Below are 70,846 nucleotides of genomic sequence, written 5' to 3' on the forward strand. Positions count from 1 at the left end.
TCATTACATCTATATGGTGACCATTAGTAGGTGTTATGACACACAGAGCTTACGGCTAGAAGTGGTGGGTAACACACATATGCTTACAGCTAATGTGGGTTAACAACAGAGCATTACAGCGATTGGGTGACCATTTGAAAGGTGGGTAACACACAGATCATTACAGCTAATATGGTGGTACACACAGAGCATTACGCTAAGATTGTGCGCATTAAGAGGTTGTAAACACCAGAGCATTACAGCTGTTGGGTGACCATTAAAGTGGGTAACCACAGGGCATTACAGCTAAGATTGTGACCATTAGACCGTGGGTAACACACAGAGCATTACAGAAATATGGGTGGAACATTAAGAGGTTGGGTAATACACAGAGCATTACAGCTAGATGGTGTTTAGGCACACGAGAAGCATTACAGCTATATGGTAAACATTAAAAGGTTTGTAAAAACTATGGCATTACAGCAATGGTGGGTAGCAACAGAGCATTACGGCTAATATGTGACGCTTAAAAGGTGGGTAAACACCCAGATCAGTACAGCTAATATGGTGGTAACACACAGAGCTTACAGCTAATATTGTGACCAGTAAGATGTGGGCCACCCAGAACATTACAGATAATATGGTGCCATTAAAGGTTGGGTAACAAACAGAGCATTACCGCTCTAGAGGACTATTATTAAAAGGTGGGGTAACACACCGCATTCAAGCTTAGATGGTGTTAAACCCAGAAGCATTCAGCTACGTTGTGAGCATTAAGGTGGCAACACACAGACATTACAGCTTAAGTGATGGTGAGCATTAAGAGGTTGGAACAGGCACGAGCTTACAGCTAAGATGGTGAGCATTACAAGGTGTGTAACACGAACAGAGCCATTACAAGCTAATGTGATGGAGCAATTTGAGGTGGGTACCCACAAGCCTACATCTAATATGGTGACATTAGAGGTGGTTACCACAGATCATTAGAGCTAATTGGGACGAAACCTTAAAAGGTGGGTAAACACAGCCGCATTACAGCTAAGATGTGGGTAAAACAAAGCATTACAGCTAATATTGTGAGCTTAAGAGGTGGGGTTTTTTCACCCGAGCATTCAGCTAATTTGGTGAGCATTAAGAGGTTGTTAACAAACAGAGCATTACAGCTAAGATGGTGACCATTACGGAGTTTGGTACACACAGAGCATTACAGCTAATATGTTTGAGCGTTAGAGGTTGGTACACACAGTGGCGAATTACAGCTCGATTTGACCATTAAGTGGGTGGGTAACACACCGAGCATACAATATAGGGTGAAATTAAAGTGGGTACACCAGAGCATTACAGCTTATATGGGAGCATTAAAGGTGGGTAACAACACGATCATTACAACCCAGATGGTGAGCATTAAAATAAGGTGGGTAACACACAGAGCTTACAGCTAAGATGGTGCCATTAAGAGTTGGGTAACACACAGAGCATTACAGCTAGTATATTGGTGACCATTAAGAGTAGGTAACACAGGGCATTTCATCTAATATTGTGATCATTAAATAGTTGGGTTCACACAACAGAGCATTACCGCTAAGATAGTGACCATTAAAGGTGGGTAGCGGCACAGAGCTTACAGCTAATATGGTGCATTAAGAGGGGGTAACACACAGAGCCAGTACAGCTAGATGTTGGGGAACAGCACAGAGCATTACACTACTATGGTGACCCATTAAAAGTGGGGTACGACACAGAGCATTACAGCTCAGATGGTGAACATTAAAAGTGGGTAACACTAGAGAGCATTACAGCTAAGATTGTTTTTACACACAGAGCATTACGGCTAATATGGTGGACCATTAAAAGGTGGGGTAACACACAGAGCATTACAGCTATATGTTGGTAACACACCGAGCTATACAGCTAATTGGTGACCATTAAGTTGGGTAGCACACAGAGCCTTCCAGCTAAGATTGTGACCATTAAGAGTGTAGGACATAGAGCATTACAGCTAATGGTGGGTTACACACAGAGCATTACAGCTAATAGTGGTGACCTTAAGAGTGGGTAACACAAGAGCTTACAAGCTAATATGGTGACGATTAAGAGGTGGGTACACACATGCATTAGCATCTTAAGATTGTGTTACACACAGAGCTTACAGCTAAGATGGTGGGTCACAAACAAGCATTACAGCTATATTGACCATTAAAGGTGGGTAACACCGATCATTACAGCTAATTGGTGGGTAAACACAGAGCATTATCCGCGTAGATTGTGTCCATTAAGAGGTGGGAAACACACAGAGCTTCAGCTCGAATGGTGACCTTAAAAGGTGGTTAACACACAGATCATTACAGCTAATATAGTGAAATATTAAAAGGTGGTACACACAGCTTACAGCTTGGGGGGGAGATGGTGGGTAAAACAGGCATTACAGCTACGGATGGTGAGTCATTAAGAGGTGGGAAACACACAGAAGCATTACAGCTAAGATGGTGAGATTAAGAAGTTGGAAACACACAGATCATTACAGCTAAGATGGGTGGCATTAAGAGGTGGGTAACCACAGAGAATTACAGCTAATATGGTGGCATTAGAGGTGGGACACACATGAGCATTACATCTAATTTGTACCATTAAGATTGGGTAACACACAAAGCATTAACAGCTAATACTGAGTGGGTAAACACACAGAGTCATTTACAGCTAAGATGGTGACATAGAGGTGGTGTAACACACAGAGCATTACGCCTAATATGGTGAGCATTAAGAGGTTTGTAACACACCAGAGCATACAGCTAAGATGGGTGACCATTAGAGGTGGTTAACACACATAGCATTACAGCTATATTGTGAGCATTAAGCAGTTGGTAACACACAGGGCATGAAGCTAATATGGTGACCATTGGAGGTGGGTACACACAGAGCATTACAGCTAATATGGTGAACATTAAGAGGTGGGTACACACAGAGCATTACAGCTAAGCTGTGTGTAACACACAGAGCATTACAGCTAATAGGTAAACATTAAAAGGTGTGTACACACAGAGCATTAAAGCTAAGAATGGTGGAGTCAACATATAGCATTACAGCTAAGATGGTGGTACCAAACAGAGCATTACAGCTAATATGGTGACCATTAAAAGGTGGGTAACACCAGAGCTTACAGCTAATATATTGACGATTAAAAGGTGGGTACACACAGACATTAACAGCTTAGATGTGGGTAAAACACAGATCATTAACATCTAAATGGTGAGCTATTAAGAGTGGCAAACCACAGAGCATACAGCTAAGATGGTGACATTAAGAGGTGGGTAACACACAGATCATTACGCTATTTGGTGAGCATTAAGATGTTGGTAACACACTAGCATTACAGCTAGGATGGTGACCATTAAGAGGTGGTACACACCTACATTACAGCTAATATGGTGAGGCATTAAGCAGGGTGGGTAACACACAGAGCTTACAGCTAAGATGGTTGGGTACCACCTAGCATTACAGCTATATGGTGGGTTAACAACAGATCATTAAGTCTAATCTGGTGACATTAAAAGGTGGGTAACACACAGATCATACGCTAATAGGTGGGTAAACCCCGAGCATTACAGCTAAGATTTTGACCATTAAGAGGTGGGAAACACACAGACATTACAGCTAAGTATGGGACCATTAAAGGTGGGTAACACACAGCATTACAAGTTAGATGGGGTTAAAACACCGAGCTTACAGCTAGTATGGTGGGTAACACCCATAGCATTACAGCTAGATGTTGGGTAACAAACAGATATTACAGGCTAATTGGTGCCATTAAAAGGTGGGTACTCACAGATCATTACCGCTAAATATGTTGGGTACACACATAGCATTACAGCTAAGATTGTTGACCATTAAGATGTGGCAACACCGAGCATGAACAGATCACACTATGGTGACCATTAAAAGGTTGTAACACACAGAGCATTACGCTAGTTATTGACTATTAAAAGGTTGGGTAACACCAGCATTACCAGCTTATATGTGGGTAAAAAACAAGAGCATTACAGCTAAGATGGTGGTCATTAGACGTTGGAAACACACAGAGCATTACAGCTATATGGGGAGCATTTTGATATGGGTAACACACAGTAAGCATTACATCTAATATGGTGACCATTAAGAGGTGGGTAACACACAGAGCATTACTCTAATATGTGGGTACACCAGAGCGTTACAGCTAATATGGTGACCATTAAAAGGTGGGTAACCACAAGCATTATCCAGCTAGATGGTGGGTAAAAACACAGAGCGGTTACATTAGAGATGGTGAGCATTCAGAGGTGGGTACACACAGACTTACAGCTAAGACTGGTGACCATTAAGAGGTGGGTAACACACAAGAGCTTACAGCTAATATGTTGACCATTAAGAGGGGGGTAACGCACAATAGCATTACAAGCTAATATGGTGAGCATTAAGAGTGGTTAACACACCGAGCAATACGGCTAAGATGGTGGGTAACCCACCGAGCATTTACCGCTAATATGTGCCATTAAATGTTGGGTTCACACAGAGCCTTCAGCTAGATGGTGAACATTACAAGGTGGGTAACACTAGAGCTTTACAGCTAAGTTGGTGGGTTACACACAGAGCATTACAGCTAATATGGTACATTAAATAGTATGGGTAACACCAGAATCATTCAGCTAAGATGGTGAACATTAAAAGGTGTGTACACAAGAGCATTACGCTATTTGGTGATCATTAATATGTGGGTAACACACATGCATTAACGCTAATATAGGTGAGCCTTAGAGTGGGTAACACACATAGCATTACAGCTTAGATGGTGGGTAACACAAATAGCATTACAGCTAAGATGGTGGGTAACACACAGAGCATTACAGCTAATATGGTGGGTAACACACAGAGCATTACAGCTAAGATTGTGTCCATTAAGAGGTGGGAAACACACAGAGCATTACAGCTAATCTGGTGACATTAAAAAGGTGGGTGAAACACACAAAGCATTACAGCTAATATAGTGACTATTAAAGGTGGGTGAACACACAGCATTACCGCTTAATGGGTGGGGTAAAACCGAGAGCTTACAGCTAAGATGTGAAGCATTACGAGGTGGGAAACCACAGAGCATTACAGCTAAGTTGGGTGAGCATTAGAGTGGGAATTTACACAGAGATTTACAGCTAGATGGTGAGCATTAGAAGTGGAAACAACAGAAGCAGTACGAACTGGGATGGGGGTAGCATTAAGAGGTGGGTAACACCAGACATTACAGCTAATCATGATGAGCTTTAGAGGTGGGTAGACAACACAGAGCATACATCTAATATTGTGACCATTAGAGGTGGGGTAACCACAAGCATTACAGCCTAATATGGTGGGGTACCCCACAGAGCAATTACAGCTAGATGGTGAGGCATTAGAGGTGGGTAGGCACCAGAAGCTTCAGCTATTTGGTGAGCATTAAGAGGTGGGTAACACACAGAGCATTACAGCTAAGATGTGCCCACAAGAGTGGTTAACACACAGAGCATTACAAGCTAATAGGTGAGCATTAAGAGGTGGGTAAAACACAGAGCTTACAGCTAGATGTTGGGTAAACACACATAGCCTTACAGCTACGATGGTGGGTAACAAAACAGAGCATTACCTAAGATTGTGACCATTAAGAGGTGGGAACCACACAGAGCTTACAGCTAACATGGTTACCATTAAAGGTGGGTAACCAAAGAGCATTACGCTATATATACTATTAAAAGGTGGGTAACACACAGCATTACAGCTTAGATGCGTGGGAAAACACAGAGCATTACTGCTAAGATGGTGTGTAACACCAGATCATTACAGCTAAATATTGTAAACATTAAAAAAAAAAAATGTGGGTAACACACGGAGCATACAGCTAAGATGGTGGGTACAACACATAGCATTACAGCTAAGATGGTGGGTAACAAACAGAGCATTACAGCTACTATGGTGACCATTAAATGTGGGTAACGCCCAAGCATTACGATAATATAGTGACTATTAAACGTGGTACCACACAGATTACAGCTGATGTGGGTCAAACACAGAGCTTACGCTAAGATGGTGAGCATTAGAGGTGGCAAAACCACAGAGCATGACAGCTAGATGGTTGCATTAAGAAGGTGGTAACACACAGAGACATTACCGCTATTTGGTGTGCATTAAGAGTGGGTAACAACCGACAATACAATCTAAGATGGTGACCATTAGAGGTGGGTAACACACAGAGCCTTACAGCTAATATGGTGAGCATTAAGAAGGTGGGTACCACACAGAGCATTACAGCTAAGATGGTGGGTAACACACAATAAGCCTTAACGCTAAGATGGTGGGTAACATACCAGCCTGACAGTAATGATGGTGTACCATTAAAGGTGGGTAACACACAGATCATTACAGCTAAATTGGTGTGTAACACACAGAGCATACAGCTAAGATTGTGACAATTAAGAGGTGGGAACCACAGAGCATTACAGCTAACATGTGTGACCAGTTAAAGGTTGGTAACACACAGAGCATTACAGCTATAGTGACTATTAAAAGTGGGTACACACACATTACAGCCGTGATGTGGTAAACACGAGCATTAACAGCTCGTGGTGGCATTACGACGTTGGAACACACAAGCATTAACAGCTCATATTGTGAGCATTTAGAGATGGGTAACCCAGAGCATTACTCTAAATGGTTGGTACCACAGAGCCATTACAGCTATATGGTGACCGATTAAAAGGTGGGAACACAGCAGGCATTACGCTAAGATGGTGGTTAAAAACACAGAGCATTACATTCGATGTGAGCATTAAGAGGTGGTTAACACACAGAAACGTTCTAGGGGAGCTGAGCATTACAGCTAAGATAGTGACCATTAAGAAGGTGGGTAACACACAGAGCATTTACAGCTAATATTTTAGACCATTAAGAGGTGGGTCCGCACAGACATTACAGCTAATATGGTGAGCATTAAGGGTGGGTAACACACAGAGCTTAGCGCTAAGATGGTGGTAACACCAGAGCATTACACTAAATATGTTGACCATTAAATTTGGGTAACCCACAGAGCATTAACAGCTAAGATGTGAACATTAAAAGGTGGGTAACACATAGAGCTTACGCTAAGTTTGGTGGTTACACACAGAGCATTACAGCTATATGGTGACCATTAAAGATGGTTAACCCACAGAGCATTAGCAGCTAAGATGGTGAACATTAAAAGGTGGGTCACACACAGAGCATTACAGCTAATATGGTGATCATTAAGAGGTTGGTTAACACACAACATTACTGCTAATATATGTGAGCATTACGAGGTTGGTAACACACATAGCATTTACGCTTAGATGGTTTGTACCAAATAGCATACATTTTAAGATGGTGGTAAACACAGGCATTACAGCTAATCTGGTGACCATTAAAAGGATGGGTAACACACAGAGCATTACAGATATATGGGTGATCATTAAGAGGTGGGTAACACACATAGCATTACAGCTAATGGGGGAGCATTAAGCGGTGGTAACACACATACGCTTACAGCTAGATGGTGGCATTAAGGAGGTGGGTAACACACAGAGCATTACGCTAGAGATGGGAGCATTTAAGAGGTGGGTAACACACAACGAGCCTGACAGCTAAGATGGTGACCATTCAAAAGTGGGTGAACGCGCGGAGCATTACAGCTAATTGAGTGAGCATTAAGGGTGGTACCACCGAGCATTACGCTAATATAGTTTTTACTATTAAAAGGTGGTTAACACACAGCTTACACTTAGATGGTGGGTAAAAACAGAGCTTACGCTAAGATGGTGACATTAAGAGTGGCAAACACAACAGAGCATTACAGCGAAGATGGTGACATTAAGAGGTGGGTACACACAGAGCATTACAGCTATTTGGTGACTTCAGAGTTGGGTAACACACAGAGCATTACAGCTAAGATGGTGACTCATTAGAGGTTGGTAACACACAGAGCATTACAGCTATATGGTGAGTCATTAGGTGGTAAACACACAGAGGCATTACAAGCTAATATGGTGGGTACACACATAGCCATTACAGCTAGATGGTGGGTCACAACAGAGCATTACATAGCTAATAATGTTGTACCATTAAAGGTGGGTACCACACAGATCAAGTCAGCTATATGGTGGTTAACACACAGAGCCTTACAGCTAAGATTGTGACCATTAAGAGTTGGAAACCCACAGAGCTTCAGCTACCTGGTGACCATAAAGGTTGTAACCACACAGAGCATTACAGCTAATTAGTGGACTATTAACAGGTGGGTAACACACGCATTACAGCTTTAGGGGGATGGTGGGGTCCAACACACAGAGCATTACAGCTAGATGGTGGGCATTAAGACGTGGGAAACACAACAAAGCCTTACAGCTAATATGGTAGATTTAGAGATGGGTAACACACGAGCATTACTCTAGTATGGTGGGTACACACAGAGCATTACCGCTAATAGTGGTGACCATTAAAGGTGGGTAACACACTCCATTACAGCTACTGGTCTAAAACACAGAGCATTACAATTAGATGTGAGCATAAGAGGTGTGTAACACACAGATGCATTACAGCTAAGATGTTGACCATTAAGAGGTTGGTAACACCAGGAGGCATTACAAGCTAAATGTTGACCATTAAGAGGTGGGTAACGCACAGAGCATTACAGCTAATATGGTGAGCATTAAGAGGTGGGTAACACACAGAGCATTACAGCTAAGATGGTGGGTAACACACAGAGCATTACAGCTAATATGGTGACCATTAAATGTTGGGTAACACACAGAGCATTACAGCTAAGATGGTGAACATTAAAAGGTGGGTAACACATAGAGCATTACAGCTAAGTTGGTGGGTTACACACAGAGCATTACAGCTAATATGGTGACCATTAAAAGATGGGTAACACACAGAGCATTACAGCTAAGATGGTGAACATTAAAAGGTGGGTAACACACAGAGCATTACAGCTAATATGGTGATCATTAAGAGGTGGGTAACACACAGAGCATTACAGCTAAGATGGTGAGCATTAAGAGGTGGGTAACACACAGAGCATTACAGCTAATATGGTGAGCATTTAGAGGTGGGTAACACACAGAGCATTACATCTAATATGGTGACCATTAAGAGGTGGGTAACACACAGAGCATTACAGCTAATATGGTGGGTAACACACAGAGCATTACAGCTAATATGGTGACCATTAAAAGGTGGGTAACACACAGCATTACAGCTAAGATGGTGGGTAAAACACAGAGCATTACAGCTAAGATGGTGAGCATTAAGAGGTGGGTAACACACAGAGCATTACAGCTAAGATGGTGACCATTAAGAGGTGGGTAACGCACAGAGCATTACAGCTAATATGGTGACCATTAAGAGGTGGGTAACACACAGAGCATTACAGCTAAGATGGTGAACATTAAAAGGTGGGTAACACATAGAGCATTACAGCTAAGATGGTGGGTAACACACAGAGCATTACAGCTAATATGGTGAACATTAAAAGGTGGGTAACACACAGAGCATTACAGCTAAGATGGTGGGTAACACACATAGCATTACAGCTAAGATGGTGGGTAACAAACAGAGCATTACAGCTAATATGGCATTACAGCTAAGTTGGTGGGTTACACACAGAGCATTACAGCTAATATGGTGACCATTAAAAGATGGGTAACACACAGAGCATTACAGCTTAGATGGTGAACATTAAAAGGTGGGTAACACACAGAGCATTACAGCTAATATGGTGATCATTAAGAGGTGGGTAACACACATAGCATTACAGCTAATATGGTGAGCATTAAGAGGTGGGTAACACACATAGCATTACAGCTAAGATGGTGGGTAACACAAATAGCATTACAGCTAAGAAGGTGGGTAACACACAGAGCATTACAGCTAAGATGGTGACCATTAAAAGGTGGGTAACACACAGAGCATTACAGCTAATATGGTGACCATTAAGAGGTGGGTAACACACAGAGCATTACAGCTAAGATGGTGGGTAACACACAGAGCATTACAGCTAATATGGTGACCATTAAAAGTTGGGTAACACACAGAGCATTACAGCTAAGATGGTGAACATTAAAAGGTGGGTAACACATAGAGCATTACAGCTAAGATGGTGGGTTACACACAGAGCATTACAGCTAATATGGTGACCATTAAAAGGTGGGTAACACACAGAGCATTACAGCTAAGATGGTGAACATTAAAAGGTGGGTAACACACAGAGCATTACAGCTAATATGGTGATCATTAAGAGGTGGGTAACACACATAGCATTACAGCTAATATGGTGAGCATTAAGAGGTGGGTAACACACATAGCATTACAGCTAAGATGGTGGGTAACACAAATAGCATTACAGCTAAGAAGGTGGGTAACACACAGAGCATTACAGCTAACATGGTGACCATTAAAAGGTGGGTAACACACAGAGCATTACAGCTAATATGGTGAACATTAAAAGGTGGGTAACACACAGAGCATTACAGCTAATATGGTGAACATTAAGAGGTGGGTAACACACAGAGCATTACAGCTAATATGGGGAGCATTAAGAGGTGGGTAACACACAGAGCATTACAGCTAAGATGGTGAGCATTAAGAGGTGGGTAACACACAGAGCATTACAGCTAAGATGGTGAGCATTAAGAGGTGGGTAACACACAGAGCATTACAGCTAAGATGGTGACCATTAAAAGGTGGGTAACACACAGAGCATTACAGCTAAGATGGTAAACATTAAAAGGTGGGTAACACACAGAGCATTACAGCTAAGATGGTGGGTAACAAACAGAGCATTACAGCTAATATGGTGACCATTAAAAGGTGGGTAACACACAGATCATTACAGCTAATATGGTGGGTAACACACAGAGCATTACAGCTAAGATTGTGACCATTAAGAGGTGGGAAACACACAGAGCATTACAGCTAATATGGTGACCATTAAAAGGTGGGTAACACACAGAGCATTACAGCTAATATAGTGACTATTAAAAGGTGGGTAACACACAGCATTACAGCTTAGATGGTGGGTAAAACACAGAGCATTACAGCTAAGATGGTGAGCATTAAGACGTGGGAAACACACAGAGCATTACAGCTAAGATGGTGAGCATTAAGAGGTGGGTAACACACAGAGCATTACAGCTAATATGGTGAGCATTTAGAGGTGGGTAACACACAGAGCATTACATCTAATATGGTGACCATTAAGAGGTGGGTAACACACAAAGCATTACAGCTAATATGGTGGGTAACACACAGAGCATTACAGCTAAGATGGTGAGCATTAAGAGGTGGGTAACACACAGAGCATTACAGCTAAGATGGTGACCATTAAGAGGTGGGTAACACACAGAGCATTACAGCTAATATGGTGACCATTAAGAGGTGGGTAACGCACAGAGCATTACAGCTAATATGGTGAGCATTAAGAGGTGGGTAACACACAGAGCATTACAGCTAAGATGGTGGGTAACACACAGAGCATTACAGCTAATATGGTGACCATTAAAAGGTGGGTAACACACAGAGCATTACAGCTAATATGGTGATCATTAAGAGGTGGGTAACACACATAGCATTACAGCTAATATGGGGAGCATTAAGAGGTGGGTAACACACATAGCATTACAGCTAAGATGGTGAGCATTAAGAGGTGGGTAACACCCAGAGCATTACAGCTAATATGGTGAGCATTAAGAGGTGGGTAACATACAGAGCATTACAGCTAATATGGGCATTGCCTCCTACCTCAGTATAATATTGGAAATCAACTATAACATCAATGCATGATGTACGTGTATATCATGTATATCTCAAGGATGTGTGTCTGTGCACATGTTCATGCCTTCGTTCATTTGTGTGCGTGCGTGTGTGCTCTCCCACTGCAGTGACATCTCTAAGTTTGAGGACATCATAAAGGAGTTCAAGATGCACAAGGAGTTCCTCTTCAAGCTGTCCCCTCTAGAGTGGCAAGAGGCACATAGGGCCAAGGGCAAGACCCTTAAACTCAAGTCTGCCACCAGGTCTGCCACCAAGTCTGCCACCAAGGACAAGCCCAAAGAGAAAGACAAAGATGAGAGGGCTACTCCGAAAAGACGTACTAGTATGTGTTTTTTCTTAGTGTTTGTTATAAAACATACAGGATGTGATGCTCTATTGTGTCTACACTAAAGTTCCCTTTTTATAAGTCTCTCTCTCCCCCTCTGTCTCGCTATCTCTGTCTCTCTCTCTAACTCTGTCCCTCTAACTCTGTCTCTCTAACTCTGTCTCTCTAACTCTGTCTCTCTAACTCTGTCTCTCTAACTCTGTCTCTCTAACTCTGTCTATATCTCTGTCTATCTCTCTGTTCATCTCGCTATCTATCTCTCTGTCTCTATCTATCTCTCTCTCTCTATGTCTCTCTCTTCCTTGCTCTCTCTCTCTCTTACACACACACACACACACACACACACACACACACACACACACACACACACACACACACACACACACACACACACACACACACACACAGCTATGGACCGTAAGGGGTCCTTTGCGGACCGAGAGCTGCCACCGATCCGGGATGCTAGGAACCCCTCTAGACAGTCGACAGGTCGGAGTGACAAATTGTGAGTGTGTGTGTGCAAGTCATTATAAATAAGTGGAAGACGGCGCCGGAGAAGATGGCTGACGTTTTACGTGCTCCTAACCGATTGTGTTTTTATGTTTGTTCTTTTGCAATGTTTGTAACTTATTTTTTAACCTATTTTGTACATAATGTTGCTGCTACCGTCTCTTATGACCGAAAATAACTTCTGGACATCAGAACAGCGATTACTCACCACAAACTGGCAGAAGCTTTTTTTTCCTTTAACGAGTTTGACGTGAAGGACATACTGCTTTCGCAGGAACAGGCCCAAATCCCTGTCATTTGTGTGAAGAGACGACGGAGAAAAAGAGGACGGAGGTCGGGCTGCCTTCTCAGGCGATCGAATAAACCCCCCCTGCATTCCGTTCTACTAGCTAACATGCAATCATTGTAAAATAAAATCGTAGACCTACGAGGAAGATTAAACGACCAACAGGACATTAAAAACAGTAATATCTCATGCTTCACGTAGTCGTGGCTCAACGATGACATTATCAACATACAGCTGGCTGGTTATACGCTGTATCAGCAGGATAGAACAGCGGCGTCTGATAAGACGAGGGGGCAGACTGCATATATGTAAACAACAGCTGATGCACGATATCTAAGGAAGACTCAAGGTTTTGCTCGCCTGAGTTAGTGTGGTCTACAGCTTATCATGAGATACTCTATCTACCTAGAGAGTTTTCATCTGTATTTTTCGGAGCTGTCTACATACCACCACAGACCGATGCTGGCACTAAGACCGCACTCAATGAGCTGTATTCCGCCATAAGCAAATAGGAAAATGCTCATCCAGAGGCGACACTCCTGGTGGCCGGGGACTTTAATGCAGGGAAACTTAAATCTGTTTTACCAAATTTCTATCAGCATATTAAATGTGCAACCTAGAGGAGAAAAAAAAACTCTAGACAACCTTTACTCCACACACAGAGACACGTACAAAGCTCTCCCTCACCCTCCGTTTGTCAAATCTGAAAATTAAAGCAGGAAGCACCAGTGACTCGGTCAATAGAAAAGTGGTCAGATGAAGCAGATGCTAAGCTACAGGACTGTTTTGCTAGCACAGACTGGAATATGTTCCGGGATTCTTCTTATGGCATTGAGGAGTACACCACATCAGTCATTGGCTTCGTCAATAAGTGCATCGATGATGTCGTCCCCACAGTGACCGTACAAACATACCCCAACCAGAAGCCATGGATTACAGGCAACATCAGCACTGAGCTAAAGGCTAGAACTGCCGCTTTCAAGGAGCGGGACTCTAACCAGGAAGCTTTTAAGAAATCCCGCTATGCCCTCCAACAAACCATCTAACAGGCAAAGTGTCAATACAGGACTAAGATCGAATTGGACTAGCTCCGACGTTCATCGGATGTGGCAGGGCTTGCAAACCATTACAGACTACAAAGGGAAGCACAGCCAAGAGCTGCCCAGTGACACAAGCCTACCAGACAAGATAAACTACCTCTATGCTCGCTTCGAGGCAAATAACACTGAAACATGCATGAGAGCACCAGCTGTTCCGGACGACTGTGTGATTACGCTCTCCGCAAGACCTTTGAACAGGTCAACATTCACAAGGCTGCGGATTACCAGGACGTGTACTGCGAACATGCGCTGACCAACTGGCAAGTGTCTTCACTGACATTTTAAACCTCTCCCTGTCCGAGTCTGTAATACCAACAAAGTCCCTGTGCCCAAGTACACTAAGGTAACCTGCCTAAATGACTACCGACCCGTAGCACTCACATCTGTAGCCATGAAGTGCTTTGAAAGGCTGGTCATGGCTCACATGAACACCATTATCTCAGACACCCTAGACCCACTCCAATTTGCATACCGCCCTAACAGATCCACAGATGATGCAATCTCTATTGCACTCCACACTGCCCTTTCCCACCTGGACAAAAGGAACACCTATGTGAGAATGCTATTCATTGACTACAGATCAGCGTTCAACACCATAGTGCCCTCAAAGCTCATCAATAAGCTAAGGACCCTGGGACTAAACACCTACCTCTGCAACTGGATCCTGGACTTCCTGACGGGCCGCCCCCGGGTGGTAAGGTTAGGTAACAACACATCCGCCACGCTGATCCTCAACACAAGGACCCCTCAGGGGTGCGTGCTCTGTCCCCTCCTGTACTCCCTGTTCACTCATGACTGCACGGCCAGGCACGACTCCAACACCATCATTAAGTTTGCCGATGACACAACAGTGGTAGGCCTGATCACCGACAACGATGAGACAGCCTATAGGGAGGTAGTCAGAGACCTGGCCGTGTGGTGCCAGGACAACAACCTCTCCCTCAACGTGATCAAGACAAAGGAGATGATTGTGGACTACAGGAAAAGGAGGACCGAGCATGCCCTCATTTTCATCAACAGGGCTGTAGTGGAGCAGGTTGAGAGCTTCAAGTTTCTTGGTGTCCACATCACCAACAAACTAACATGGTCCAAGCACACCAAGATGGTCATGAAGAGGGCACGACAAAACCTATTCCCTCTCAGGAGACTGAAAACATTTGGCATGGGTCCTCAGATCCTCAAAAGGTTCTACAGCTGCACCATCGAGAGCATCCTGACTGGTTGCATCACTGCCTGGTATGGCAACTGCTCGGCCTCCGACCGCAAGGTACTACAGAGGGTAGTGCGTACGGCCCAGTACATCACTGGGGCCAAGCTTCCTGCCATCCAGGACCTCTAATACCAGGAGGTGTCAGAGGAAGCCCCTAAAAATTGTCAAAGACTCCAGCCACCCTAGTCATAGACTGTTCTCTCTGCTACCACATGGCAAACGGTACCGGAGCGCCAAGTCTAGGTCCAAGATGCTTCTAAACAGCTTCTACCCCCAAGCCATAAGACTCCTGAACATCTAATCAAATGGCTACCCAGACTATTTGCATTGCCCCCCCCCCCCCCCCTTTACACCACTGCTACTCTCTGTTATTATCTATGCATAGTCACTTTAATAACTCTACCTACATGTACATATTACCTCAATTACCTCGACTAACCGGTGCCCCCGCACATTGACTCTGTACCGGTACAGCCCCGGTATATAGTCTTGCTATTGTTATTTTACTGCTGCTCTTTAACTACTTGTTACTTTTATTTCTTATTCTTATTCATATATTTTTAACTGCATTGTTGGTTAGGGGCTTGTAAGTAAGCATTTCACTGAAAGGTCTACACCTGTTGTGTTTGGCGCATGTGACTAATACAATTTGATAAGAATTTGTTCTTAACTGACTGTCTAAATAAAGGTTAAATAAAAGAAAAAAGAAAAGAAAAGTGATGACCATGTTATACGCTCTAATTGTTGCTATAGTGCTGAATTCCTGTCTTTTCAGGAACCCTGTGGCAGAGCTGAAGACTGACAGCTCTGAATATGAGGTTAGTTTCAACTTTAGAAGATCAGAATTACGCTGGAAGACAACTGCTTTCTGGCAAATTTCAGCCATCGATAAGCTGACACCAGAATTTTATGAATGAGACGGTTTGAATAAAATGTAAATACAGCCTGAATATGACAGAACATGTAATGGGCTGGTTTTCTGGACACAGATTAAGCCCCAGGCCTAAAAAGCAAGCTCAATGGAGAATTGAAATACTATTTAAAATATCTCAATTACTTTCACATACATTCAGAGTAAGTATTCAGATATCTTTTATTTGATAAAAGTAGTTGAATATTTTACTGTATTTGGAAATACACTTGGAAAGTATTTGAAAACACTAATACATTGACTCAAATACACTCCCATGCATTTAACCCAGGTATTTTAAAATAGTGTTTGAAATAAGTATTTGAAAATACTCTCAAATATAATTTGGTAGACTATTTGGTTTTTAACACATAACCATTCAAATAATCAAATAAAGTAGTTTTGGGCTGTGTATTTGAAAATACTAAAATTGAATGCCAGATACACGAATACACATGTATTTGAACCCAGGTCTACTTAAAATATCTTTACTCCACACTGAAAAAGGTGAAGGTTCTTAAATGGTTCTTCCTCAGCTCTTAATGTTCCTTGGAGAACACTTGCCCGATAAAGAACCTTTGAGTTAAGTGTCGGTTTCTTGGCGTGGCATCTACGGTTTTTCAGAATTCTTGAAATGTACGGAAGCCTGCGGATGTCTTCCTTTCCTAGCACACAGCAAATTGGCCACTGATAACTACTGTTGCTTTTTCAGTGTAATATTTCTAGTGTTGATTCAGGAGTTTAATTAATACTGTAAAGAGTTCAATTGACTCTCAGTGGTGTAAAAGAACCCCAGTGTTGGTGTTAATAACCAGAGTTGGACCAAAACCACGCCCATCATTATCATATTTCCAAGCATGCTCTATTGCAGGTAGATTTTTAGAATTGCTTGTTTCAATATCAGTTGTACATTGAATGTACATTGATTTATTAATTAATCTTATGCTACTCAAATATAAATAACAGATTTTTCTCATCTAATCCAATCTGTTACTTGGATTTACTGCACCCATTACTGAAATGATTGTTCTAGTTTAAATCCTTTAGGTAGTCTCATAAAGTATCTTAGTCTTCTCATATTCATTTAGTATTTCACTTGGTGAAGACCACAGTAATGAAAATGAATTAATGCAACAATAGTGTCTCTGTCACTAGCAAACACAGTCATGGGTGGTACTCGTAACTCTAAAATTCACTTGTAAGGCACCCTGGGAAATATGCAAATAAGGCTCAAGACCCTACAGCAGAACTATGCAATTCCGGTCCTAGAGGGCCGAAACATTTCTGTTTTTTGTTTCTACCTGGAGTTTTGTATGGTTCTTCACATAACCATCTAATTTAAGTTTCTTCAGAGAACCTAAAATGGTTCCGCATATGGCATCGCTCTTAGAAACCTTATTTGGTTCCAACTTTAACCTTTATTTTTAAGAGAGCATGACTAGGATTAATCTGGGAAAACCAGCCCCAAATCTGACAATGCCAAACTCAAACCCCACTTCTCGCATCTAGGCCATCTAGCTTCCTGTTAAAGGATATCTTTCCCTTAAATGTTTTATAAACTTTACCCTTAGTTTTCCACTTACCCCAAAAGAAGTCTGTCACCTGTATGTGGTGTTTGTTGCCCCTTGCAGGAGGACCCGGAGCTGTACTTCAGGGACCCCAGGCAGCTGCTGGAGCTGCTGACAGAGCTGGAAGAGCAGAATCTCTCTCTGATCCAGAACTCCAGGGAGACCGAAGACGCCCAGGAGGAGTTCCGACAGGTCATGGACTACAACCGCAAGAAGATGTAAGAAAGGTCTGCAGGGGTCAGAGGTCAGAGGTAGATAGAGAGGGAAGTGAGGGCCAAGTTGAAAATGAATGTACACTACCATAGTTATTGTAGATAGGCTAGAACTCAATGGTATAGCAGAGTTGATCTCTACGTAATATGGGTGCTCGTAGTCGGACTTCACTTATAAAAAGGAGGATGAGAAATGATGTTGACTGACATTGACAAGAGCAAGGTTTTATGTCAACACTCTACCCTCTATAGTTCCTTCTCTCTTTCCTCACTTGCATTTGTTTCTATTTGTGTGCACACATCCACCTCTCTGAAGGGAGGTGGAGACCAACCAGCTGACCCAGCAGATAGACATCATGACCCACACCATCCAGAGGGAGAGGGAACGGGCTGCCGAGCTGGAGCTGAGGGCCCGCCTCTTCAACTTTGGGAAGTACAAGTCGGACGACCAGGTAGGAAGAAAGTTGCTGATCTAAGGTCAGTTTAGAGCACATGGTGGATGTTAGGATTTTGGGAAAGTAAGCATATCCTAGATATGTGACTTCGGACAACTTTTACCCAAAGCAGGAAATGGGACAGGTCACTGGGAGTTACGCAGAGAATCAGAGGACATGCTAATACCAGTAGTGTGCCAGTCATTGGCCTTAGATCACATAGATATTTCACGCTCTTGTTCTTTCTCCTTCTCTCTCTCCCTCTACTCTGAAGGAGGGTATGTTCGACTCCCTGGGCGTTAAGGTAGAGGAGGTGTACCGGGGCTGCGTGGGCGACAGCGAGGCCAACCTGAGCACGCTGCAGATGCTGAAGGCCATCGAGAGCCGCCTGGACGAGCTGCTGGAGAATGTGGAGATCGTCCCCAAGGAGCGGCTGGTGCTGGCCGAGAGGGTCAAGGAAAAGGAGAGGAGGTTCAGGTACGCAAGCGCTGGAACGCAGCCTCGTAAGACCGTCAAATAGGCTAGTCACTTTGGCCCTATTCCATTTAAATCTCTAGGTCCTTAGGCTTTGCCTAGTTGCCTTTGGTTAGTTCATGAACGTGGTTAGTTGATGCAGAGGACGAAACTCAGGTCTGTGCAATTGGACTTGGGCCCTGTTACATTTCATGTTCCATGTGGTAGCTGAGTACCAGAGCAGATAATTTTTTAGTTTGAAACATTTCTAGCTGTTTAGATTAATCTACCCTTTTCTTTCCCCCCTATAATCACTTCCTCCTTCCCTTCCCCAGGCTGCGTGATGAGAAGATGCATCAGGACAAGCAGCACCAGGAAGAGAGGCTAAAGAGGGCCCTGGAGAGAGCCCAGGCTGACGTCAAGAAAACAGTCAGTCACACAATCTGCCTCAATACTACACCATTACAATCCTATAGTACAAAATTATGAGCCAATTTCTGCCTGAAAATCAGTGTGTAACATTATGTTGTCATTAGATGCCTATAGGCTAAATGAGATATTGCATAACTAAGCCATTGGTTTAATTACCAAGTGGACTGTTCTAGTACAATACAATTGGGTAAATGTCATGAGTTAATTTCATATAATTGTACTAAAGAAACCATACCATTGTGTTCTCTTTATTTGCTGATGCTAACATAAGGCCTTTTCTCCAGACTGGCAAGAAACTGATGGCTAGATCACAGCGCCCTGCCCGCAAGCTGAAGACCAGCCAGGTGTATGACATCTCAGACAAGGAGAAAGATGAGCAGCTCTACTTCTTCATGTAAAGGGCCAAGTCACAACACGGCCCCATACACCACAAATGACCGGAACTCCTTTCATCTCCGTTTTGGCCTATTGTGGGGCTGTGACTGATTCACTGTAAATACTGACTTTTTTAATAATTGGGTATGACGGGTATAAGTATGGCTTTTACAATGACCCTATTGGGCACTGGTAATGTCACATGGAATAGGGGAGCACGTGGACTTTGTTTTGGTGGAGAGGCAGATGGACAGTGCTCTCCCCACATTTTATAGAATTAGATTATTTTAACATACCAGAATTAAATTACAATATTTTGTCAAACCATATTCTTCTTACACATCTATTGTGCTTCTTATTTACCTTATGTGAATAGCAGTTATATGGACTGACTACTCTAGCCTCTTTGGGGAATTCAATAGGAACCTAAAATCTATATAAACAGTGAAAACAGGAGAGCCAGATATAAAAATCTAATTTATTTATAAAGCCCTTCTTACATCAGCTGATGTCACAAAGTGCTGTACAGAAACCCAGCCTAAAATCCCAAACAGCAAGCAATACAGGTGTAGAAGCACGGTGGCTAGGAAAAACTTCCTAGAAAGTCCAGAACCTAGAGAGGAACCAGGCTATGAGGGGTGGCCAGTCCTCTTCTGGCTGTGCCGTGTGGAGATTATAACAGAACATGGCCAAGATGTTCAAATGTTCATAGATGACCAGCAGGGTCAAATAATAATCACAGCGGTTATAGAGGGTGCAACAGGTCAGCATCTCAGGAGTAAATGTCAGTTGGCTTTTCATAGCCGATCATTCAGAGTATCTCCACCGCACCTGCTGTCTCTAGAAAGTTGAAAACAGCAGGTCTGGGACAAGGTAGCACGTCCAGTGAACAGGTCAGGGTTCCATAGCCGCAGGCAGAACAGTTGAAACTGGAGCAGCAGCACGACCAGGTGGACTGGGGACAGCAAGGAGTCATCAGGCCAAGTAGTCCTGAGGCATGGTCCTAGGGCTCAGGTCCTCCAAGAGAAAGAGAATTAGAGAGAGCATACTTAAATTCACACAGGACACCAGATAAGATAACAGACTGACCCTAGCCCCCCGACACAAACTATTGCAGCATAAATACCGGAGGCTGAGTGGAGGGGTCGGGAGACACTGTGGCCCCGTCCGACGATACCCTTGCACAGGGCCAAACAGGCAGGATATAACCCCACCCACTTTGCCAAAGCACAGCCCCCACACCACGAGAGGGATATCTTCAACCACCAACTTACTATCCTGAGACAAGGCCGAGTATAGCCCACGAAGATCTCCCCCACGGCACAAACCTGTGCTCATGAAGTCCATGTTTAGCCAAGTCCATAACACAAAACTAGGCTTATTGTACAAAATAAATGTAGAATTGTGCTTCAATCTTTTATTTAATCTCCTGGCGATTGGATTCAGACATTTTGTAAAACAAGGCTAATAAATAACTAGATGGAAGTCGTCACACATAGATAAGCATTACAGATATTATAAACAAGTGGACCGGCAACATTTTGAACGTCTCATTCCTACGTAGCTCATATGACAGCTGTAGAAAAATATATCTGACCCTACCCACCACCAAAAAGTTAAAACTACATAAAAGTCTAACAAACAGAAAGTGTCTGCTAAATGGATGAGTATAGTACATCATGTCTGTAAGGCATTATTAGACAGAAGCTCTGACAACAGCACAGTGTATGAGTGTCTAGAACATGGCAACGTAGCTGAGACTGACAAGACGTCACAGTTTGACAAGAGACGAGGGACCTACTGGATGTGCAAAACGACAGTCTCTCTTTAAAAAGACAGACAGCGTGTCTTTCTCGCAATCATGATTGTGGTACAAACAAGATTTCGGAAACAGTAAAAAGTGAGAAGAAAAAAAGTCCCAAAATGTAAATGTTCATTTAATTTATCATTCAACTCTTCCCAAGGTGCATTTGGTTCTGGGTTCCACTTCATCCACACCCCAGATGTACACAACTTTCTCATACCCCCTCCCTCTCACTCCAGGTCCTGCAGGTTGATGGTGCTTCCTGTAAACTGGGAGTTGTCCGAGCCATTGTCTTCCTCCGTCATAGCAGGAGGTTCCTGAGGAAAGGCAGACAGAAATGACTCATTTAGTTCTACTTCAATTACAGTACAGGCAAATACACCCCAATTATAGTACAGGCAAACACACCTCAATTACTTACATTCAAATACAGACCTAACTAAAAAGCTTAGCTTAAATCCCTTCCATCTTTATTTTTAAAACATCTCCATTTCAGGATTGCAGTGGTTCTCAATTAAACTGGCAGCTCACTACATATGTGACTACCTATGGAGGACACATTGTTTTGTCCAGTTAAAATGAGACTCTCCACCACTTTTAAGACCTCACATTAATGATGTCCAGCAACATACCAGTGTCTAGATATGTTCAAATGTTGATTTTCTACATCTGTATAAGAAACGGTGCTAAGAAATAACCCTTTATGATTTCATGGGGAGTACTCACCTGTAGGATGTTGACTGGCAGGTCCACGGTCAGCTGGGAATGGGAGCTGGAAGGCTGGGAGCTCAGCTGGAAGGCTAGGTCCCCTTCACTGGCCGGGTCATCCTGACACAGACAAATACTTTATATGAATCCATAAATCACATTACATTCAAAAGGTCAGATGCATGGATACTAAAAAACCTCCATATAGCCAGGTGGCCCCTGCCAGCGGACACACACGCACAAACTTATTTTGGCCTGTAATACATGCCTTCACCTTGGCATTCTGCTCTGTGCTTTATAGAAAGAAATGCTGAAAAAGTAATTTTTTTAACAGCATTCTAAATGTTGCTGTTAGAGAACCTTCTCACCTGCAGGAGTTGTATCTGAACATACTGGGCCCCTGTGACAGGGTCACAGATAGTCAGTCCCCCATTGGCTGCTGCAGAACCTTCAACAAAACGGGTGCTTGTGGGAACCATTGGCACTGAGGCGCTGCTGGCCTTCCCGCCTTTACTCTTCCTCTGGCACAATCCTGAGCTTGCTGTGAAGACAATGAAACAAAAACAGCTTTTGAATGCAGGTTCAATCAGTTTCCACAAGCACTGCTACAAAACAAATGCTAGCTTGGATGTTGCTTTTATTTATTTTTTATTTAACTAAGTCAGTTTAGAACAATTCTTATTTACAATAACCTACCCCAGCCAAACCCGGACGACGCTGGGCCAATTGTGCGCCACTCCATGGGACTCCCAATCATGACCGAATGTGTTACAGCCTGGATTCGAACCAGGGACTGTAGTGATGCCTCTTGCGCTGAGATGCAGTGCCTTAAACCTCTACGCCACTCGGGAGCCCAATATGCAACCAACAAAGAAATTGTTCCTGTTCGACACTAGACCCATGACGGAGTTGAGTGTGTGTTATAATGTACCTGAGCAGGTGGGGCCGCTCTGTTTCCTCTTCTTGGCCAGCTGGATGGCTCTGTAGTCGGTCCGAGCTGAACCACTACTCTCCTACAAGACAGACGCATAAAAAAATATGCAGTGACTCACAAAACAACATCGCGTCTCAACGGACATCAGACCTCAAATGGATCGATGTCAAATGGGTTTGGGGGTAGGGAGATCTGACCCTAGATCTGTGGTTATAAAGAAAAACTTCAAATAAGAGTACACCGAGTCTGCACATTCCAAAAACAGATCGCTAGAGGTTAAATATGATACTGTTCTATTTAATTCTGTGAATAGACCACTCATCAGTGCTTTGAAGGGCAACTTGTAATCAGAGTGTTCGTTTGGTAAGCCACTCACCAGAGCGTTCGTTTAGTAAGCCACTCACCAGGAAGGAGTAGGCTGAGATGTGGCTGAGCACGGAGTCCTTCTGCAGGCTGAAAGTGCTGCCGCCGCCATGGCCCTTAAACTGGGTCAGCACCTTGTCTGCCTCGTGCTGCCCCAGCACCTCCAAACAGTCCAGCCTCGGCCTGCTGCCAACCCTGCTCCCTCCAGCCTTAGCCACCTTAGAAGGGGACGAGAGGAGGCCGGGCCCGGGGGGCACGGCCAGGTTTGAGGGAAAGGGCTCGGGGGACAGTGCACTGGAGGAGCTGAGGATGTGGTGGGCCGCGGAGGAGCTAGCAGCCTGCATGGTGAGGACTGTGAGGGAGCCTAGGGCCTCGGGGGTAACCGTCTGCACGTCTTCCAGGTGGAGGGTGCCCCGAGAAGGGAGGACTCCCCCGACCATGTCTTCCCCGGCCGCAAGGATGAGCGGTTCCAAGGAAGCTTTGGCCATGGTGGCACCATGCCCGGACGTGCACAGGGCTGAGCCAACCGAAGCAGGGTCGATGGCGAGGATTCCCGAGCTGACCAGTGACAGGTCCATGGCGAAGGCACCCACAGGCCGTGTGCGGCGTACAGGCACGTGACCCCCGGGCACAGCAGAGAACAGGGAGCTGAGGTCCAGGTGGGCCAGCTGGTCGCCCCCAGAGCCAGTTCCTGTGGTGGTGGAGGCGCTGACAAGTTCGCTGCTGGGGGTCAGGGTGGGAGTGACCTCCAGCTGGCTCAGCACGTCTGATTGGAGGAGAGAGTCATTACACAAGAAGTGGGGGTATTTGAGCATGTGTTTCTTGAGGAAGTGTGCGCGTGTGTGTTCCGTACCGGGGTTGAGGTGGTGGTGTTTGAGCATGTGGCTCTTCAGGCTACTGCGGGAGGAGAAGTGCTTGCTGCAGTTGGCCACAGGGCAACTGGTCCTCAGGCTGCCCGCATCCTGCTTGTGTTTCTTTGAGTGGATATACAGACTGCTCCGCGCTGAGAACTTGGCACTGCAGCCTACAATAAGGTAAAAAGGTTTCCATTAACCCTACATGTATAAAATGACCAGACACAAAAAAAAAAGTGACAGTGGCACAAATGAGTGATGCCTACCATCTACATGGCACTCAAAGGGCTTGGTGCCCAGGTGGGTGATGCTGTGGCCCTTGAGGTGCTCTGCCCGGGTGAAGGACTTTCCACAGCCCTCTTCTGGGCAGGTGAAGCGCCTGTCGTCGTCGTGCTTCCTGAAAACAACAGTCGGGGGGGGGGGGGGGGGGGGGGGGGGCAATGTAATTCAAGGTTTCATTTATTTGTAATACATACTGTATCAGACAACTACTCATTCCATTCCATATTTTTACTATTTTCTACATTGTTGAATACTAATGAAGACATCAAAACAATGAAATAACACATCATGTAGAGTCATGTAGAATCATGTAACCAAAAAGTGTTAAACAAAATATATTTTTTATTTGAGATTCTATAAAGTATACACCCTTTGCCTTGACAGCTTTGCACACTGATGAAATTGCTATACATTATGATCTTGTTGCCATCTAATGCACATGCAAATTTTACAAATCAACACTGCAGAGCTCTCCCTGTCCTCTGCCGTGCCCTGATTGTATTATTGCTGATTATATCTGGAAATGTGCATGTACACCCTGGCCCATCTTCTGTTGCCAGCCCCAACTCGGATTTGTGCTCTGATATCTGCTTCAATGATTTCTGCTCTTGTAAAATCCTGCGTTTTCTGCAAGTTAACACTAGAAGTTTATTACCTAAAATGGATCAACTGAAAGTGTGGGTTCACAGCTCCAGTCCAGATGTGTTGGTCATTACTGAGATGTGGTTAAGGAAGAGTGTTTTGAACACTGATGTTAACCTTTCTGGTTATAACCCTTTTCGGCAAGACAAATTTTTCAAAAGTTGGCGGAGTGGCAATCTTTACCAAGGAACACATTCAGTGCTCGGTTGTCTGAACCAAGCCTGTCCCCAAACAATGGTTTTACGCGTTAAAAACGTTCAAATAAGTCTTTGTTGACTATTGCTGGGTGTTATCGGCCACCATCACAGCTGTCCATTAATGTTGATGATGTGTTTGTTATTGATAAGGAGCACATGGCTGACCTCTTTAATAACCACTTTATTAAGTCAGGATTCCTATTTGACTCTGCCATGCCTCCTTGCCCGTCCAACATTTCCCCATCTTCCACCCCTTCTAATGCGAATTCCTCTAATGCTCCTCCCTCTTTTTCCTCTGCCCCGCTACAAAGTTTCTCCCTAGAGGCAGTCACTGAGTCCGAGGTGCTAAAGGAGCTCCTTAAACTTGACCCCCAAAAAACATCTGGTTCAGATGGTTTAGACCTTTTCTTCTTTAAGGTTGCTGCCTCTATTAATCGCCATGCCGATCTCTGACCTTTTTAACCCATCAATTCTCTCTGGGGAGGTTCTCATGGCTTGGAAGGCAGCCACAGTTTGTCCTTTATTTAAAAGGGGGAGATCAAGCTGATCCTAACTGTTATAGGCAAATTTCTATTTTGCACTGTTTATCAAAAGTTTTGGAAAAACGGGTCAATAAATCAACTGACTGGCTTTCTTGATGTCTGGCTTTCTCTCTGGTATGCAATCTGGTTTCCGCTCAGGTTATGGATGTGTCACCGCAACCTTAAAGGTCAATGATGTCACCATTGCCAATCCATGATTCTAAGCAATGTTGTGCTGCTATTTTTATTGACTTGGCCAAAGCTTTTGATACGGTAGACCATTCCACTCGCGGGCCAGCTAAGGAGTATTGATGTCTCGGAGGTGTCTTTGGCCTGGTTTGCTAACTACCTCTCTCAAAGAGTGCAGTGTATAAAGTCAGAACATCTGCTGTCTCAGCCACTGCCTGTCACCAAGGGAGTACAAAGGCTCGATCCTAGGCCCCACGCACTTCTTTATTTCCTTCAACAACATATCTTAAGCAGTAGGAGGCTCTCTCATCCATTTATATGCAAATGATACAGTCTAATACACAGCTGGCCCCTCCCTGGACTTTGTGTTAAATACTCTACAATAAAGCTTTCTTAGTGTCCAACAAGCTTTCTCTGACCTTAACCTTGTTCTGAACACCTCCAAAACAACCCATGCTATATTACGGAGACATAACTTATAGATTGACAGGTAAGGGTGCTCTCGAGCGGCTAAATGTCCTTTACCATTCGGCCATAAGATTTGCCACCAATACTCCTTATAGGACACATCACTGCACTCTATACTACTCCGTTTACCCCTCGCAAGATCCCCTGGTTGATGCTTATTTATAAAACTCTTAGGCCTCACTCCCCCCTATCTGAGATATCTACTGCAGCCCTCATCCTCCACATACATACGTTCTACCAGTCACATTCTGTTAAAGGTCCCCAAAGCACACACATCCCTGGGTCGCTCGTCTTTTCAGTTCGCTGCAGCTAGCGACTGGAACGAGCTGCAACAAACACTCAAACTGGAGTATTAATTCAAAGAATCAATCATGGACACTCTTACTGACAGTTGTGGCTGCTTCATTTGATGTATTGTTGTCTCTACCTTCTTGCCCTTTGTGCTGTTGTCTGTGCCCAATAATGTTTGAACCATGTTGTGTTGCTACCATGCTGTTGTCGTCATGCTGTGTTGCTACCATCCTGTGTTGTCATCTTAGGCCTCTATGTAGTGTTGTGTCGCGTTGTGTGTTTTGTCCTATATTTGTATTTTATATTTTTAATCCCAGCCTCCCATCCCCGCAGGAGGCCTTTTGCCTTTTGGTAGGCCGTCATTGTAAATAAGAATTTGTTCTTAACTGACTTGCCTAGTTAAATAAAGGTTCAATAAAAAGGTGCACCTTGTACTGGAGACAATAAAAGGCCACTTTAAAATGTGCAGTTGTGTCACAAATCAATTCCACAGACATCTCAAGTTTTGATGGAGTGTGCAATTGGCACATTGACTGCAGGAATGTCTACCAGAGCTGTTGCCAGAAAATGTCATGTTAATTTCTCTCCCATAAAATATTTCTGTCTGTAATAAAGCCCTTTTGTGGGGAAAAACTAATTCTGGTTGGCTGGGCCTGACTCCCCAGTGGGTGGGCCTGGCTGCCAAGTGGGTGGACCTATGCCCTCTCAGGCCCACCTATGGATGCACCCCTGCCCAGTCATGTGAAATCCATAGATTAGTGCCTAATGAATTTATTTCAATTGATTGATTTCCTTATATAAAGTAACTCAGTAAACTCTTTGAAATTGTTGCACGTTGCATTTCTTTTTGTTCAGTGTATATTATCAATTAGGCAAGAGTCTTGACTTAACTATAAATCCAACACTTTCACATAGGATTAATTATTGGGAGGACAGTTGGGAGGTTATAAACTAAAAACACAGGACCCACACTGTCACAATACACAATGCCTAAACAGAGGGATGGCCAGTTGAGTGAGGGAAAGCTTCAAGTTACCTTTTGTGCCTCAGTAACTTGGACATGCTGGTGAAGGACCAGCCACAGGCCTCTGAGTCGCAGACGAACGGCCTCTCGCCTGAAACCAAAAGCAAGACTTAGCCTAGAGAAACTACTGCTGGTGAAACAAACATAATAGGAATTTGTGTCTCCATTTTGATCATATCTATCTGTGGCAGTTTTCATTCAGCTTGTATAGTGTTCAGCCAACAAACAATTATATATAATTTTTAAACGGTCTATTATATAAAATAAAATAAACTGGAAATATCACATTTACATAAGTATTAAGACACTTTACTCAGTACTTTTTTGAATGGAGTTTCTCCCATTCTTATCGTTGTCCTGTTGGAAGGTGAACCATCGCTCCAGTCTGAGGTCCTGAGTGCTCTGCAGCAGGTTTTCATCAAGGATCTCTGTACTTTGCTCCGCTCATCTTTCCCTCGATCCTGACTAGTCTCCCAGTCTATGCAGCTGAAAAACATCCCCACAGCATGATGCTGCCACCATATTTCACCGTAGAGACGGTGCCAGGTTTCCTCCAGACGAGACACTTGGCATTCAGGCCAAAGAGTTCAATCTTGGTTTCATCAGACGAGAGAATCTTGTTTTCATGGTCAGAATCCTTCAGGTGCCTTTTGGCAAATTCCAAGCGGCCGGTCATGTGCCTTTCACTGAGGAGTGGCTTCCGTCTGGCCACTCCACCCTAAAGACCTGATTGGTGGAGTGCTGCAGAGATAATTGACTATCTAGAAGGTTCTCCAATCTCCACAGTGGAACTCTGTCAGAGTGACCATCAGGTTCTTGGTCACCTCCCTGACCAAGGCCCTTCTTCCCCGATTGCTCAGTTTGGCCGTGTGGCCAGGTGAAGGAAGAGTCTTGGTGGTCCCAAACTTCTTCCATTTAAGAATGATGGAGGCTACTGTGTTCTTGGGGACCTTCAATGCTGCAGAAATGTTTTGGTACCCGTCCTCAGATCTGTGCCTCGCCACAAGCCTGTCTCGGAGCTCTATGGACAATTCCTTCAACCCCAATCCTTAGTTTTTGCTCTGACAACTATGGGACCTTATATAGACAGGTGTGTGCTTTCCAAATCATGTCCAATCAATTGAATTTACCACAGGCAGACACCAATCAAGTTGTAGAAACATCAAGGATAATCAATGGAAACAGGATGCACTTGAGCTCAATTGAGTCTTTTAGCAAACGGTCTGAATGCTTATGTAAATAAGCGATGTTTATTATTTGTAATAAATGTTTTTGCTTTGTCATTATGGGGTAACGTGTGTAGATTGATGCAGATTGTTTATTTTATTTAATCCATTTTAGAATAAGGCTGTAACGTAACAAAATGTGGAAAAAGTCAGGGGTCTGAATACTTTCTTAATGCACTGTATATGTAGTATGGGAACATTTCAGGTGGATGTGACACACAACGCAAGTTCCCTCCTTACTCCAGACAATGTAAATGGCCCGGAGACCTCTTGAAATGTTATATAAACAAATCCATCCTTATAAAGTACCTGTGTGGCTGCGCATGTGGATCTTGATGCGACAGGCCTTGTCGTAGCGCTTGTCACAGCCCGGGTAGACGCAGATGAACTGGCCCGTCTCACGAAAGTGTGTGCGGTTGTGTGAGAACAGGGCACTGTAGGTGATGAAGTTCTTCTCACAGCCTGAGGTAAGAGACACACACACACAGGAAAAAAGTGAACACCAAATCTTTGTGACAACGAAAGGCAATGACAATACATTTGAATAGTGAACACACACATGCATATAAACTATTTACTCCGATAGAATTAAGCAAGGAAACATGGTCAATGACTTAAAGTAAAAATCCACATACACACATGTATATATACACACATACATTACATATACATACACACACATATACACTTATATTTTTTGATGAGTCCACTTAATACAGTCCCAAAAGGTTTTAAATATACAGTACCAGTCAAAGGTTTGGACACACCTACTCATTCAAGGGTTTTTCTTTATTTGTACTATTTTCTACATTATAGAATAATAGTGAAGACATTAAAACAATGAAATAACACACGGAGTCGTCAAATAACCAAAAATGTTTTCAACAAATGAAAATATATTTTATGTTCTTTGAAGTAGCCACCCTTTGCACAATTTTGGCATTCTCTCAACCAGCTTCACCTGGAATGCTTTTCCCACAGTCTTGCAGGGGTTCCCACATAGGCTGAGCACTTGTTGGCTGCTTTTCCTTCACTTTGCGGTCCGACTCATCCCAAACCATCTCAATTGGGTCGAGGTTGGGTGATTGTGGAGGGCAGGTCATCTGATGCAGCACTCCATCACTCTCCTTCTTGGTCAAATAGCCCTTACACAGCCTGGAGGTGTGTATGGTCATTGTCCTGTTGAAAAACAAATGAAAGTGGGACTAAGTGCAAACCAGATGGGATGGCGTAGCGCTGCAGAATGCTGTGATAGCCATGCTGGTTAAGTGTGCCTTGAATTCCAAATAAATCACTGACAGTGTCACCAGCAAGGCACCCCCACACCACGTTTCACGGTGGGAATCACACATTCTGAGATCATCTGTTCACCAACTCCGCGTCACAAAGACATGACGGATTGAACCAACAAATCTCAAATTTGGACTCATCAGACCAAAGGACAGACGTCCAACAGCCTAATGTCCATTGCTCGTGTTTCTTGGCCCAAGCAAGTCTCTTCTTCTTATTGGTGCCCTTTAGTAGTAGTTTCTTTGCAGCAATTCGACCATGAGGGCCTGATTCACAGTCTCCTCTGAACAGTTGATGTTGAGATGTGTCTGTTACTTGAACTTGAGCATTTATATGGGCTGCAATCTGAGGTAATGTTAACTCTAATGAACTAATCCTCTGCAACAAATGTAACTCTGGCTCTTCCTTTCCTGTGTCGGTCCTAATAGAGCCAGTTTCATCATAGCGCTTGATGGTTTTTGCGACTGCACTTGAAGAAACTTACAAAGTTCTTGAAATTGTCCACATTGAATGACCTTCATGTCTTAAAGTAATGATGGACTGTCGTTTCTCTTTGCTTATTTGACCTGTTCTTGCCATAATAGGGACTTGGACTTTTACCAAATAACCCCTACCTTGTCACAATACAATTGATTGGCTCAAACGCATTGAGGAAAGAACTTAACAAGTAGCGCCTGTTAATTGAAATGCATTCCAGGTGACTACCTCATGAAGCTGGTTGAGAGAATGCCAAGAGTGTGCAAAGCCGTCAAGGTAAAGGGTGGTAACTTCGAAGAATCTCAAATATAACATTTTAATTTGTTTAACACTTTTGGTTACTACATGAGTCCATGTGTTATTTCATAGTTTTGATGTCTTCACTATTATTCTACAATGTAGAAAACAGTAAAAATAAAGAAAAACCCTTGAATGAGTAGGTGTGTCCAAACTTTTGACTGGTAATGTAAGTAGTTGGGATAATGGATTTTCAAGAAGCAAATAGTGCTTTCAAGACAACTGGGTACTAAGGGGGAAGAAAAAAGATGTAAAATCATGACTTCAGTGATCTTCAGGTCAGAGCTCTAGAAAGATGTGTTTCCGACTTGGGTGACCGTTCAAAACTATTTTCCCCCAATCGGAGCTAGTCCCCGTCCCCAAGTTCGCATTTGTCTTGAACACACTGAAATCAACCATTTCCAGGTTGTTTTGAACACAGCAATAGTGTCACTTAACACATCATGATAATGCAAAACACATCATGATGATGTGGCAAGTGACACTCTTGCACCAAGGTAAAATCACAATGTCAGTGATCAGGTCAGAAAGGCGGGGCTCTAGAAAGATGCCCACCTTCCCAACATGGAATTCCGAGTTGGATGACCATTTTTCCCAGTCGGGGCTCACCCCCCCGATCCTATATCTTGAAAACTTGACCGCTGACATGCAAAACATTTTAGGACTGTATCAACAGTGAGTGGACTAATGAAACAAACACCAAAATAGTTTGAGTGGTATTTCCTTGAACACAAACATGAGTCAAATTCAACCACACTAAAAAGTAATTTGCCTCACCTGGAAACTCGCACTTGTGCGGCCTCTCGGGTTCAAAATGGGCCCGCTGGTGATTGGTCAGCCGCGTAGCGCTGCGGAAGCGCTCGCTGCAGATCTCGCACACAAAGGTGTTCTCCTGGTCGTGCTGCTTCACGTGCGCCTTCAGGTTGTAGACCGTGGTGAAACAGCGGCCGCATCCCTCCCACTCGCACTTGTGAGGCCGCACCTTGTCGTGGGACTGCAGGTGGCGTTTGAGCTTGTAAGAGGTGGTGAAGGCCCAGCCACAGCCCTCAAAAGTGCACTTAAAGGGCCTCTGGTCCTCAGTGTGGTTAAGAAGGTGCATCTTGAGCTTTTGGCGCGTGTCGAAGGTGCTGGGGCAGCCGGGCTGGGGACAGCAGTACATCGTGACCAAGGCACCTTTCTTGGAGAGTCCCAAAGCGCCGATGATGCTGACAGGCTGGAAGCCGTCATTGTCGACCGAAGAACCCTCTGGGCGCTGGGAAACCAAGTCACCTTCGCTTATGGCACACAGATTCCGGCTCTCCTGCTTGATGACTGGGCACGTTTCCAGGGAGAGGCCCAACTCTGACAGTGAACAGTTGTCAGCCAGAGCCAGTTCCGAGTCACTCACAGTCAAATCCAGCCGAGACTGTTCGTGGAGACCTGCCCGAATACCTGCCATGTTGCTTATTTTCCCAATGGATTTGGTCCCGCTATCATAGTTGAGAAGCACTATGTCCTCGTGGTCTTTCATTCCAAGGTGTTCCTTCAAGCCAAACATTCCGTCATCTTTGTGGGTGTAACCATCTGGAGGTGCAGCTAGAGTCAGTATCCCGTTTTCTATGGTTACTATGATGCTTTGGTTGTTAATCATGATGGTTCCAGAGAAGGACTCGGTGGCATCTGCATTGGCTGACAGGCTCCTACCAGTGTCGTAAATTAAGTCTATAGCGTCGCTCATTTCCACAATATCGGTGTTTTCTGAAATCAAGGCAATGCTATCTTGAGCTTCGATCTGAGATGATAATTGGTCAGGCGTGTTGCTGTCAATGTTTTCAATGCAAACTTGGTGGCCACATAGGTTCTCGACATATTCGTTTGTCAAAGCATCATTTTTTTCATTCCCCGTTTCATAACACACAGACGGTTTCTCATTCGTTACAGTTGCCTCACCCTCACTATTTGAACTTGAATTTAACAAACTACACAAATGAACAGTTCGTTTCAAGGCCTCTGCTGCTAAATTGTTCAAGTTGTCATCTGATTCAATAAGAGTACTGGTGGTTTGAAACTCCATCGAATTACATTGATTGATCTTGGAATGTTCAAGCTTCATATTACCGTTTAACGTATCCCCATCTTTATATGGATTTCCCAGTCTGTCTTTATCTGCCCCATTACCATCATCTTGGACAATGTTGAAAACCACATAATATTCCTCTGTGTTTTTATTAGCGTTAGTGGTGCTCTCGCTCGACAATGACTGCAACAGGGAAGCGCCGTCTTCATGTTGCTGCCGTAAAACCGGAGGTTGTAGCTGCTGTTGCTGATATTGTTCCTCTTCTCCTGCAAAGAAAGGCAACGCCATTTGCAATAACTTATCCCCACTTTCAATTTCGTATTTGTAACCAGTCCTAAAAAAATCGTGTGGAGGTAGTTTTGCGTTCAGTTCCCACGCTTTCAAGGTATTCATGTTACGGAGCAGTTCCCTCGCTTTCAAAGTATTCATGTTACGAAGTCCCACATTCGCTGTTTGGGTTTGAAGTGGGCTATTGTTTTTACCCTTTTGCTTGCAGACGGGCAGGCAAAGAACGCTGCCATTTTCTGCCAGTAGGCGAAATGTAGATGTTCTTGTCCTATTGTTGTTGTCACTTTGAAGTTCATGCGATTCCGAATCCTCCTGTGCTTCATTTTCGTTCGAAATGGAGAGAGAACGTGCCCCTGTCGTTGTCCTAAGGGGATACGAACCTGTTCTTTGTGGGGCGCCATGTTGACAGTGAATGTTTTGGGCATGAGAAAGCCCCTGTATTTCCATCTTTGTATCCCTGTAGCAGTACTGCATAAAAGGCCCGCCCTTCACACAAATATGGAAGGAGACCCGGAAGCCACTCCACAGTCTATGGTGAACCGTGGCCCAAGAGGAGTAAACTGTGGAATGGATCGGGCAAAACCATATTCAAAAGCCCCTAATAGCCTTAATTTATACTCGTTACATTCATGTCATTATCATTGTCATGCGTATTTTCTGAAAGCAAAATTAAGTACAGTATTTTTTTAATGTTTTTATTAATTACCGGGGATTGTGTTATTGAGGACCACTAGGTGCCACTATAAGCTCATTTCTGGCCAAATAATTCTACAGAAAGTTTAAACAAAATTCGAATTTTTCAAAGGAGAAACAAGACATCCAAAGTACTAATCTATTCAAATCTTTAAAATAAATAAACATTTAGTGGTCTACTATGTTTGAATGGTAACTTATATTACTCAGTCCTTCGCATTCATTACTACGAGGCCAACTGTGCATGCAACTCTTGATAGTCTACCTTTCTATATATATATATATATATATATATATATATATATATATATATATATATATATATATATATGTAAAGAAAGGTAGACTATCAAGAGTTGCATGCACAGTTGGCCTCGTAGTAATGAATGCGAAGGAAGTTACCTTTCAAACGTATATATATATATATATATGGTGTATATATATAAACTGTATATATATATATATATATCCCTGAGCTGACAAGGTCACATCTGTCGTTCTGCCCCTGAAAAGGCAGCTAACCCACTGTTCCTAGGCTGTCATTGGAAATAAGAATTTGTTCTTAACTGACTTGCCTAGTTAAATAAAGGTAAAATAAATTAAATATATATATTTATATATATATACACTACCGTTCAAAAGTGTGGGGTCACTTAGAAATGTCCTTGTTTTTGAAAGAAAAGCTAAAAAAATTGTCCATTTAAAATAACATCAAATTGATCAGAAATACAGTGTAGACCTTGTTAATGTTGTAAATAACTATGTAACTGGAAACGGCAGATTTTTTTATGGAATATCTACATAGGTGTACAGAGGCCCATTATCAGCAACCATCACCCCTGTGTTCCAAGTTTATAATTTTAAAAGTCTAATTGTTCATTAGAAAACTATTTTGTAATTATGTTAGCCCAACTGAAAACTGTTGTTCTGATTAAAGAAGCAACAAAACTGGCCTTCTTTAGACTAGTTGAGTATCTGGAGCATCAGCATTTGTGGGTTCGATTACAGGCTCAAAATGGCCAGAAACAAAGAACTTTCTTCTGAAACTCGTCAATCTATTCTTGTTCTGAGAAATGAAGACTATTCCATGTGAGAAATTGCCAAAAAACTAAAGATCTCATACAACGGTGTGTACTACTCCCGTCACAGAACAGCGCAAACTGTCTCTAACCAGAATAGAAAGACGAGTGAGAGGCCCCAGTGCACAACTGAGCAAGAGGACAAGTACATTAGAGTGTCTAGTTTGAGAAACAGATGCCTCAACTGGCAGCTTCATTAATTAGTACCCACAAAACACCAGTCTCAACGTCAACAGTGAAGAGGCGACTCCGGGATGCTGGCCATCTAGGCAGAGTTGCAAAGAAAAAGCCATATCTCAGACTGGCCAATAAAAAGAAAAGATTAAGATGGGAAAAAGAACACAGACACTGGACAGAGGAAGAATGGAAAAAAGTGTTATGGACAGACTAATCTAAGTTAGAGGTGTTTGGATCACAAAGAAGAACGGTCGTGAGACGCAGAAAAAATGAAAAGATGCTGGAGGAGTGCTTGATGCCATCTGTCAAGCATGGTGGAGGCAATGTAATGGTCTGAGGGTGCTTTGGTGATGGTAAACTGGGAGATTTGTACAGGGTTGAAGGGATCTTGAAGAAGGAAGGCAATCACTATATTTTGCAACGCCATGCCATACCCTGTGGATGGCGCTTAATTGGAGCCAATTTCCTCTTACAACAGGACAATGACCCAGAGCACAGCTCCAAACAATTTAGCGAAGAAGCAGTCAGCTGGTATTCGGTCTATAATAGAGTGGCCAGCACAGTCACCGGATCTCAACCCTATTGAGCTGTTGTGGGAGCAGCTTGACCGTATGGTACGTAAGAAGTGCCCATCAAGCCGATCCAATTTGTGAGAGGTGCTTCAGGAAGCATGGGGTGAAATCTCTTCAGATTACCTCAACAAATTGACAATTGTGGGGCGGCAGGTAGCCTAGTGGTTAGAGCTTTGGGCCAGTAACCGAAAGATTGCTAGATCAAATTCCCGAGCTGACAAGGTAAAAATCTGTCGTTCTGTCCCTGAACAAGGCAGTGTTCCTAGGCTGTCATTGTAAATAAGAATGTGTTGTTAACTGACTTGCCTAGTTAAATAAAGGTAAAATTAATAATTTATATATATATATACACATTACTGTTCAAAAGTGTGGGGTCACTTAGAAATGTTATTTTTTTTTTTGTCCATTTAAAATGGCATTCATATTCCCAGTTCTCTTTCCATGGTTAAATGCGATGTCTAAACACCTTCTTTGCCCGCTTTGAGGATAACACAGTGCCACTGTCGCGGCCCTCTAACAAGGACTGCCCCCCTCTCCTTCTCCGTTGTTAACCCTCGCAAGGCTAATGGCCCAGACGGCATCCCTAGCCGCGTCCTCAGAGAATGCGCAGACCAGCTGGCTGGTGTGTTTACGGACCTATTCAATCGCTTTTTTATCCCAGTCTGTTTCCCCACATGCTTCGAGAGGGCTACCATTATTCCTGTACCCAAGAAGGCAAAGAAAACTGAACTAAATGACTATTGCCCCGTAGCACTCACTTCTGTCATCATCAAGTGCTTTGAGAGACTAGTCAAGGAACATATCACCTCCACCTTACCGGCCACCCTAGACCCACTTCAGTTTGCATACCGCCCCAACAGGTAAGAAGAAGACGCAATCGCCATCAAACTGCACACTGCCCTATCCCATCTGGACTAAAGGAATACCTATGTAAGAATGCTGTTAATTGACTACAGCTCAGCATTCAACACCATAGTACCATCCAAGCTCATCAGCAAGCTGGAGGCCCTGGGTCTCAACCCTGCCCTCTGCAATTGGGTCCTGTACTTTGACGGGTCACTCCAAGGTTGGGAGGGTAGGAAACAACATCTCTACTTCGCTGACCGTCAACACTGGGTCCCCACAAGGGCGTGCTCAGCCCTCTCCTGTACTCCCTGTTCACCCACGACTGCGTGGCCATGCACGCCTCCAATTCAATCTTCAAGTTTGCAGACGACACAACAGTAGTGGGCCTGATTACGAACAACGACGAGACAGCCTACAGGGAGGAGGTGAGGGCACTCGGAGTGTGGTGTCAGGAAAACAACCTCTCACTCAATGTCAAGTTTTGACCTCCTTCTTGTGCAATTCCCCACTTGAAAAGGACAGTCCCTCTACATGAAGATTTTAACTGGATTTCACTCAATAAATAGCCATGGAATCAGTTGTTTGTCTTTTATTTACCATTCTTTGGTTGGCAGTAAACAGGTGAAAAACCTCAAAAAAGAAAAGATGACAAATACAAGTTATTATTTGAGTTGACAGCCTAATTAAATACACAAAATTATCCACATTCACCCAGATAAACACATTTCTGCCATTATAAAATACAAGGTTTCCACTTTTAAGCAAATGTTTTCCAAAAATAGAAACCCACCATTTTTAATCAAATGAGCAGAATCAGTATATTTTTATCTAAATTTGCATTTTAGCCAAATACATTCAAAATATTTTTAGTAGTAAAAAATTACATTTATTTTCTAATCAGTAGTTTTAAGCAGACAAATCTTACATTTTTTAGCCAAAGATTTTTTAGACTATACATTTGTTACTGAATTAAGAACTTGGTTTACTAAGATTTCTACAAAGTTTAAATTACTTTTAACCATTTCAAACAAGTTCTTTATCAGCAATGAATTTGGCTCTTCTTACTTTTCCTTTATACCCCACAAACAACATTTGAAGTTATAAATACCACTGCAAAAGTCCTATCAAAGTTAAGAGTTAAGAGTCTGTGTTTTCCAGAGTATCATTAGCAGTGCACTGCTTAAGTCAGTCTAGCCAAGCATGGCCAATATGGCGCTTACCGGCTGTCTTTCACAGTTTTGTGGAGGGCTTGGACTTGCACAGTCACCTTGATCACAAAGATGAAGTTTCCTTGGTCTTGTGGTGTTATAAATGCTCCTTTCACTGCGGTCTAAAGACAACAGCAGAGCCAGGTGCTGGCACGCCCAGATTGCCTGGAAGATTTGTTCCACCTGGTTCACCACTGATTGAAGGAGGAGGAGTTTCACCACTGAGGAGCTCCCAGGCAGTTTGTCAGCACACTCAATGTCAACAAAACAAAGGAGATGATTGTGGACTTCAGGAAACAGCAGAGGGAGCACCCCCCTATCCTATACCTACCCTTCTTGACACCTACAACACCCGATGTCACAGGAAGGCCAAAAAGATCACCAAGGACATCAACCACTCGAGCCACTGCCTGTTCACACCGCTACCATCCAGAAGGCGAGGTCAGTACAGGTGCATCAAAGCTCGGACCGAGAGGCTGAAAAACAGCTTCTATCTCAAGGCCATCAGACTGCTAAACAGCAATCAGTTACTCAGAGAGGCTGCTGCCCACATTGAGACCCAATCACTGGGCACTTTAATAAAATGGATCACTAGTCACTTCATACAATGCCACTCTAAATAATGCCACCTTAATAATGTTTACATATCTTACATTACTCATATCACATGTATATACTGTATTTTATACCATCTATTGCAACTTGCCTATGCCGCTCGGCCATCGCTCATCCATACACTTACATGTACATATTCTCATTCACCCCTTTAGATTTGTGTGTATTAGGTAGTTGTTGGGGAATTGTTAGATTACTTGTTAGATATTACTGCACTGTCGGAACTAGAAGCACAAGCATTTCGCTACACTCTCAATAACATCTGCTAACCATGTGCATGTGACAAATAAAATTTGATTTGATTTGATTGTCATGCAAGTCATCCGCCACTATCACCTCATCTTTCAGCATCATAATGCACGGCCCCATGTCTCAAGGATCTGTACACAATTCCTGGAAGCTGATAATGTCCCAGTTCTCACCAGCATACTCACCCATGTCACCCATTGAGCATGTTTGGGATGCTCTGGATGTACAACAGCATGATCCAGTTTCAGCCAATATCCAGCAACTTTGAACACACCATTGAGGAGGAGTGGGACAACATTCCACAGGCCGCAATCAACAGCCTGATCAACTCTATGCGTAGGACATGTGCCACGCTTCGTGGGGCAAATGGTGGTCACACCAGATACTGACTGGTCATCAGATGCATATCTGTATTCCCAGTCATGTGAAATCCATAGATTAGGGCCTAATACATTTATTTCACTTGACAGATTTCCTTATATGAACTGTAACTCAGTCAAATATTTGAAATTGTTGTACGTTGTATTTATATTTTTGTTCAGTGTATTTAGGAATTTAGGAAGGACTATGTATACTAGAGAAAACAGTTTACCTATACAGTTGAAGTCGGAAGTTTACATACACCTTAGCCAAATACATTTAAACTCAGTTTTTCACAATTCCTGACATGTAATCCAAGTAAAAATTCCTTGTTTTAGTTCAGTTATGATCATCACTTTATTTTAAGAATGTGAAATGTCAGAACAATAGTAGAGAAAATGATTCATTTCAGCTTTTATTTATTTCATCACATTCCCAGTGGGTCAGAAGTTTACATACACTCAATTAGTATTTGGTAGCATAGCCTTTAAATTGTATAACTTGGGTGGAACATTTCGGGTAGCCTTCCACAAGCTTCCCACAATAAGTTGGGTGAATTTTGGCCCATTCCTCCTGACAGAGCTGGTGTAACTGAGTCAGGTTTGTAGGCCTCCTTGCTCGCACACACTTTTTCAGGTCTGCCCACACATTTTCTATAGGATTGAGGTCAGGTCTATGTGATGGCCACTCCAATACCTTGACTTTGTTGTCCTTAAGCCATTTTGTAACAACTTTGGAAGTATGCTTGAGGTCATTGTCCATTTGAAAGACCCATTTGCGACCAAGCTTTAACTTCCTGACTGATGCCTTGAGATGTTACTTCTATATATCCACATAATTTTCCTCCCTCGTGATGCCATCTATTTTGTGAAGTGCACCAGTCCCTCCTGCAGCAAAGCACCCCCACAACATGATGCTTCCACCCCCCCGTGCTTCACGGTTGGGATGGTGTTCTTCGGCTTGCAAGCCTCCCCCTTTTTCCTCCTAACATAACGATGGACATTACGGCCAAACAGTTCTATTTTTGTTTCATCAGACCAGAGGACATTTCTCCAAAAAGTACGATCTTTGTCCCCATGTGCAGTTGCAAACCGTACTCTGGCTTTTTTTATGGCGGTTTTGGAGCAGTGGCATCTTCTTGCTGAGCGGCCTTTCAGGTTATGTCGATATAGGACTCGTTTTACTGTGGATATAGATACTTTTGTACCTGCTTCCTCCAGAATCTTCACAAGGTCCTTTGCTGTTGTTATGGGATTGATTTGCACTTTTCGCACCAAAGTACGTTCATCTCTAGGAAACAGAACTCCTTCCTGAGCGGTATGACGGCTGCGTGGTCCCATGGTTTTTATACTTGCGTACTATTGTTTGTACAGATGAACGTGGTACCTTCAGGCGTTTGGAAATTGCTCCCAAGGATGAACCAGACTTGTAGAGGTCTACAATTTTTTTTCTGAGGTCTTGCCTGATTTCATTTGATTTTCCCATAATGTCAAGCAAGGATGCACTGAGTTTTAAGGTAGGCCTTGAAATGAATCCACAGGTACACCTCCAATTGACTCAAATGATGTCAATTAGCCTATCAGAAGCTTCTAAGGCCATGACATAATTTTCTGGAATTTTCCAAGCTGTATAAAGGCACAGTCAACTTAGTGTATGTAAACTTCTGACCCACTGGAATTGCGATACAGTGAATTTTAAGTAAAATAATCTGTCTTTTAACAATTGTTGGAAAAATGACTTGTGTCATGCACAAAGTAGATGTCCTAACCGACTTGCCAAAACTGTAGTTTCTTAACAAGAAATTTGTGGAGTGGTTGAAAAACGAGCTTTAAGGACTCCAACCTAAGTGTATGTAAACTTCCGACTTCAACTGCAGTTGTTAGTTTAATCCGTGGGGGGCGACAGTGTCTAGGAGATGGATCCATTTAGCCTCTTTTCGTAGCAATAAATGGTCAAAATCACCCCTCTCTCATTCCTCTGCATTTTCTCTATACCCCAGATCTTTAGTTCATTGATGGTGTGTTGGTGCTGAATAAAGTGCGCTGCTAGAGGGTAGTTCTTGTCCTTGCATCAAATAGAGCTTTTGTGTTCTGTGATGCGTGTTCTCAGTGCGTGTGGTCATCTCGATGTATAATATGAAGCCCGGGCACTGGATAGCGTAGATTACTCTTCAGGGTGATGGGCTATTGGTTTTTGGATTAGGAAATTGATTCAGTTTTTGTGATTGTGTGCATCAGGATCAGTGTGCGCACTGGCCTATAGGGAGTGGGAGGCAGTGGCAACCTGTCAAACAGGGCTTGCCTGTTTTGCATGTTATTTTGGCATTAATACGTGTCACATATCAGTTTGCCAACAATGTAAAAAAAAAAATATATATCATTGAGTAAATAAAGCCACATACAAACATGGTCTCTTTTTTGTTTTCTTGAGTAAGCCAAAGATGTTTCAGCCTAGCTAAGTGCTTTCTGTGGTGGTGGGGCAAGCCAGAAGAAAATACGGAGCGTTGCACCTTGATTGTCTCAGTGTTCTGTCACTCATGGGGACACTAGGTAACCGCCAAGTCTAACTCTTTGTGTGCTGCCATCGAGTTACATTAGAAGTGCCCATCCAAGAAGGCTCAAGGTCATTGGCCACAGATAAAATGACGTCAAATCACGTTATATGTACAGTAGCTTTGATTGGACTGATGATGTCAACATCATACTTTCAAAATCTTAGCTAGTAGTCATCATCATGAATCAATTCGACAATCTACTGGCAAATCCTTTTCAATCCTTGTCATATGAAGAGAAATTATAGATAAAACGTATCGGTGCTCATCGGCCATAAACATTACACAACAAGTTGGAAATCACAAATTCAACAATGAGTGGTTTGGAAGAAATCAGTGACAGGCTAACTGCAAGCATTGCAAAGCAATCACTAGCCTGCTATTCAGTGGAGTGGCTGTGTGGTCCCAAATCTGGGATTAAGGGGCTCTTTCCCTAGTTTAAAATTATAAACATTCAACATTGGCCATGCTGTCAATGAAGCAGGATTTGAGCCGCGCTCAAAACAACTGTTAGCTCGGAACTGCGAAAACTTGACTTTAGTGAGTTCAAGACAACTGGGAAGTCGGGAATAAACTAGCTCCAACTGGGAAAATACATTTTGAATGGTCATCCAACTCGTAATTGTAATTCCGTCCTCTTTCTAGAGCTACAACCTGAAGATCAATGACGTCATCATATGATTCAACCTTGTTTTTTTTCTGAGTTCCCATTTGTTTTAAAAGCACCATAAATTCAAAATTTGCCCACAAGAAGGATCGCCACACCACCTTCCTGTTCAAGTGAGCACAGTACAAAAAGGTGAGTCCAAAAATGTATTGTATGCTGCTGCATAAATGATGTAATATGCCAGGGAGATATGTATACTGTAGCTAAGAAAGTAATAGTAAGTGTATGTTGTGTAGTAAGATATTAGTAGCCCATGTGCATCGCCCTAATAAGAAAGAATTGAAACGTGTAACGTCTGCTTCCAACTCACACTCTCAAACACATAGATCCCCTGAACGCAGATCACTTTCCAGATCCCAATCACCTGAATTCTGATCACCTGTTCACACACCTGTATGTCATTATCACACACTATTTAGTTCAGTTCTTTGCACCCCATCACTGTGAGGTATTGTTTGTTTTGTGACACACGTCTTTCGGAACTCTGGGTTTCCCGTGATTTACTCCTCCTGTGTATGATAGTTTTTGCCTGCCTCACTAACGATGCCTTTTGGCTATTCCCTGCCTGTACTTTAGCCTATCGGATTTCCTGTTATCTACCTATTGCCTGATCTCCCGGACTACGTTACTAGCCTTTTCCCTGCCTGTACTGTTGCCTTTTTGGACCCCCTGTGTATGACCTTCTGCCTGCCCCTTGACCCAGCTACCTGCCTCCTCCTGTGGTCCTTTGCAATAAACACCTGCTGTGCACTGCGCTTGAAACCAGCTCTCTGTCTCCCCTCGTGTTCATTACACAACGCTGCTGGGTTTTTCACCCTCAACAGTTTCCTGTGTGTATCAAGAATGGTCCACCACCCAAAGAACATCCAGCCAACTTGAAATAACTGTGGGAAGCATTGGAGTCAACATGGGCCAGCATCCCTGTGGAACTGTTTCGACACCTTGTAGAGTCCATGGCCTGACGAATTGAGGCTGTTCTGAGGGCAAAACTCAATATTAAGGTGTTCCTATTGTTTTGTCCACTCATTGTACAGTCTATGGTCAGCATGCACACTAATATACAAAAACATTTTAAATGCTTGAAAGTGTTGGTCAATGTATGACCAGTAATGTCATTAATATATAACACCTATAAATGTGTTAATGTAACTAGATATGGTGTATTTTCGTCCATATTAAAGTCTCAGTATTACTAATTCACTGCGAGGGCTTTCTCTAAATTTCACAGATGACCATGTAGGCCAATTGGGCATAGAAGTAATAGTTACGGACTACAGTAAGGGCAGACATCCACCATGCACAATAATAATGAATATGAGGATTTCTTTGGGGAAGTGAGATGCACTATCCAGGTCACTGACTTTCCTTGAAACAGGATTTTGTTCATTCATAGAACAAACAATCTACCAACTTTTATACTGAGGTGAGTCTTAATAATATATCTTTATTTGATTTCTAAGGAAAAGATATATAAAACAAATGTACAAACTTACAAATAGTTTTTGACCAACACAAATGGACATGGAATGACATTGATATACATTTACAGAGTCATTTAAGAAAGAAAATCCAGAGGAAGACTGATCACATAATATTCTGTACAGGAACTCAGATATATTTACATTAGTTATACTTATAAGCAAAAGCTACTCTGAACACAAAGTCAGACAGTCATGCCTTATGCTAAAATGTTCAACAGGTGATGTGAATTGAGGTTTACTTTGACTTTATAACACTGTTACACACATGCACTAAAAACATTGTCTATTAGAAATCCATCTACTATTTAAATGTTCTGTTATATTGGCAGTTCTTGTATACTATACAGTGTACAACAAAGAACATTGACAAAATTCAATACACAATCCAGTCTCGTACAAAACCAACCAAGCACAGAACACTCGCCAAATAGGAATTTTTTAGTCCATTTCAAATGTGAAGAACAGTTATTTTTGACGACCACAACCATCAGCAGTGTGTCGTTTAATCAGGTTAGCATGCAAAATAATGCAATTATGACTTCATTGAATCATATAAAAATAGAATCCTCCCTACACACACAACGTGGGATTATGACAGATTTAAGGCCACATATCCATATCTCTTCCTAAGTCCTAAGACAACCCTTCATACTACTGTCCATGTTATTCTATAGCCAGTGCTTGACTTGGACTGAAATAGGTTCCGGTACTCAGCCCCACAATACTTTTTAGCTAATGTTTTATAAGAGTAACAGGAGCTCAAGCAGTAGAACATTTGAGGTGCCGATACTCAGCTCCGGTGAGCTGCTGTCCAAGTCCAGCACTGGTATTATCTCTAGTTGACTTGCTGTCACAATGCCACAAATGCTTGATCGTTTCCCTAATGGTTTCTCTCTTCCCAGGGTATCTAAGGGCCACCCCACAATCTTTCCAATATATGGTTAGGTCCAAGCACTCTCCTTAATGTGAAAATGGAACGGTGACATTAACAAACTATTGTTATGCAATTTACTAACAGAGAAATACATTTTTTGCAAGAGAAGCCATGTCCGTTGTTGGCACGTTCAAAAATGCTATGGCTATCTTTTTACTAGTAGTAAACTACCACTATGTAGGAGAGAGTGAATGAATGGAGAGATGGGAAGAAAGGTGTGTGTGTGCAGTGTATGAGAGAGAGTGAGTTAGAGAGAGTGAGAGAGAGAGAGAGAGAGAGAGAGAGAGAGAAAGAGAGAGAGAGAGAATGAGAGAGAGTGAGAGAGAGAAAAAGAGAGAGAGAGAAAGAGAGAAATCAAACAAATCTCAATAGAGGCTTGAATGCAAAACAAAAACTTTGTTTGAAGGATCCCTTCTAGCCAGGCATTTCTCAAAGAACAAAGGCATAATAAAAAGACTAGTACAAAAAAGAATGCATTACATGCATTGTAAACAAACTAGTGTAGAGCATATGAGCCCAGCCAAAACAACAATGAAAATATAGACCCATATCTCAGAAACCAGAGCTGTGGCGGAAAGAAATCATGCATACATTTGCTATGTAAAGCAGCCATTTCCAACATTTCCAACTCAAAACAGGCTGTGGCGAGGGACCACACTTTTGAGAAGAACTTATGCTGAGGCCCCTTCTCTTTCTCTTCTCTCTCCAGAAAAAATGGATGGACATGGTGACCGTGAAGCGTTGATGCGTTCTTTGCTACATCTAAGCACTTTTGTTCAGCGAGCGCATGCCGAGTCTTTCTCAATCTAAACAGGAGCACGCTCCACAGATTTTGAAAGATGGAGCAGGTTTTGCCACCATTGACCGACCACTTCATAAATGATTCATTTTTAATCACCTGGAAATGAAGGGAGACCATCGCCAGGACCGCAGAGGTCGTCCCTACTGAAGGATACAACGCTTGAATAAATTCCCATGTTATACAGGATTTATTTTTAAATGAACATTTTAAACTTGTATCTCCATATTTATAAATGGTTAATGGTGGGAATTTGTGGCTCGATAGTCAACTTCGGTGACCTTTTTTTTCCTAGCAAAAGCTAGGAAAAGTTTCAATTTGGAAGGAAGAAATCAAGGACAAGTTTTAAAATAGCTGACTCGGACCTGTACTAATATAATAATAATAATTTGGTGGGTGCTTATTATTGTTCTATATTATACATGTGACTTAGACGCATGTGTGAATTGGAAATGTGCTTTTTGCATATTCCAACTCCCCCTGAGACACCTTCGGAGAGTGGGGTATATTCAGACCGATGTTTGGGCCAGAAATGACCTGTGCAGGGACGTCAGACAACCAGTTGTATGGTGGTTGAAAAGAAACGGAGGTGGGAGTATTTCAAGCTATGCTCCATCTCAAGCCGATTTCAATTTACGACCCTTCATTTTGAAGATGAAGGCTTTTCTCTGAACAGAAGTAAGCAATTGCCAGCTAGCAGGCCCTTATGGCCAAAGTTATTTCAATATTTACACATTCTGTCTCTAAATTTATTTTCTGATCTGAAATATAACGCTTTTCATAGGACATCCTAATTAACATATACATTTCAATACGTGGAATATATCAGGAATATATTTTTTCAAGAAGTAACATTCAACTACCTATATACATATAGTGTGGACTGGCATAGCACAATATATTCCCTATTCAATCAACCCCTGGACAAGACGAACCAGTCCTTGCAAAAAGAATGTTGTAAAGATATATAAACACAATGACTCCAGTTGCTGAGGCTGAGACCACAACTGTCCAGATGCCATATTGTTTCTGTCTCCCTCGTTTTGAGAAACTCAACCAAAAGCCTCCAGAAATGCCCTGAGAAGACACCAAACATGAAGATACTTTGTGTCTTTCACTTGTTTTGGATATTAACTGACTTTCTGCAATGTTTATAGTGTCATTATACACATGAAAAATATACATTAGTCAAAGTAGAATACTACCATGGCAACCCAAGCGGCCAGTTTGTTGCTGTTTCTGTTTCGGACCACAAGAAGACGCAGGGATGAAACACTCATTGCATGCAGAACTAGAGAGGCATAGGAAAAAAAGGTGAACATCGATCTCTCTTTATGTCCGTCGAAAAGTCCACAAACTCTTGGTTTTTCTGACGTTTAACTGCGACCGATCCCTGAACCCTTAAATAAGAAATAAGCTAAGGGTTAGGTAAGGGGCTGGCGACCGCGGAGGCAGTTCCAACAGTTCTCACTCCAAAGGTCACGCTGCATTTGACCCCCGTTGAGCTGTAGTCGTTACATCACAGCAGGGGGGCTGTGTCCGCCAGGCAGGACATCGCTACGGCAGTGAGATAAAAGAAGAATCAGGAAAATAGCTGACTTCAACATGGAAGGAGCGATAGTGAAAAAGCTCTGTGCTGTTGCAGTCTACCCCTCTGACTAGGACAGCAACTGTGTGTGTGTGTGTGTGTGTGTGTGTGTGTGTGTGTGTGTGTGTGTGTGTGTGTGTGTGTGTGTGTGTGTGTGTGTGTGTGTGTGTGTGTGTGTGTTCATGTGTGTGTGTTCATGTGCACACCAACTGCTTCAGTGTGTCTCTTCAAGTATTCGCTGCAACTGAAAATGGTCCAAACCATGGCCCTAGACCTAATACCCCCCCGACCTCTGACCCGACCCCACCCCACCCAAACCCCGCTTTCAGATGCACAGGTTGTTGAGTCCTAGAGGGGCGGTAGTGGTGGTGGAGGAGGTGGGCAGGGCAGGCTGGGGCTCGATGTCTCTCGTTTTCATGAAACCCAGCAGCTGCTCGGGGATCTCTGCCAACACGTCCTTGGCCAGCCGTGCCATGCTCAGCACCTGGTTGCCCTGGCGGTCGATGTAGTCCCGGAACGGCACAAACTGAACTATATCTCGCTCAGCAATGCGCCCCTTAGAGGACAGTCTGACCTCATCACCGTCCAGTTCCTCCATCGCTACAGAGCAGAGAGAGAGACAGAGAGTGTCAGAAACAGAGAGAGAGAGAGACAGAGCGAGAGAGAGACAGAGAGTGTCAGAAACAGAGAGAGAGTGTATCAGAGAGAGTCAGAGTCAGACAGAGAGAGAGAGAGAGAAAGAGAGAGAAAGAGACAGAGAGAGAGACAGAGAGCGTCAGAAACACAGAGAGAGAGAGCGAGAGAGAGAGCGAGAGAGAGAGAGAGAGAGAGAGAGAGAGAGAGAGAGAGAGAGAGAGAGAGAGAGAGAGAGAGAGAGAGAGAGAGAGAGAGAGAGAGAGAGAGAGAGAGAGAGAGAAAGAAAGAAAGAAAGAAAGAAAGAAAGAAAGAAAGAAAGAAAGAAAGAAAGAAAGAAAGAAAGAAAGGAAGGAAGGAAGGAAGGAAGGAAGGAAGGAAGGAAGGAAGGAAGGAAGGAAGGAAGGAAGGAAGGAAGGAAGGAAGGAAGGAAGGAAGGAAGGAAGAAAGAGAGAGAGAGAGAGACATACAGAGTCAGAGAGAGGCAGAGGTAGAGACAGATAGTCAGAGTCAGAGAGAGTCAGAAACAGAGCGAGAGAGACAGAGAGGGTCAGAGACAGAGAGGGTCAGAGACACAGAGAGTCCGAGAAAGACAGACAGTCAGAGAGAGGCAGAGGCAGAGAGAGGCAGAGGCAGAGAGAGACAGAGACAGATAGTCAGAGTCAGAGAGAGAGAGTCAGACAGAGAATCAGAGACAGAGAGTCAGAATTAGAGACAGAGACAGAGGTAGAGAAATGGGACAGCAGTAGGAAGAGAGATGGAGTCAGAGTTAGAGACAGAGGTAGAGTCAGACAGAGATAACGGCACATAGCTCCATTGTTAAACAGAATGTTATAGGTGCTTTTAATGTGTGCTGGATTTGTGGTAAATATGGCACCATAGGCCACTTTGTTTGCCAAAAGCTCAACTAATAAAACAATATTGGGGTAAAGACATAATCCTCTACGTAAACCCCCCAAAAAACATATTTAAAAAAAATTATCCTCAAACTTCAAACTAACATTATTAGGACTGATTTTAAAGCTCCAATGTATACTTTTTTATTACATTCTTTTAAAATCATCACTGCATGTCTAATAAATCACTGTGTGTGTTTATTTAATGAAAATAACTCCAAAATATATTTTGGATAATTTATTTCCCTGAACCTCCTTTTGCCCTTGAAATGCTCAGTCTGACCGTGTGGGCATTAGGAAACAAATTTGAAGATACACAACCCTGATTGGCTGTTAGGTTGGTCTAGAGCCCACCCCCTTACCCAGAATAACTGTCATTGGTTTATTACAATCAGATCAGATTATGACATCATGATCTGGGCAAAAAAACTCCATCCCACCTGAACAGGCTCTATCCCAATTTCATAGAATTATGGGCATATATTTCAATTTGTTTTTACACAGTGTTATGGAAATATATTTATTTCATATTTTAAACAGGACAATCGTGTTTTTAACTGCTCTACCCCTTTAATAATAATCTACAGCATCTATATTAGGAAGTCTTGTCTGAGAACGTACAACTTCCTAATATGGATGCCGTACATTTTCTAATAGTCTAAACCCCTATAACACCACCGCCACCTTACCGGCCACCCCAGAGCCACCTCAGTTTGCATACCACCCCAACAGGTCCACAGATGACGCTATCGCCATCACACTGCCCTATCCCATCTGGACAAAAGGAATACCTATGAAAGAATGCTGTTCATCTGTTCAATCTGAAAAAGCAACATTAAGAAGGGCGTAGGACGTAGGATGGCGGACGTAAAGGTAACGTAAAGGTAATGGCGGACTGAACGAAGTTATGTAGAGCACCTCAAGATAAAACATAATATTCGAAATATCTGCTAAATTAGACTAAAATATTAGCACTAAATAATCTGGTGGGTGATAACCTTCAATCTGGATAATAACACAAAACAAATCCTAAGATTAGAGACATTTATCGACAAATATTACGAAAACAAGCAACACCCAAACATGACGGAGAGTAAGACAGGGGAACCGATTCAAAAACGAAAACGTGACTCCTCAACCGACACGGATGATTTAATATTCTCACCACCGGCAATGGTAAAGGTCGAAACCGATCTGTTAAAATCAATAAATGACAAACTGGGTATACTTGAATTAGTTAGTAAAGATATAAAAGAGTTGAAGGCAAGCCTAGAGATGAGTGATGAAAAAGCTGCGACATTGGAGAAGGAAACACACGCGCTAAAAGGGACAGTCAATAAAATTGAAACCGAAATGAATGAAATTAAAAAGGAGAACACCGTTCTGAAGGAATGCTTACTAGACATACAAACTAGATCCATGAGAGAGAATTTGGTACTTACAGGTATCCAAGAGAAAGAAGGAGAGGTTCCTGAATCTGTAGTTAGAGAGTTCCTTTTTGCAGCGCTTCAGATTCCACGCGAAGTTATCGATAAGATCCAACTTGAACGTGTACACCGCCTCGGACAGAGAGGGCAGAGGTACGAACGCCCAATCGTTGCCAAATTTGCTTCATTTAAAGATAAAATAATGGTTAAAAGCCTGGGTAAAAGACTTGCTGGGACCAAAATTGGCATGAATGATCAGTTTCCGAAAGAAATTGCAGAACGGCGCAAAGTTCTGTATCCAATTTTCAAAGAAAATAGATTAAAAGCGAAACGAGTAGCTCTCGTCGTTGATAAACTATATATTGATAACCAGTTGTTCAGAGACACAAAGATTACTCCATGGTTATTTTAAAAATTACAAAGTTCTCATAGATGAGGAAAATAAACACAATTCAAGCCCGGTTATTGATTGTAACAATACAATACAAAATATAGCTTTTCTATAAATCTTCATATATAACTAATTGAACACAAGCACTATTTCTACATAGTGAAGATAAAAACTAAGTAAACAGAAGGCACAGTATGTGTGGATGGTGTGGTGTGTGTTTATTTTTATTTGTTATGTTTGGAAAGTTGAGTGAGTGAGTAATGAAATAGTTGCATATCCCAGAGCCAGTGTATTGCTGTGGGCCGGGTATGAGAGGGCTTTCAATGTTGTTCAGATGATGGATATACTTTTATAATGAATTATACGTCTTATTTATTTATTGTCCTATCATGGGGAACTACATTTTTAAAATAAATTATATCTAATTATTTATTATCCTATTTTAATGGTACGGTCCATGGCCCTATACCCTAGACACCCACATGAATGGCCCAGATACTAAGGAGAAGTCCCTAACTGTTTTATGTGCATGCTGTAAGCGGTCTGTATGCAGCCAAAATGAGGTCAGGGACCAAGAGCAGCACTGCCCCCTCAAGATTCTGAGCCTGCTTGGCAGGGTTGGTCCTGCAAAGCCAAAGCCCCCTAAAGGGAGAGCATAATAAACAAGGAAATTCTCAAAGCTGCTAATGAGAACCTTGACGACCTTGTACCTAGCCGGTGGGGATTCCGGTGGGGTGCCCCCACCCAGGCAGTGGCAGTGCTGGCAACACTAGCTGCAGTAACCCATGGGGAGGGGGTCACACTCGGACATTCAGAGAGGGGGTATATTATTGTGGCCCTGGTGGCACGAAATCAAGTCGGACTGCATGGAGATGCTTGGGAACATGGTCAAAATGGATGACCGTATTGTGGGTGTTTCAGGAAGAAGGTGTACATTTGACCTCCATCATTTAGGATGTGACAATGGTAAATAAATCTCTACATTTATGCTCATTTTTTGCGCGGTCTTGCAGGCCTTCTCATGCAGCTGCAACTGCAAGTACATTTGTAAATCATGATCCATCTTGAGTTGGGCTCTGGGATGGTGCAATTGTTGAGAGGGTGAGCTTATGGTTGTGTGGGGGTAAGGGCTGAATGTGTGTGGGTGTATGTGTGTATCCCACAACTGTTGCGAAGGAAGAAGTAAAAGATATTAGGGACTATAGAGGATGATTCACAGCAATATGTAATAAAAATCGAGGTGAGGGCGATGGAAATGCATTTGGCAATGGATCTGCTTCGGTTCGGTGGATGGCGCTGTGTGCACTTTTCGAAGGATGGATCCCAGTCGGTCCGGGGCTGTGCGATGCGGGGGGTCGGGGGTGGTCTGCCGGGCATTGGGATGACAACCCAACTCGAGATGGGGGCTTTTGGCGGGTGGAATAGTGGGGACCAATTGGAGGTTTGCTTAGTGAAGATGCAAATGTCATGGTACAACTATATAGACACTCAATCATTATGTTACTTTTTAATAGGACGTTTACAAACATATATTTTGATAAAATAATTGAAAGGTGTGTCTCATTATGGTAAGTGGTGAAATAAGTATAGCCAGTTACAATTGTAATGGCTTAGCAGATAATAAGAAAAGACGATCAGTATTTACCTGGCTAAAAGAGAAGGATTATAATATCTACTGTTTACAGGAAACCCATTCGACAGTTTTAGATGAAGTTTTGTGGAAAAAGAACTGGGGGGGCGAAATATATTTCTCCCATGGGCAAAGAAATTCAAAAGGGGTGATGGTTTTAATTAATAATAACCTTGATCCAAATGTGCAACTTGTCCAAACAGATCCTCAAGGTAGATGGATTATTTTAAATATGTTATTGGACAATAAACATATATGGCTTATTAACCTATACGGTCTGAATAATGATGATCCAAGCTTCTTTGACAATATATATAAGAATGTATCAACTCTACAAGCAACACTAGACTCTATTATTATAGTGGGAGATTTTAATACGGTCTTAAATACCTCTATGGACCGGAAAGGAAATCACACTACAAACTATCACCCTCAGGCACTTAAGGAAATCAGGAATGTCATGGATATATTGGAATTAGTGGATATATGGAGACTTAAATACCCTGACCTAGTGAGATATACATGGCGGAGGCTTAATCAAGCTAGTCGCCTTGACTACTTTCTTATATCATTCTCTCTGGCACCAAAAGTTAAAAAGTGTTTGATAGGGGACAGAATGCGGTCGGACCATCACATAATTGGCATATATATTACTCTTACAGAATTTCCACGTGGGCGAGGATATTGGAAATTTAATCAAAGCCTACTAGATGATAAATTGTTTAGAACTAGGACAGAAGAATTTATAACTGACTTTTTTAGACATAACATAGGTACAGCAGATCCCCATATTGTATGGGACACTTTTAAGTGTGCCTTTAGAGGCCATGCAATTCAGTACTCATCTATAAAACAAAAGCAATTTCGATCAAAAGAGTCCATATTAACAAAGGAAATTGAAGGACTAACAGTACAGTTAGATAACAATAAAAACGGTACCATAGAGGCACAGAATAAGTTAGAGGAAAAACAAAAAGAAATGGAGGAACTTATTCAAGAAAGATCCAGTGTAATATATTATAAAAATAAAGCGAACTGGATGGAATATGGGGAAAAATGCACCAAATTCTTTTTCAATCTTCAATATAGAAATGCTACCAAAAAAAACGTATTAAAACTTGTTACAAATGATGGAGTCACGCATGATTCACCAAATGATATTTTGAAAGAGGAAGTAAAGTACTTTAAGAATATATTTTCGTTTCAGGCTCCTCCATCCCCACTAACTGAAACTAATTGTATGGATTTTTTCCCTAATAATAATGTAAAATTAACATCTGTACAGAAAGACTCATGTGAAGGCCTAATTACAGAGGAGGAACTACTTGATGCAATTGGGGCCTTTAAGGATGGGAAAACTCCAGGACTGGATGGCATACCAGTGGAAGTATACAAACATTTTTTTGATATACTCAAAGGACCATTATTAGCTTGTTTTAACCACTCCTATATAAATGATAGATTATCAGACACGCAACAAGAAGGTGTGATATCATTATTACTGAAACAGGACCCAAGTGGTATATATAAAGATCCAGTCCATTTAAAAAATTGGAGACCTCTTACACTTCAGTGTTGTGATGCAAAAATCCTAGCAAAATGCTTGGCGCATAGAATAAAAAAAGTTTTGTCAGATATTATTCATCCTAATCAGACAGGTTTTTTACATGGACGATACATTGGAGATAATATAAGGCAAGTACTGGAAACAATAGAACACTATGAAATATCGGGGACACCAGGCCTGGTTTTCATAGCTGATTTTGAAAAGGCTTTTGATAAAGTACGACTGGAGTTTATATATAAATGCCTAGAATATTTCAATTTTGGGGAATCTCTTATAAAATGGGTAAAAATTATGTATAGTAACCCTAGGTGTAAAATAGTAAATAATGGCTACATCTCAGAAAGTTTTAAACTATCTAGAGGAGTAAAACAAGGTTGTCCACTATCGGCATATCTATTTATTATTGCCATCGAAATGTTAGCTGTTAAAATTAGATCAAACATTAATATTAAGGGATTAGAAATCCAGGGCCTAAAAACTAAGGTGTCATTGTACGCTGATGATTCATGTTTTCTTTTAAAACCACAACTAGAATCTCTCCACGGCCTCTTAGAGGATCTAGATACATTTGCTATCCTCTCTGGATTAAAACCAAATTATGATAAATGTACCATATTATGTATTGGATCACTAAAAAATACACATTTTACATTGCCATGTAGTTTACCAATTAAATGGTCTGACGGTGATGTGGACATACTCGGTATACAAATCCCAAAAGAAAGAAATGATCTCACTCCAATACATTTTTATAGAAAGTTAGCAAAAATAGATAAGATCTTGCTACCATGGAAAGGAAAATACCTGTCTATTTGTGGGAAAATCACCCTGATTAACTCTTTAATCATATCACAGTTTACCTATTTGCTTATGGTTTTGCCTACACCTAGTGACCTGCTTTTTAAATTATATGAACAAAAAATATTCAATTTTATTTGGAACGGCAAGCCAGATAAAATTAAAAGGGCCTATTTATATAACGAATATGAATTCGGAGGGCAGAAATTATTAAATATTAAAGCATTAGACCTCTCACTAAAGGCATCAGTCATACAAAAGTTATACTTAAATCCAAACTGGTTCTCTAGTAGATTGGTACGAATGTCTCATCCTATGTTCAAGAAGGGCCTTTTTCCCTTTATTCAGATTACACCTGCTCACTTTCGGTTGCTTGAAAAGGAAATAATCTCCAAAATATCTTTATTTTTTAAACAAGCCTTAGAAAGTTGGTTGCAATTTCAGTTTAATCCACCTGAAAGGACGGAACAAATAGTACAACAAATCTTGTGGTTAAATTCAAATATAGTAATTGATAAAAAAACTGTATTTATCGAAGAAATGTTTAAAAAATGTATAATTTTTGTGAATGATATCATAAATAGGACTGGTGGAGTAATGTCACACATGCAGCTAACACAGACATATGGAAATGTCTGCTCTACCCAAAATTACAACCAATTAATTGCAGCATTACCACAAAAATGGAAGAGGCAGGTGGAAGGGGATAAAAGTAAGGAACTTGTATGTCGGCCTTATATTAAAGAACATAAATGGTTAAAGAAAAGTGTGATAAATAAAAACATATACCAATTTCATTTAAGGACCAAAAAACTTACAGCTGTGCCATATAAATTGCAAAATAGTTGGGAAGAGATTTTCGATGTACCCATTCCATGGCACATGGTTTATGAATTGATACGCAAAACAACGCCGGATTCAAAACTTCGAATTTTTCAATTTAAATTATTGTACAAAATTCTTGCAACTAATAGAATGTTATATATATGGGGGATACAATCTTCCCAGCTCTGTAGATTCTGCTGTGAGGAGGCAGAGTCATTAGACCATTTATTTTGGTATTGTCCGCATGTAGCTCGTTTTTGGTCACAGGTCCAGGAATGGTTGAAGAATTGCAACATTTGCGTAGAACTAACGCTACAGATAGCAATACTGGGGGATTTGAAAAGCCATAGTCAATCAATCAATAATATAATAATTATTTTAGCAAAAATGTTTATTTTTAATTTACAATCCGTGGAAGCTATGAGAATAGGAAGATTCAAATCTTTTGTGAAGCATCACAGCACAGTTGAAAAATATATGGCAAATAAAAATCCGAAATGGATGATGTTGGAAGATAGATGGGAAAGGTTGAGTGGAGCTGAAGGGTGGGACTAATAACAAGATAAACAATGTAGGGCATACGGGATCTGTGAAATGTGTATAGGTGCGGAGCTATTGTGAAATAGCACAGTTACAAGTGGAAATCAAACTGGATGGACAACAGAAATAGAGGAAGGACTAAGAACAAACAAGAGAGAACTATTATAAAGTAGACTGTCTGTAAAATGTGTATAAGATGTATAAATTGAAGGTAAAAACAGAAATGTTTATCAGTTTACTCCAATTGGGGGATCGGTGGTAGGGTTTGCGGGGAATAATAATAAAGGTATACTCTTTAAAAAAGTATGTATGTCTATGTAGGTATGTGTATGTATATATGTGTATATGTATGCATACGTGAATGGATATATATATTTACCCAAAAAAATATGGGGGATTGGAAATGATGCAGACAATTACATTGGAAGCAACATTCTTTCCGCAATATTAAGCTGATCCACCCCCCAAAAAAAAAAGACAAAAAAAAAAAAAAAAGAATGCTGTTCATTAACTACAGCTCAGCATTCAACACCATAGTACCCTCCAAACTCACCATCAAGCTGGAGGCCCTGGGGTCTCAACCCCTGTGCAACTGGGTCCTGGACTTAGCCTACAGGGAGGAGGTGAGGGCACACGGAGTGTGGTGTCAGGAAAACAACCTCTCACTCAACGTCAACAAGAAAAAGGAGATGATCGTGGACTTCAGAGGGAGCACCCCCCTATCCACATCGAAGGGATAGCAGTGGAGAAGGTGGAAAGTTTTAAGTTCCTCGGCGTACACATCACAGACAAACTGAAATGGTCCACCCACACAGCCAGTGTGGTGAAGAAGGCGAAACAGCACCTCTTCAACCTCAGGAGGCTGAAGAAATTTGGCTTGTCACCCAAAACCCTGACAAACTTTTACAGATGCACAATCGAGAGCATCCTGGTACGGCAACTGCACTGCACTCAACACTGCACTGCACCCAGAGGGTGATCATCAAGGACAACAACCACCCGAGCTACTGCCTGTTCACACCTCAATCATCCAGAAGGCGTTGTCAATACAGGTGCATCAAAGCTGGGACCGAGAGATTGAAAAACAGCTTTTATCTCAAGGCCATCAGACTGCTAAACAGCAATCACTAACTTAGAGAGGCTGCTGCCCACATTGAGACCCAATCACTGGACACTTTAATAAATGGATCACACGTCACTTTAAATAATACCACTTAAAATAATGGCACTTTAAAAATGTTTACATATCTTACATTACTCATATCACATGTACTATATACTGTATTTTACACCATCTACTGCACCTTGTCTATGCCGCTCGGCCATCGCTCATCCATATACTTATATGTACATATTCTCATTCACCCCTTGTGTGTTTTATGTAGTTGTTGGGGAATTGTTAGATATTACTACACTGACGGAACTAGAATCACAAGCATTTCGCTACACTCGCATTAACATCTGCTAACCATGTGCATGTGACCAATAAAATTTGATTTGAACTCAACTCTGGACCTCAAAGCCAGTTCCACTGCATTTTTTCATTGTTCCCCTCTAATAAGGGACTGATTTAGACCTGGGACACCAGGTGTGTGCAATTAATTATCAGGTAGAACACAAAACCAGCAGGCTCCGGACCTTGTAGGGTCAGAGTTGAATAACCTTGGACTACACCATGCATACTGAAATCTGTTTTGGTATTGAGGAATGGGAATGGGCTGGAGACCTATCCAGTGCTTTAACCCATCAGTGGTCATGAAGGAAAGGGAGCCAGTTATACCTATTGGGACGAGATCATGCAGCATGTTTGGAGAAGACTGACTGGGGATATTATAAATGGCAGTACAGAGATGACAGATGGCTGTAGGCAGGGTATAGCAGTGCAGAGGAAGAGAGAGGGGGTGAAGGGACAGCAGGAGGGCAGGGAAGGGGGCCAGGTGCCTTGGGTAAACCCGGGCATGTGGGGGGCATCCCCTGAGTCACAGGGACTTATACAGAGCCTCCTGCTCCCTTGAATGTCACACACGCACACGCACACACACACACACACACAGACAGAGGGGTGCATACACACATGCACTCTCACACACTCTCCGCCTTCTGTTCCCTATGAATGTCACACACGACACACACACAAACACACACATACATGCACACACTCTCACATACTCGGACACACCTTCTGTTGTCCATGAATTTCCTACCCATGCATGTGTGTGTATGTGTGTGTGTGTATGTACACCTACAGGCACAGGGGTGCTTAATACACACTGATGATGCACACACGTTCACCGCACGCACATACACACACAAACACCCTCAGACACACACACGTACAGACACACACACAAACACCCACAGAAAAACGGCTTCATCAAAACATGTGGGGGATTTGGAGAGAGGAATGGCGTGATGGAAAGATTTACAGAGAAAGACAGCGTAAGAGAGGGGATGATGGTAATAGGAGAAGAGAGAGGAATGGCGTGATGGAAAGATTTACAGAGAAAGAGAGGGGATGATGGTAATAGGAGAAGAGAGAGGGGATGATGGTAATAGGAGAAGAGAGAGGAGAGAGGGGATGATGGTAATAGGAGAAGAGAGAGGAGAGAGGGGATGATGGTAATAGGAGAAGAGAGAGGGGATGATGGTAATAGGAGAAGAGAGAGGGGATGATGGTAATAGCAGAAGAGAGAGGGGATGATGGTAATAGGAGAAGAGAGAGGGGATGATGGTAATAGCAGAAGAGAGAGGGGATGATGGTAATAGGAGAAGAGAGAGGGGATGATGGTAATAGGAGAAGAGAGAGGGGATGATGGTAATAGGAGGAGAGAGGGGATGATGGTAATAGGAGGAGAGAGGGGATGATGGTAATAGGAGAAGAGAGAGGGGATGATGGTAATAGGAAAAGAGAGAGGGGATGATGGTAATAGGAGAAGAGAGAGGGGATGATGGTAATAGGAGAAGAGAGAGGGGATGATGGTAATAGGAGAAGAGAGAGGGGATGATGGTAATAGGAGAAGAGAGAGGGGATGATGGTAATAGGAGAAGAGAGAGGGGATGATGGTAATAGCAGAAGAGAGAGGGGATGATGGTAATAGGAGAAGAGAGAGGAGATGATGGTAATAGCAGAAGAGAGAGGGGATGATGGTAATAGCAGAAGAGAGAGGAGATGATGGTAATAGCAGAAGAGAGAGGGGATGATGGTAATAGGAGAAGAGAGAGGGGATGATGGTAATAGGAGAAGAGAGAGGGAATGATGGTAATAGCAGAAGAGAGAGGGGATGATGGTAATAGGAGAAGAGAGAGGGGGTGATGGTAATAGGAGAAGAGAGAGGGGATGATGGTAATAGCAGAAGAGAGAGGAGATGATGGTAATAGGAGAAGAGAGAGGAGAGAAGATGGTAATAGGAGAAGAGAGAGGGGATGATGGTAATAGCAGAAGAGAGAGGAGAGAAGATGGTAATAGGAGAAGAGAGAGGAGATGATGGTAATAGCAGAAGAGAGAGGAGAGAAGATGGTGCTTAAAGGTCCAATGCAGCCGTTTTTATCTCAAAATACAATCATTTCTGTGTAACAATTCATTTCATTTCTGTTTTCATTTAAAATAGACAAAAATAAATAGCTTCGCAGCAAAGAGCATTTTCTCAAGCAATAATTTAGCTAGGACTGTCTGGGAATGTTCTGAGTTGGGAGGGGAAAACTGAAAACTAGCTGTTATTGGCAGCTAGGTGTGGAACTCTCTTTCTTATTGGTCAATTAGCTAATTTACCGTCTTGTGATGTCAACAGTCAGGCCAAAACTCCATCTCACCAAAACAGGCTGAAATTTCCGGCAGTCTTTTCAAACAGCTCTTATACTAAAATGTATTATCATCATCATTATCATCATATTCACAATTTCACAGTATTATTCCAACCTTATAGCGTGGAAATATATATAAAAGACATAGAATCATGTTTTTGACTGCACTGGGCCTTTAAGAGTCGCATTCAAGTGTGTGTGTGTGTGTGTGTGTGTGTGTGTGTGTGTGTGTGTGTGTGTGTGTGTGTGTGTGTGTGTGTGTGTGTGTGTGTGTGTGTGTGCGTGACCGTTTGTTTGCATAGGCTCCCTGTGGAGAGAGAGTTCCCCAGCTTCCTTCTGACTGAGCTAAAGGAGGATATGAAAGTGTAGATGGTTCAAATACCCCTCTTCCTATAGAACATTTAAAGTTAAAGTTATGAAGATTCTCCATCCACCACACACTCTGGAGCAAGCAGTCAACCCACCACACACTCTGGAGCAAGCAGTCAACACAACACAACTCTTTCTCACTTTGCGAGGCAGACACAGGCTTAATTTCAAATTGTACCCTATTCACTATTTAGTCCACTACTTTTGACCACAGGCATAAGGGAGGCATCCACAATCCCGTTCCTTGGAGTGCCATTTCAGGATTTCCCTTGGCCAGGCCATTGTGCACTTGCTGCATTGTCATCATTACCTAGGGATAATGATAAAATAATTGATATGCTTAAAGATAATGATTAAATAATTCCACCCTGAAACCTAACTATTAGGGATTATAGTTTATGTAGCAGGTATAAGGAATAATTAAAGTATTAAACGTAAGTCCAACTAGGTTCAAAAGAGACCTGTAAGGGAGAGAAATGTGTGTGTATGTGTGTGCCTAAGAAAATACAGAGAACAATTAAACTGTGTTTGACCCGACCTGGCTAGAACTCTGAGAAACTTATGATAAGACAGGGAGTACTTCTCAAGGTTTCCCTAATCTCGGGGGAATGGAACTGTCGGCTGGGTAGTGATACACAGTGGTGAGAACTCTGGAGAAGGATACAACTCACCTACTGTTCGTGTGTATGTATGTACGTAGGATATCTACTGTTTGTATGGAAGTATGTGCGTAAGTAAGGAGCAAGGTATAAAATGGATGTCTTTGTATAATGGACTTCAGAGTGCTCTCGTGAATAAACATTTTGACTATTGTAAGCTGGGACTCTTGTCTGTTTCATTCAACCAGAATCTTACAAACTCTGGGTTGCAGACTGAGTAGATTAATTGAAGTTTATGAACATTGATAACGAAATTCCCATAACAGATAAAAATGAGCATGGTAGGTAGAGAAGGATATCACCCCAACAGAATTATCTCCTGCTGCATATTACTGTTAGCAAAACAAAATGGTACCACGAGTAAACAATGTGAGTGAATGGATTGTTTACATTGTAATATTATTCTGCTCTGCCATTAGCCTTCTGAGCTAAAGCCAGGTGACCCAGGTAACAGAGCCAAAGGCTGACCCATCGGGCGTGTGTTCATTAGGCACCATACGGAAGAAATGGACTGAAACAGGGAGGGACGACATGGACATTGCTCATTTCGTGTTCGATTGCAAGACATTTTAAAACGTTTTCCATGGCCTGCCCTACTGAATACGATCCAGGAGTCACTCACTCTGAGTTCCCCTCCACTGAGAGACATGACACAGGAGTCACGACCTGTTACCAATGAGGCTAATGCAATGCTAATGATTCTTTGGGATGGGGAGAAGGAATGAACACTCCCCTCTTCCTGGACAGCAACTAATAACGTTAGTTTTACTCCGCCCAGTGCACCTTGGGCGTGCAGGCTTTTGTTCCAACCCTACTATAAGACTCATGCTGCTCGTCAGGATCCGCTCAAGTGTGTTAGAAGAGTGTAACAGGTCCAGAGCAAAAGCCCAGCTCTGCAGGAGGAGGGATGGGCATCCTCGCTGTAGCGCCAAGGCAGGGAGAGAGCGAGGAGGGGATTCACCAGTTCCTAAAACCTTTGGGAAGGAGATTGCAGTAAGTGTTGTTTTGTCACCTACCCTGCTGATCGTTAGTGCACTTCACAGGCTGTGAAGCCTCTGATCAGAAGCTGTGAACTTTAAAAGGCTTGAATGGCTTTTTTGACAGTGGAGCTAGCTAGCTACTTTGGGTGTGCGCACACACACATGCCGGATGCACATGCGCACACACACACACTTACCGTCAAACTCAGCAGGGCCTACTCCCACTATGATGATAGACATGGGCAGCGCGGCAGCCTGTGAGAAAGGGGATAACACACAAAGGTGATGTGTGAGGTATATGTGCCGATAACACACACACATACACACACACACGTATATACACACGTATATGTGCCGATAACACACACACATACGATAAGCACTCACATTGACCACAGCCTCCTTGGTCTGCACCATGTCTGAGATGACTCCGTCTGTGATCATCAACAGCACAAAGTACTGGGATCCGTCAGTCACATCCTCAGCACACCTGCATAGAGCAACACACCACAGGTTGAAACCTCAGCTTCTGTGTATACTGTATGTGTATGTGAGTAGGTGTAGTTGTGTGTGCGCATATGTATATATGTATGTATGTATGTATGTATCTATGTGTGTGTGTGTGCGTGTGCGTGTGCATGTATATGATGTGTGTGTGTGTGTGTGTGTAAGAGAGAGACTTTCTTCTGTCTTCTGGTTTTCTATAGTAATATAGCATTACACAACTATTTGAGTACCGTTACACTAAACTGAGCTCCATTGTCAGACATTATGTTGTCTAGACCTACACGTTCTCACATCAGAATTAGACGTTCATCCATGTTTCTCAAAAGTCCGATTTCGAAGTTGTTCCAAACGTCCAATTTCAAAGTGTTTAAGGTTAAGTTTAGGCATAAACTTAGAATTTTTAAGGTTGGTTTTAAGTTTAGGCATTACATCTGAATTCTTAAGGTAAGGGCATTAACTCTGAATGGTTAAGGTAAGGGTTAAGGTTTGGGATAGGCTTAAAACAAAAATTTCAAAAACAACTTTCTAAGTGACAGAAATGTTGTGTTGTGTCACGCCCTGACCGTAGATTGTTTTGTATGTTTCTATTTTTAGTTTGGTCAGGGTGTGATGTGGGTGGGTATTCTATGTCTGGGTATTCTATGTTGTAGGTCTATGTTTTCTGTTTCTGTGTGTTTGGCCTGGTGTGGTTCCCAATCAGAGGCAGCTGTCTATCGTTGTCTCTGATTGGGAGCCATATTTAGGTAGCCTGTTTTCCCACTTTTGTTTGTGGGTGGTTGTTTCCTGTTTAGTGTTTTGTTTCACCTTTCAGGACTGTTCGTTTGTCAAGTGTTTTCGTATTTTATAATAAGGGATCTTACACATGGGAGGAGATTCTGGCTGGAAGGGATCACCTTCCATGGGAACAGGTGGAGGCAGCCAGGAGAGCGGAGGCAGCAGGAGAAAGGAACCGGCGGTATGAGGGAACACGGTTGGCAAGGAAACCCGAGAGGCAGCCCCAGAATTTTTTTGGGGGGTGGCACACGGGGAGATTGGCGGAGTCAGGTAGAAGACCTGAGCTAACTCCCCGTGCTTACCGTGGTGAGCGTCGTATTGGTCAGGCACCGTGCTATGCGGTGGAGCGCACAGTGTCTCCAGTACGTGTTCATAGCCCGGTACGTTACATCGCAGCTCCTCGCATCTGCCGGGCAAGAGTGGGCATCGAGCCAGGAAGGAGTGTGCCAGCCCTGCTCTCCAGGCCTCTAGTGCGTCTCCTCGGCCCGGGTTATCCTGCGCCAGCTTTGCACACTGTGTCTCCAGTACGTCTGCACAGCCCAGTGCGTCCTGTGCCTGCGCCCCGCACGTGCAGGGCCAAAGTCACCATACAGCCAGGACGGGTTGTGCAGGCTCTTTGCTCGAGACCTCCAGTGTGCCTCCATGGCCCAGTGTATCCGGTGCCTCGGCCAAGGACAAGGCCTCCTGCATGTCTCCCCAGCCTGGTGAGTCATGTGCCTGTGCTAAACTCTAACCCTCCTGCATGTCTTCTCCCAGAGCAAAGCCTCCTGTGATAATCCATGGCAAGAAGCCTCCAGTGATGATCCATGGCAAGAAGCCTCCAGTGATGGTCCATGGCAAGAAGCCTCCAGTGATGATCCATGGCACAAAGCCTCCAGTGATGATCCATGGCAAGAAGCCTCCAGTGATGATCCATGGCAAGAAGCCTCCAGTGATGATCCATGGCACGAAGCCTCCAGTGATGATCCATGGCAAGAAGCCTCCAGTGATAATCCATGGCAAGAAGCCTCCAGTGGTGATCCATGGCACGAAGCCTCCAGTGATGATCCATGGCACGAAGCCTCCAGTGATGATCCATGGCACGAAGCCTCCAGTGATGATCCATGGCACGAAACCTCCAGTGATGATCCATGGCAAGAAGCCTCCAGCGTCTCCCTCTAGTCCGGAGCCTCCAGCGACGCCCTCTAGTCCGGAGCCTCCAGCGACGGGCTTCAGTCCGGAGCGGCCAGAGTCTCCCTCCTGTCCGGAGCGGCCAGAGTCTCCCTCCTGTCCGGAGCGGCCAGAGTTTCCCTCCTGTCCGGAGCGGCCAGAGTCTCCCTCCTGTCCGGAGCGGCCAGAGTCTCCCTCCTGTCCGGAGCGGCCAGAGTCTCCCTCCTGTCCGGAGCGGCCAGAGTCTCCCTCCTGTCCGGAGCGGCCAGAGTCTCCCTCCTGTCCGGAGCGGCCAGAGTCTCCCTCCTGTCCGGAGCGGCCAGAGTCTCCCTCCTGTCCGGGGACCGCTACGAGGGTCCCCGGTCCGGGGTCGGCGGTAAGGGTCCACGTCCCGCACCACAGCCGCCACCGCGGTGAAATGCCCACCCAGTCCCTCCCCTATTGGTTCAGGTTTTGCGGCCGGAGTCCGCACCTTTGGTGGGGGGGTACTGTCACGCCCTGACCGTAGATTGTTTTGTATGTTTCTATTTTTAGTTTGGTCAGGGTGTGATGTGGGTGGGTATTCTATGTCTTGTAGGTTTATGTTTTCTGTTTCTGTGTGTTTGGCCTGGTGTGGTTCCCAATCAGAGGCAGCTGTTTATCGTTGTCTCCGATTGGGAGCCATATTTAGGTAGCTTGTTTTCCCACTTTTGTTTGTGGGTGGTTGTTTCCTGTTTAGTGTTTTGTTTCACCTTTCAGGACTGTTCGTTTGTCGTTTTTGTTGTTTGTCAAGTGTTTTCGTATTTTAAAAAAATATGACCACTTACCACGCTGCACCTTGGTCCTCCTCTCCTTCTCCAGACGACAATCGTTACATGTTGTCTAGATTGTTGATATAGAAGTGTTGTGTTTTGTCGAATGTTCACATACTGTAAAACCTCACTCTCAAATAGCTGTCTGTCCCTTTTAATAGCCGGGCATCAGCACAGATTTCAGCAAATAAACGTATATTTCAAATAAACGGCAGGTCTAAATAAATTGATTAAGAGTGATCAGTGAGCACCATAAAGAAGATAAAGAGGAGCAACATCATTATATGAGACAGCAGTCTGGTTTGACATGGTCAAACATTGAATACTGAAGTCTATGTGCTGTGATATCGATGCAACTACATGGATACAATGCGCAATAGAGTATCACAGTATGATTCATAATACCCATAAAACCTAGCTGTCAAACAGGGAAATGGTTCCAATTGTTTTTGCACCATTCATTTTTCCTATAGGGGACTTTAGAAACACTTAAAATAAGGGCTGTGTTTCGTGTAAGCTTACCCTGGCATGACGTTTTGATAACCGTGTAAATCTCTCCAGGACAAGGTGACTTTTATCAATATATTAGCCTGTATTTACCCCCTAAAATGAAATGCTAATTAGCTGCTAATGTGGCTATCATAAAGAACTACAAATGCCCTGATGATCTGGATGAGATAAGGTAAGAATCTCCGGATTAACTATCTAATGTTAGCTTAATGTAGTAATGAATAAATTGGCTACAATTCTTTACATTTACAATTGTGTTAACTGTCTTGTGCAAGTTTAAAATTGACACCATACTTGTTAGCAAAGGTGTCAGCTAGAAATGAGTTTGCAGGGATTTGTAGTTTTGCATGTCTACTTTAATGCTAAGTAGCATTTTTGAATCAGAGTAAATAGAGATGAATATATAGGCAAAAGTCGCCTTGTCCGGGCTTCCCGAGTGGCTCAGCGTTCTAAGGCACTGCATCGCAGTGTTGCAGTGTCACTACAACCTCTTGGCTCATCACACTCCTGCGCCTCCTTGTGGTTGGCCGGGCGCCTGCAGGCTGACCCCGATCGTCAGTTAAACAGTGTTTCCTCCGACACATTGGTACGGCTGGCTTCCGGGTTAAGCGAGCGGGTTTTAAGAAGTGCGGTTTGACGGGTCATGTTCCGGAGGACCCATGACTCGACCTTCACCTCTTCCGAGCCCGTTGGTGAGTTGCAGCGATGAGACAAGATAGTAATCACGAAATTGGGGAGAAAAGGGGGTAAAAATGACAATAAATAAATAAATAAATAATAAGTCACCTTGTCCGAGAGAGTTGCATGGTTATCAAAATGTCACGCCAGGGTAAGCCTACAGAAAACACAGCCCTTAATTTTAAGTGTTTCTAAAATCCCCTATGGAAAAAATAATTGATGGAAAAACGATTGGAACCATTTCCTTGTTTGATCGCTAGATGTTATGGCTATTATGACACCTCCACCATGGGGCTCTATGAGTGGGAGAATGGAGCTGAAGTTCAAAATCAGCGGGTGCATGATCGCAAGCCTACTGTAGTATTTACAAGTCTGATCTGTGATGGATTTGTTATTATGTTTATAATGGTCACAATAAACAGTGTGGTAGTCTTTTCAACAATTGATTAGGAAAAAGCTGTGTGCATTAAGGAAACAGACGCGTGGCTCAAATAGAAGGCTGTCTCTAATAAGCGCTGGTTATGTTCAGTGATGGAAGCAAATAAAGGCCCGGCCTGTTAATTGATGTTTTACAGTAGAAGTGTTGCATTGTCCAGACTGTTCTTATAGAAGTGTTGCATTGTCCAGACTGTTGTTATAGAAGTGTTACGTTGTCCAGACTGTTCACATAAACATGGCAGTTTTTGCTGAGTGTTTTTGTGTAGGTGTTTGTCAGGCAGGTAATGGTAAGAGACAGCGGGGCGGACAAAGACCCACTGGCTGCTGCCTGTCTGATTGGACAAAGACCCCCTGGCTCACTGTCTGATTGGCTCACTCTCACCGTCTGGCCGGAGGGGCATAGGAAAAGAGTGCAGCGTAAATGGAGTTGAGTACTATCACATCCTCTCTATCTCTCTGTGTCTACTTCTCTCACACTAGTGTGTGAAAGTCTCTCTCCCTCTCCAGGAAACAGTGGATAGGAGAGGTGGGTGGTGTTCGAGAACCAAAATAATTCCCTGCAGCTCTTATTTTCAACTCCACTTGAGGTGGAATGTGGTAGTAATTACTATAGTCTCTGCTGCTGTGCTGAAATGTGGTAGTAATTACTATAGTCTCTGCTGCTGTGCTGGAATGTGGTAGTAATTACTATAGTCTCTGCTGCTGTGCTGAAATGTGATAGTAATTACTATAGTCTCTGCTGCTGTGCTGGAATGTGGTAGTAATTACTATAGTCTCTGCTGCTGTGCTGGAATGTGGTAGTGTGGTAGTGATTACTAATCTGTGGTAGTGATTACTAATCTGTGGTAGTGATTACTAATCTGTGGTAGTTTTTACTATAATGTGGCAGTTACTACTATAATGTGGCAGTTACTACTATAATGTGGCAGTTACTACTAATCTGTGGTAGTTATTACTATAATGTGGTAGTTATTACTATAATGTGGTAGTTATTACTAATCTGTGGTAGTTATTACTAATCTGTGGTAGTTATTACTAATCTGTGGTAGTTATTACTAATCTGTGGTAGTTATTACTATAATGTGGTATTTATTACTATAATGTGGTAGTTATTACTATAATGTGGTAGTTATTACTATAATGTGGTAGTTATTACTATAATGTGGTAGTTATTACTAATCTGTGGTAGTTATTACTAACCTGTGGTAGTTATTACTAACCTGTGGTAGTTATTACTAACCTGTGGTAGTTATTACTATAATGTGGTAGTTATTACTATAATGTGGTAGTTATTACTAACCTGTGGTAGTTATTACTAACCTGTGGTAGTTATTACTAATCTGTGGTAGTTATTACTAATCTGTGGTAGTTATTACTAATCTGTGGTAGTTATTACTAATCTGTGGTAGTTATTACTATAGTGTTGTAGTTATTACTATAGTGTTGTAGTTATTACTATAGTGTTGTAGTTATTACTAATCTGTGGTATTTATTACTAATCTGTGGTAGTTATTACTATAATGTGGTATTTATTACTATAATGTGGTATTTATTACTATAATGTGGTAGTTATTACTAATCTGTGGTATTTATTACTATCATGTGGTAGTTATTACTATCATGTGGTAGTTAGTATAATGTGGTAGTTATTACTATAATGTGGTAGTTATTACTAATCTGTGGTAGTTATTACTATAGTGTGGTAGTTATTACTATAGTGTGGTAGTTATTACTATAATGTGGTAGTTATTACTAATCTGTGGTAGTTATTACTATAATGTGGTAGTTATTACTATAATGTGGTAGTTATTACTATAATGTGGTAGTTATTACTATAATGTGGTAGTTATTACTATCATGTGGTAGTTATTACTATAGTGTGGTAGTTATTACTATAATGTGGTATTTATTACTAACCTGTGGTAGTTATTACTAATCTGTGGTATTTATTACTAAAGTGTGGTATTTATTACTAATCTGTGGTAGTAATTACTATCATGTGGTAGTTAGTATAATGTGGTAGTTATTACTATCATGTGCTAGTTATTACTAATCTGTGCTAGTTATTAGTATAATGTGGTAGTTATTACTATAATGTGGTATTTATTACTAACCTATGGTAGTTATTACTAACCTGTGGTAGTTATTACTAACCTGTGGTATTTATTACTAATCTGTGGTATTTATTACTATAATGTGGTAGTTATTACTATAATGTGGTAGTTATTACTAATCTGTGGTAGTTATTACTATAATGTGGTATTTATTACTATAATGTGGTATTTATTACTATAATGTGGTAGTTATTACTATAACGTGGTAGTTATTACTATAACGTGGTATTTATTACTATAATGTGGTATTTATTACTATAACGTGGTAGTTATTACTATAACGTGGTAGTTATTACTATAACGTGGCAGTTATTACTATAACGTGGCAGTTATTACTATAACGTGGCAGTTATTACTATAACGTGGCAGTTATTACTATAACGTGGCAGTTATTACTATAACGTGGCAGTTATTACTATAACGTGGTAGTTATTACTAATCTGTGGTAGTTATTACTAATCTGTGGTAGTTATTACTAATCTGTGGTAGTTATTACTAATCTGTGGTAGTTATTACTAATCTGTGGTAGTTATTACTAATCTGTGGTAGTTATTACTATAATGTGGTAGTTATTACTATAATGTGGTAGTTATTACTATAATGTGGTAGTTATTACTAATCTGTGGTAGTTATTACTAATCTGTGGTAGTTATTACTAATCTGTGGTAGTTATTACTATAATGTGGTAGTTATTACTATAATGTGGTAGTTATTACTATAATGTGGTAGTTATTACTAACCTGTGGTAGTTATTACTATAATGTGGTAGTTATTACTAATCTGTGGTAGTTATTACTAATCTGTGGTAGTTATTACTATAGTGTTGTAGTTATTACTATAATGTGGTATTTATTACTAATCTGTGGTAGTTATTACTATAATGTGGTAGTTATTACTAATCTGTGGTATTTATTACTAACCTATGGTAGTTATTACTATCATGTGGTAGTTAGTATAATGTGGTAGTTATTACTAATCTGTGGTAGTTATTACTAATCTGTGGTAGTTATTACTAATCTGTGGTAGTTAATACTATAGTGTGGTAGTTATTAGTATCATGTGGTAGTTATTACTATCATGTGGTAGTTATTACTAATCTGTGGTAGTTATTACTAATCTGTGGTAGTTATTACTATCATGTGGTAGTTATTACTATCATGTGGTAGTTATTACTATCATGTGGTAGTTATTACTAACCTGTGGTAGTTATTACTAATCTGTGGTAGTTATTACTAATCTGTGGTAGTTATTACTAATCTGTGGTAGTTATTACTAACCTGTGCTAGTTATTACTAACCTGTGCTAGTTATTACTAACCTGTGCTAGTTATTACTAACCTGTGCTAGTTATTACTAATCTGTGCTAGTTATTACTAATCTGTGGTAGTTATTACTAATCTGTGGTAGTTATTACTAATCTGTGGTAGTTATTACTATAATGTGGTAGTTATTACTAATCTGTGGTAGTTATTACTAATCTGTGGTAGTTATTACTATAATGTGGTAGTTATTACTATAATGTGGTAGTTATTAATATAATGTGGTAGTTATTACTATAATGTGGTAGTTATTACTATAATGTGGTAGTTATTACTATAATGTGGTAGTTATTACTAACCTGTGGTAGTTATTACTAACCTGTGGTAGTTATTACTAACCTGTGGTAGTTATTACTAACCTGTGGTAGTTATTACTATAATGTGGTAGTTATTACTATAATGTGGTAGTTATTACTATAATGTGGTAGTTATTACTATAATGTGGTAGTTAATACTAACCTGTGGTAGTTATTACTATAGTGTTGTAGTTATTACTATAGTGTTGTAGTTATTACTATAATGTGGTATTTATTACTAATCTGTGGTAGTTATTACTAATCTGTGGTATTTATTACTAACCTATGGTAGTTAGTATAATGTGGTAGTTATTACTATAATGTGGTAGTTATTACTAATCTGTGGTAGTTATTACTAATCTGTGGTAGTTATTACTATAGTGTTGT

At 42.2% G+C, this 70,846-nt stretch overlaps 2 protein-coding genes across 4 annotated transcripts; one reads left to right on the top strand and one right to left on the bottom strand.

The window, feature by feature from the left end:
- Positions 1-9,414: 9,414 nt before the first annotated feature.
- LOC120036457 (cilia- and flagella-associated protein 100-like) lies at positions 9,415-19,661 on the top strand (the record flags this gene model as incomplete). The annotated part of the gene is made up of 8 exons (XM_038982893.1): positions 9,415-9,446; positions 11,931-12,145; positions 16,008-16,072; positions 17,796-17,950; positions 18,261-18,396; positions 18,653-18,855; positions 19,167-19,260; positions 19,548-19,661. Coding segments are annotated over 8 exons (1,014 nt in total), but the record flags the coding sequence as incomplete, so codon positions are not given.
- Positions 19,662-20,606: 945 nt separating this feature from the next.
- On the bottom strand, positions 20,607-33,996 carry LOC120036458 (zinc finger protein ZXDC-like). Of its 3 annotated transcripts, XM_038982895.1 has the most exons (11): positions 31,983-33,801; positions 29,451-29,603; positions 27,928-28,006; positions 24,568-24,698; positions 24,301-24,471; positions 23,489-24,213; positions 23,082-23,163; positions 22,519-22,691; positions 22,169-22,270; positions 21,663-21,759; positions 20,607-20,655 (listed from the first exon to the last, which is right to left on the bottom strand). In XM_038982895.1, the coding sequence occupies exons 1-10, from the start codon at positions 33,688-33,690 to the stop codon at positions 21,673-21,675; spliced, it is 3,411 nt and encodes a 1,136-aa protein (XP_038838823.1). In that variant the 5' UTR covers positions 33,691-33,801; the 3' UTR covers positions 20,607-20,655; positions 21,663-21,672. The 3 variants fall into 3 exon arrangements, with proteins under 3 accessions (XP_038838823.1, XP_038838822.1, XP_038838825.1); XM_038982894.1 differs by lacking the exon at positions 20,607-20,655 and having other exon boundaries at positions 20,876-21,759; XM_038982897.1 differs by lacking the exons at positions 20,607-20,655; positions 21,663-21,759; positions 22,169-22,270; positions 22,519-22,691 and having other exon boundaries at positions 22,933-23,163; positions 23,461-24,213; positions 31,983-33,996.
- Positions 33,997-70,846: the final 36,850 nt, after the last annotated feature.

This window comes from Salvelinus namaycush, unplaced genomic scaffold (genome assembly GCF_016432855.1).
Source record: "Salvelinus namaycush isolate Seneca unplaced genomic scaffold, SaNama_1.0 Scaffold1338, whole genome shotgun sequence".
Lineage (NCBI taxonomy): Eukaryota > Metazoa > Chordata > Actinopteri > Salmoniformes > Salmonidae > Salvelinus > Salvelinus namaycush.

Coding starts and splice junctions, on each gene's coding strand:
- LOC120036458 (XM_038982895.1), bottom strand. CDS start 33,690: ATGAATACTTTGAAAGCGAGGGAACTGCTCCGTAACATGAATACCTTG. Junction 28,007..29,450: donor CCACATGCGCAGCCACACAG/GTACTTTATAAG, acceptor TTTTGGTTTCAG/GCGAGAGGCCGTTCGTCTGC. Junction 24,699..27,927: donor AAGTTACTGAGGCACAAAAG/GTAACTTGAAGC, acceptor TGTTGTTTTCAG/GAAGCACGACGACGACAGGC.